General features: G+C 41.4%; 3 protein-coding genes across 7 annotated transcripts; 2 read left to right on the forward strand and 1 right to left on the reverse strand.

The window, feature by feature from the left end:
• Positions 1-4,347: 4,347 nt before the first annotated feature.
• Positions 4,348-30,437, forward strand: add1 (adducin 1 (alpha)). 5 transcript variants are annotated; one of them, XM_083983522.1, is made up of 17 exons: positions 4,348-4,482; positions 13,647-13,855; positions 14,424-14,586; positions 14,861-15,012; positions 15,307-15,387; positions 15,607-15,756; positions 15,858-16,001; positions 16,150-16,248; positions 16,628-16,801; positions 16,901-17,158; positions 20,313-20,408; positions 20,509-20,601; positions 23,180-23,336; positions 25,089-25,181; positions 26,697-26,712; positions 27,386-27,439; positions 28,026-28,121. In XM_083983522.1, the coding sequence occupies exons 2-16, from the start codon at positions 13,661-13,663 to the stop codon at positions 27,435-27,437; spliced, it is 1,923 nt and encodes a 640-aa protein (XP_083839648.1). In that variant the 5' UTR covers positions 4,348-4,482; positions 13,647-13,660; the 3' UTR covers positions 27,438-27,439; positions 28,026-28,121. The 5 variants fall into 5 exon arrangements, with proteins under 5 accessions (XP_083839648.1, XP_083839647.1, XP_083839650.1 ...); XM_083983521.1 differs by having other exon boundaries at positions 27,358-27,439; positions 28,026-28,114; XM_083983524.1 differs by lacking the exons at positions 26,697-26,712; positions 27,386-27,439 and adding an exon at positions 23,754-24,140 and having other exon boundaries at positions 25,107-25,181; positions 28,026-30,437.
• Positions 30,438-31,638: 1,201 nt separating this feature from the next.
• nop14 (NOP14 nucleolar protein homolog (yeast)) lies at positions 31,639-41,181 on the forward strand. The gene is made up of 19 exons (XM_083983305.1): positions 31,639-31,793; positions 32,149-32,331; positions 33,258-33,392; positions 33,587-33,728; positions 33,852-34,000; positions 34,092-34,229; positions 34,316-34,438; positions 34,565-34,696; positions 34,810-35,152; positions 35,931-36,061; positions 36,171-36,256; positions 36,859-36,994; positions 37,229-37,330; positions 37,672-37,825; positions 37,925-38,084; positions 40,079-40,226; positions 40,304-40,422; positions 40,531-40,686; positions 40,782-41,181. The coding sequence occupies exons 2-19, from the start codon at positions 32,149-32,151 to the stop codon at positions 40,876-40,878; spliced, it is 2,634 nt and encodes an 877-aa protein (XP_083839431.1). The 5' UTR covers positions 31,639-31,793; the 3' UTR covers positions 40,879-41,181.
• A 3,819-nt stretch (positions 41,182-45,000) lies between these two features.
• Positions 45,001-53,834, reverse strand: LOC310995086 (uncharacterized protein; the record flags this gene model as incomplete). Its single annotated transcript, XM_083984015.1, has 5 exons — positions 45,001-45,018; positions 46,501-46,572; positions 51,980-52,122; positions 53,477-53,506; positions 53,714-53,834. The coding sequence occupies 5 exons, from the start codon at positions 53,832-53,834 to the stop codon at positions 45,001-45,003; spliced, it is 384 nt and encodes a 127-aa protein (XP_083840141.1).
• Between the last annotated feature and the right edge of the window lie 18,255 nt (positions 53,835-72,089).

Here is a 72,089-nt window from a genome sequence, read left to right on the forward strand (position 1 = left end):
TTTGAATCTGATGGTCGTTTATTGCGAGATTTGATGAGAGTTTTACCTGAATAATATTTAAATGAGGCTCAAACAGGCCATTAAGTTCAATATGTGTATAATCCCAAAATGTGAACTTGTTTTCATGTCAATGAACCCTACAGACTTCCAGGGATATGACAGAGGACATGCCCTCTGTGTCCTCTGTGTTAGCTAGCCACAGCCCTGGTGAGGACTAAGTTACCTTAAAACTCTGGCTGAAGGGAGGCTCTGTAGGTGGAGCTAGTGGGTTTAAAAGGTCATGGCTGGAGGTCAAAGGTTGTACAACATTTTCCTAAAGGAGAAGTGAATCAAAAACATAGTGGAGGAAAGACAGGCTGACCCTTGTCTCATTGTGCAGGGCGGAGGAGGAGGGAGTGGGGCTTTCCATGGCACTGCAGGCTGAATACAATACCATCTTTGAGTGAAAGACAGATTGCTGCTGGTGTAAGACAGAACAACGTCGCTGTCTACCTCAGTGGCTGCTTTGTGGGCTTACTGAGTAACAAATGTAGAGAAATTTACCTGCTCAATTTAGCTCAAATAAGCCCATAATGTCCTCTTTACGTACACACCAAGGAATTAGGCCGGATCCTTAATTATGCCGATGCTCCACAGCATCATCATCTATACTACAAATTGTTTATATTCATATCAGCCCCTGGTGATTTGAGAGCTTAGAGTTGAAGGCTGGCTGCAGTTAAAAGGGGACGGTAAGTGCTGCCTGAAATGAATACGAAAAGCAGCTGGGTTTATCTTCACTCACTCTGTGACATGTGCTGCTAAGAGAAAACAGGTGACCGAGGAATGTGTGCTGAAACCCAAACATAATACCAGAGCTCAAATGATTTGTTGCCACTTAGCCAGATCTGTATTTCTGAAGACATTTTATTTACCTCTCTGGTTTCTATATTCTAAACGTTTCTGTCCTTATAGGCTTTTCTTGTCTCATCAGTGAGCCTGTCGGTATTTCTATCTCTCTTTCATGGACACACAAGTTGTACATGTACTTGTTAGCAGTTAATTTATTACTGCTTGGCATGGGAATGATATTTTTATTCATACATAGTGGATGTTAAAAAAAAAGAGACATGCAAACACAGAGACTCTTCACCATGAACCTTATTTTAATGTTGCTCTGGATAAGAATATCAGATAAATGCCCCAAAATGTAAATGTAACATGGACAGAGTCAGAAGCACACACACAATGGATGAGAAAGTAATAGCCTAAGGTGTAGATTTCAACTGTAAGTATATGATCTCCATGCCTGAGCTCTTCAGACACACCAGTTGGATATATTTAGAGTCTCTAGCTGGTGTATCCATGCTACAAGGCAGGCCACAATTATTCACAACACTGAAAGGGCCAGCACTGGTCTGAGATCAGTCAAGGGGAGAGTGCATGTGTGTGTCGACTGGTACGGGACGGGATTAACACCGTAAGAGTCAGAGGTCAGGGCCAGTGGTATACTCACAATAAAAGTATATGCAGTGAGTATTTCACTGTTAAATACTCCATATTCAACTTTTATTAGTACAAGTGTTGGCAGAGTTTACGTTTTCCATCTACAAAGCAACTTTTATGGCTGAAAAAATAACTCTCAGGATACTGTAGTCCTGAAGGATCATGGCCTGACAGCTACAGAGGATCAGATAGACTATACTGGTACTGTGGTCATACACTGAAATGAGCACCAATGTTGACCTGTGAGGGACCAGCCATCCATCATCTTCACTGTAAAATGAAGAAGTTAAAATTTAACATACACATATCTTAATTAAGTGCAACAGAGCATTGAATGTGTGTTTTTTTTCAGACACCTGTTAAGACTGTTGTTGAGCAGCTGGCTTAAATCCCACTGAATGGAAATAGTTCCTGAGGGACAGAGGGACTAGGACATCCTGCCTCATTCACACCAGATATGTTCACAACCATACAAAAATGGAAAAAGACAAGAGTTTTTTTGTGCTTTTTGTCCCTGTCATAACCTGCGGCTGACCTCTTCTCCACTCTTTGAAGTTTCCGGCCCTTCCTTTCTGTACTGACTAAATGCATGACATATTTCTTTATACTCAAGCTTAATTATTACCTAACTCAGCCTAATGCAACAACCCTGCAATAAATCCTGCTTTCATGAAGGTCATAATATTCAGAGTGTGTTGAAACTGTACACTCTGTACAGTCATCCTGGAGGCTGCAGCTCGTGGTTCTGTTGCATTCAGTTGCCTATCCTCACTCATATAAGGCGTGAAGAAACTAATAACACCAGTAATGGGCTCTTGTGTCTGACCATTGTGACTACCCAGACACACCTGGATTAATCAGTTTGTCCAATAATGTAAAACAGGAAATAAAGGAGCAGCATTAAGTTCAGGAAGTAGTGGAGCTGTGCAAAGAGCCCATTACAATGAAAACTGCAAAACTGACCTTTTTGTAGGTATGATTTGCTGCAGGATTTATGCATTAGCTTTATTTGCATCTAATTATTTGGCATCACAATGTATAAAGTTGTTCAGTTGGGTTATTCCATATCTTCAAATGGCTTCAGGAAACAATCTATAACGTCAGAGGTCTGCAAGTATAGTGTGTCAGAGCAGCACCATCTAGTGGCAAATGAGCAACATGTCATCATTACGTTTGATGAAATCCTGTCTGAGTCAATTTGCGCAGTTTCTGCTGCAGCTACGTAATGAATGGATTAAGGGCCATCAAGATGTTATACTTGTGAGGTGGATACATAGGGTGGATAGAAATTGTATTTAAGTTTTTCAAATTAGGAAAATTGCACATTCAGTGACGATGTGAGCAGACTCCAGACCAGATTTAACACAAGAACTTTATGCTACCAAGTTAAGAGAAAAATATATACACATAAAAATATAGCCAGAGCAGAAATTATACCCCTGAGAATGTGCTAGGAATGAGAGTGGGTAATGCTTTCACCGGAAATCCCGCCTCCCTTCTTCAACCTCTAAAGTAACAGCGCCACCTGGTGGGTGGTGGGTGGACTTTTATTTAATTATTTATTTACAGTTGTGCACAATATTCATACAGTGAGTGCAGTTCAATGTCTGTGAACTTAGCCTACTATCAGTGTGATGTAACTGACCTCAAGTGCAACCAGGTTGGTTTTAAAAATAGCCTTCCCGACTACCTGGGTCAACATGAGGACTTGTGCTGTGTTGAGTACCAGCACAACTGTAAAGACCTTGGCTGCAAATTACAAGTAGTATTTCATCTTATTTTATTTTATTCTATTTCTAAAGCTGCACAAATAAATGTCTGATCCTGTTTGCACAGAAATAGGGAGATGAAGGCCTGGGCAATGAATTTGTAAACTATATTATGCATTATTATGCATAATAATAATAATAATATGCAAAATTATGCATCAAAGCTAACATTACAAATAAATATGATTCCTCTGAACAAAAGTATTAGCCTATTGTATTTTCATTGTATGGTTTAAATTGTTATGTGTCAGTGGTATTTTGATGACGTAGATTAAGGGTGGCAGTGATGTAACAGTGTCTCTGTGCATCGTCCATTCAATAGGACAGCTTTATAGATCTGTAATAACACACCATGAACCAGGATCTGCCAATCTCCTCAATATCAAACAAAAATACCAAAGACTGTTGCCATTTCTGCTCACTCTTGGTGGAAGCTGTTGGGTCTCTGTAAATATAATCATGATGACAAGGTCTAGACCCGCTCTATTTGAAAAGTGCCATCAGGTAACCTCTGTTATGAAGTGGCATTTTATATATGAAATTGACTTGACTTGATGTTTCTTTTAGCTTCAAATGTGTGTTAATTGTTTATTTGATTGGAAACAGATCTCTCTTTGGTTGTGTGATGTTGGTTAGGCAAATCAAGCAATTCAGTGAAATCACTCTAGGCTTTATGAAATTATATTTTTTTCTTCTGAGCATTGTATTGATGACTTAAGGAAATTGGCATTAAATACATTTAAAAAGAAATTGTTGTGTGGCCGTAGCAATTTTATGATAGTGCCCACTTGATCCTTAATTTTTAATGGAAGCTGGCAAAGTGATGGTTCGTCGTCATCATCAATAGGACAGGTAGACTGTCTATATTATAACCTATGAATACCCTCTATATGTGACCAGCACCAGCCTCTGCTAAGCTTCATGGCATTAGATTTTAGCAATAAACCCAAAGCCCCTTTCTGTGGGGGCGGGCCCCAGAGCCAACCAGCCAATCACCGCCCTCGGCGCTATCACGTGCCTCGGACTGGCCAATGAGCAGCTGCAGATTTACCCTTTTGCCGCACCCAAGTGGGATGATGGTGGATGGGCGGAGCGAGCACGCAGGGCCGAGAAGCGCAGGGAGATAAACCCACTCTGAGCTCACCAGGGTAGGGGATAAAGATAGTGAAAACCTCCGTGCAGCTTTCACCGAGCGTTGTTTATATTTCACCACTTCTTCAAAGAGAGGGTAAGCTCCGAAACTATCGATACCGTTTGCATTTCAGCGGCGTTTCAGTGTCGGTCCGATGCAACACGGCCCATGTGTGTGTGTTTTAATGTTGGTGCCATAGTCGTCCTCCTTGTGTTTCAGAGTCGCGAGCTCTCCCACTGTTTTGCTACTATCTTGCCTTTGATGTGGCGACTCTGCAGAGGCGACGAGCACGTTTTCTCACTATAAATCGACTATTTGTGTGTTTGCAGTTTTGTTAAATGGCTTCACCTCTTTGTAGACGGCTTTCCAGTGTTGAACAAAAAAAAAAAAAACAGTCCAGGGCTACGCACTCTGTGCCCGGTGTGTTTGGCTCCAAGTATCGTTAGCCCGCTGCCCCAGACTAAGGCCTGTAGTTGCATTATTTTGCATTTTCACGTGTATGCGCCCTTGTAGCTGCTGTAGCCAGTAAATTAGGGACTTTTTGAGCAGCTTTCCTTTTGATCCAGTGGTTCTGCACTGTCTGGGCGTATGTTTGAGTAGAGCAAGGGGGGGTTTGGGGCTGGACTCAGTTGTGTAGTGATGGAGCAGCTTCCTGTCCGAGGTCAGACAGACAGCACCATGTCCTGCATGATATGAACTCTGTACATTGATTTTCTTTTTTTATTGTATATTCAGCACCAAGGCTCACTGCATTAGATAGAGGAGGCTACTTTGTTAATCCCCCAGGGTAGTGCTAGTGTAGCCAAAGCACGAATACAATACAATCCTCTATACAGTAGTAGGCTATATAGATAGGCCATAGCTTGTGAGACAGAGCAATTGCCTTGGACCAGATTCTACATACAGTTTACAATGATGGTTAATGGTAATACCTTGCACTGTATAAAAACCCCCACAGCTTATAGTTGTCATTCACTGAGCAAACAATTCATGTTTAAATGCTTCTTCTTTAATTTTATTTGTTATCTACTTTCATAATGGCAAATTGTTTTCTCTTTGGAGTTTAGGCTGTGTATCACATAAAAACCTGTGAAATGTTTGACTATTTTCTTATTTGTTATTATCAAATGGACTGATTTGACAGATTAATATATAATCTATAAGACCAATAATACCTTTAATGACAATGGTGGAGAGTTTTACACCAACCTGGAGGCTTAGTTTTCCTTGCAGCCTTGTTGACTGACAGTTATCTGTCTGTTTTCAGGCCCAAAACCAGATAAACACCATAGTGTTGCTGTGTCTGCTTTCTTTCTAAAGTGCAATGTGAAGTCCCTTCCCCCTTACACAGTATAAGGATTAGCCAAGCCAAACTGCCAAGATTAAGTGTGTGTGAGTGTCTATGTGTGTGTGTTAAGGGATGGTAACTCCCTGGATTTGGTAATTCTGTTAGAATGAGTGAAATTCCCAGAGGAGGAGGCAGCTGAGCTCTGTCAGACTGACTCTTGTGTTGCCACCCTTGACACACACTACACTACTACACACACGCATGTACGCTCACTCTGGATACAGAGCTCTATGTTTGTTTTACTCCCACTCCCCACACGCCCACACCCTTGACTGCACTGCAGCTGAAAATGTGTTCCTCATTTCAGGTCCTTTCTCTCTATTTCACTCTTTCCTTCCTTCCTCCCCATATGTGATCACTTAGCATCAACTTCAGGAGGTCTTTTTTTTTCTAAAGTTAAAGATGTAAAACCAGTCATTCTTGAACTTGCATTCACACTCCAGAGGTCACGAAAGATCATGTCAATATGTTTGGGTCAAATATTTAGCCAGCAGCATGCTACACAGATGCACACATGATAGTACTGGATTGTGAGACAGGGGAAACCGTACAGGGAGGGGTGTGTTGTTTCAGACGGCAATCTTCCGCCACTCTGTCCTGTGTGACGTGCAACAGCCTGATAAACCTTTGGGCCACTGCACTCGCATGCTAACACAGCGCTGCACCTCACTTGGCCCTGGCAGTCGGTGACAGATAATACCTTTCCCACACTGATAGTCCCACCGGTGTTGGAGCTTACTTCATTTCCATTTTTAAGAAATGATTGTGTTGGCTTCGTCTGAGGAGCTATTTTTCTTGGCTCTCAAATCAAACTGTGGTGTATCAGTTACCTGTAATTAGTCCTGAGGTCATTAATTAATTACACTTTAGGTTATGAAGCAACCAGGAAAAGGTAGCGTTGCTTTCATTCTAGTTCCTGGACCTCACCTATGCTGTTTTCTGGCAAGGGTAGCATCAGTTGACTAAGCATAAATACCTAGAAGCTACACTCTTGATGATGAGTGCATAGTGGAAAAAGGAAAGACTAAATGTAATGTAGTAAGTGAGTGGATGGCACAGTGACGTCCTCCTTGTTGGCAGTAATTCTCCATAACACCTCTAAGCCAGTCAACCTGTCTTCAAGGAGCCTGGTACAGCTTTTCACTATTTTAAAATAATTTACACACCAGAGTGCTACAAAAAAATATTATACCGATCTATCTATATCTATCATATCTTCTCAATTAATCACAACAACACTACTTGAATATCTTGTTTTATCTCACCAATCTATCACAACAACAAGATATCCACATCCTTTACTGTCATGTATGACAAAGAAAACAAAATCCTCGCATCCGAGAAGCTTGAACCAGCAAATATTTGGCATATTATTCTCAAACATGACTATAACTAAACTTAGCTGCAACCCTACCATAGTTGCTGCAATCTGTGCTTGCTAAATAAAGGCTGCTTCGTGGATTGCATATGTGCCGAAATGTGTGATGGACTCACACTGACTGATGCACCGCTTTCAAAGGACAGGACAGGTTTACATGTACCGGTAGAATGGATTATTTTTAAGATACTAAGATGGCGTTTTTCGCACAGACTATAGTACGTTATGCATGATGATTAACTAACAGAACAAATTGCTGCAGAGTATCGCAAGTCATTTCCTGGCCTTCCTTCCTTGAACAACATGTTGGCAAAGTCATTTACATCCATGTCTATTGTTGCCTCCTCATTTTGTTAAATGCTGTATTTCAGCTTGTCTGCTGTTACCTCATGTTGTAAATAACAGCACAGCTTACTATCTAGTGCGCAAGACCATACATGGGGCAGTGCTTAAATGACACATAAAGCATTTCTGCCTGTCATAGTAGTTAGGGTCTGTAAAACCTGCACCCACCCACACCCGCACCCCCACACACTAAAGAGCAGTTGCTGGTGGATTCCTCACCCCCAGTAATGATAGGCATCCAGCTCAGAGATATAAAGAGCCCTGTCTAAGTGCCACTGCACACACACACTCACACACTCACACACTCACACACACATGCTGAGACTGTTACGGAAAGACCAGCAAAACATTGAGGCCATCTTATTTTTCTTATTTATTTATTTTTACACACACAATGATCTTTTCACTAGCAATTGCTTGATTGGCATATTTTTGGAAAGAACTAAATGGATCTTTTTTCACAGCGCTTAGTCATGCAGAAAATCATTTTTTTTAGTGAGAGCTTCCGTCTCTCAGAGGGGAATTATGATAAAATTGAAACGCGTACAATATATGTCGTGCAGTTTAAAGTTTAAAAAGAGAGAGAGAGACATGCTGTGGGGGAGCAGAGAGTCTGGTGCTCGTCGTCATACAGCGTCTCAGCCTTTTTTCTCTTCCAGTCATTGCCTCATAGCTGTCTCTGTGGAGAATGGAAACATCTGCATTAAGTGGTGTCATAGCAAGTTCAACACATCAGTTTGAGTCAGTCATCTAGAGGAAATCCTACACCGTTCTTAACGCACCAATGTCCTGTTGGTTTTCCTTTTCAAATGTATAGATGTATCTTCCTGGTAGGCACTGTTAGGTTTCATTTTCACTGAAAAAAACAAAAACAAGGGTTAGGTGATGTGAATGTTGTTGTGTGTTGTACCAGACAAACATGTCACTTTACATCTTCAGAGTATGATGTGATGGTCAGGGTATTTCTGTAGCATCACAACACTTATGGTGCTGAGTGCTGACATATTGTGAATCATTTGACCTTTTATTATATAAAAAATCCAACTCCTGCAATTTGGATGTTGCACTTGCCCATATTGTGATTTTTTTAAATACATTGTGCGGCACTAATTGAATCCATATCTCCCTTTTCCCACCCCATTCTGGGATGTCCTGACTATGATGATGGAGCAGATACTTCTGTAAATGAATATGACCAAAGAGTAATGGAAGTGTATGAAATAGGAGTTGCACAGTCAGTCGGCTACTGAGAGTGAGATGTAAGATGCTCTCCCTAAACATCCTCTCAAGGCTGCTGCTGGCTTCTCCAGTTAAGTCAGTGGTTTCCTATGAATGCAACCTTTGGCCTAAATAAAGGGGGTTTAACTGGCTGTCATTGGCCACCAAGTTTTATGACAGCCAGTACAATGAGCTCATACTGTGTAGTGTTCTCTGGAAGATGGTGCAACAATTTCAAGTGTTTTGCTGCCATTTCTCTTCTAAAGCCTTTGGAGCATGAGGTGTAAAAACACTGGATTCTTATGACAAATTAAAACGTCTCCTGTGATTTCTCACAGAAGAACAGGTGGCTTCTATTGCTCTATATGAATGTGATCCTCGATTCATCATCATCACAACATTTTTCCTGTTGCTCAGTGACGGAGAAAATCCTGCGTGCGGGTCCAAGGGTTTCCCGCATCCAGAGCGAAAACGGAGGCAGAAATAGCAGCTTTTAATGTGCGCATGCTGTCACATGTCCTATCAGTGACCCTCAGCAGACAGGCAATCCTCAGTGTGTTAAGTCTGCATTAGTTCTTCAGAGCAGGCACTCTATGGCTGCATCCTAAAGGTGATTTTGCTGTTACTGCTGCTTGTTACAGATAAGAGACACACTTGCCGTCAGCCCAGAGCTTGGAGAAGCTGAACCTCTCTTCCCCTGCCCCGAGCAGTCAGCAGAGACGGCCAGAGCTGCTGTTAACATCTCCAACATTTGCAGGGCGGTTCATCATTTGCAACTTCAGACAACACCCATGGTTCCACTAACTCACTGAGGAAGTGATACTTTCCAACACAGGTTATCTAATGGGTGAGGTTATGGAGGAAATTGTGAATCTCCCTTTTAAAGAGACATGGCTTCAGAAGTAGGTCCATTTGTACATTTGCTGCATTTTTTTATGTTCAGTTTATCCCGTCCCTCTCAGAGAGGGTTCAAGTGGAAGAGATGGTTGCCATGATTTGCCCTAACATGTCATGACACCAACTCACTGATGCAAAATGATAGGTGCCTCTATGCACAGTGACATTTCTGGAGTTGAGCTTGATAACAGATGTAGCTATGTTATGAATATTAATTAGCTCAATGGCTCAGAGTGGTAGATTTTAAATCTTTATTTTATTATTATTTTTTAGATTAGATTCATATTTCAGTTTTCTATCCAGTGTCTACTGAAAGTCTAGAAGTGCACAAGTTGTTGTGAGCCAAAGCCACTGAGATATTCTGAGTCTAATGTAAAGTGAGTTACACTTCAGTTTGGGGATGTGCGCCTTGTGACACTGACTGGCTCGCAGTGTGATGCTGGCCTACAGCTGTTCTTACATAACTCTAATCTTTGAAAAGGCTGTCCCGCGTTGCCACGGTTACGCGATTGGTTTCCATAGCGATTGCACTCTCTTAACAGGAGTGGAGGCTAGCCGAGCCCCCTTCGCCTACATTTTCTCAGAGAGAGGGATGAGAAACATGGCTGCTGGAGGCGGGGGCGCCGGCGGTTGTGAGATGACAACATTCTTCATAGATGGGAGAGAGGGAGACGGAGAGATTCCTGCATCCTACGTCCATTTTTAATGTTATGGTCCAGAAGAAATAAACAGCTCTGGGACCAGATTTTTTTGTTTGAGTGTAGTGTTTATGCAGTAGGAAAAGATGCAATAGAGATGTCAGTGGAAATAATCTGATTTAAATTCCACTAGTCATTTTTGTGAATGCACAACATAGCCTGTATCATCCTCATCCTTTCTTCACTCTGGCATCAAGTTGTTGGTGAATCTGACACAGCAGAAAATCTGAAAAATATTTAAAAACTGCTCCTCTGTCCTCTATCTTCATGCAGATACCTACACACTTAGTTATGGTTAGTTCACCCTGTATTTGCAGGTGTTGGCACATTTTGTGGTAGTGTGCACTGCAGTGTTGGACTGGACTAATGTAAGCCTCGAGAGACATTTGAATGGATCCTGTTACAGTCCTCCTGCAGTGCTTTTTAGAGCACAGAGCCAGGGCCGTTGTGAGCAAGCAAGATTAGCATTTATATGAAGACTGAATTCAAATAGTTAGGACTGAAGTCATTTCCTTGATTCTTGGTCAAATCAAACATGTTGGAAATCTCCAGAAATATCCATCCCACAATGTAAGACACAGACATTATAAGAACGGAGACAATTACTATTGCAATGATCCCTATAGTCTTAGGGGTAGGTTCAGGTCCTGTAATTGTCAGTGCAAGCTGTTTTGAGATCGGCGGGGCAGAGACGTCAGCTCTGCACAACACGCGGTATTTCCGGGCTCAAACTCAAATCAAATACACAATCCATCAACTCCAAATTAAACGCTCTCATGGACAAGTTGGGACCTGCACATTCGCCACGCTATAATGGAAAGTTACAAGACAGACTTGTTTTGGAGGCAAATACGTAATGTTACATAATTATATGTTATTTCATAGTGTGATGAATGTGCAGGTGACAGGTCACAACTTGTCCATGAGAGCGTTTTGGAGTTGTTGGATTGTATTTGACTGATCAATTAATCGGACAAATAAGTTGAAACTTACAATGTCATCTTTGATTAATAAGCAGATTAAGACATCACTGTCCAGTTGCCATGCCAACTGTGTGTTAACGGTTTATAAAAAATCACAATAGAGAAACCACTACAATGTTTTTGGTTTCACTCTTGATAATAATAGTTTAATGGTACACAGTAGACACAGTGGGGGTTTTAACACAAGTCAATTCTCCTCTAATTTAAAAGGTCAGCTTGAAGACTAATCTGAATGTCAACTGCTTCAGGTGTGTTTGTCACTTGTTCATCCTGTTGTCAGCAAACATGTTTGTTTTGCCTCGGCGCTGCTCTCAGTAAACACGGACAGACAGCGAACGCAGCATAAACAAGTCGGACGAAAAGGAATGAGATGTGACCGAGTGTGGATGCGTTACGACCTACTTCCTGTCAACCGGTGGTGACAGCGGGTCAGTTGGAGAAGAGCTGCAAACCCACGGTGTTGTCATGTTCCTTGACTGGTTTGATCTGCTGAAGCTGCCTGTTATCAGAAACCTGGATGAAACCTCTTTGAAGAGTGAATTTTGAGGACGTGCATTTGTGCATCTCACTGTTTTTTTTTTTTGCTGCTTCTGAGTAAGAGCTGCATTAATAACAGGCCAGGAAGTGGGACTCTCTTGCTCCCTAATGAGTGTGTTTGGCACCAGAGCTAATTGCTCATGTCCTTATTCATCTGTCAATAACGGAGATGTCCTAATCACACAAGTGACATGGAGGAAGAAATCTCCTTCCTGAATGATTGCAGAGGGTGTGCTGCCTGTGTTTCTTACATTGTTTATTTCTTAAGACAATGATTATTATTTGTAAAGATGTGTTTTAAGATAAAGTAGATTAGGTTTATCTGTGGTGTGTCTCAACAGTCAGCCTTAAGGCATCAGTTAATGTACGTAAATATACTCTCTCTACAAGGTTGTTGTTTGTAATTTCATCTCCCTCAAATTAACGAGTTTATGAGGTGAAACTAGACAAAGGCTAGAATTAGCCCAACAGCATGAAGACACAGTAACCTTGATTGGAGGAGGTGACCTGGGTTTTTATTTTTTTTTTGGTTTTGGGGGAAAAAACCTCTGAACAGCAATAAAAGCAGGCAGACACAGAGAGAGGGTCTGTCAGCTCTCAGTGTGATACTGGATGCTTTGGGCCTGGTCTGCAGTTGTCATGGAGGTTTTGGCTGAACATTTGTATTGATGCGGACTAATGGGCTGCATCGGTTTCTGCCAGAGCGCCCCCTCCATTACCCATGCATGCTTGCACACACGCACACACACACTTCCCCTATGCTCAGAAGTCTGTCTGTCTGTCTGTGTCCTTCAGAGTCACAGCCTCCAGTAGTCTGGGCTGTGACAGACAGGTGGAGGCCGTTTATCCTCACATACACCCAGCCAGCTGGATGAGCATGGATCTATTGGAAAACTGTCTTTCTCCTGTCAATGGCTCCAAATCTACCCCTGTTGTTGTCACGTGACTTAACTCTTTGGCGGCCGGCAACAGATCATTCAAACATGTGGAGATGTATGAGCAAGGACTGCCCATAGTCATTGTTTGCATTATTCATTTGGATTTTTTTTTTATTAAACTTTTAAGTCTATAAAATGTCAGAGAATTCATAAATAAATATTCATAATTGAATTCACTTCAGAGATTTTAGACTAGACCTATGTCTCTATTTCCTGTGTTTATTATCCTTTCCTCTGTTCAGCCTTGACAGTTGAGTGACGTTGTTGTGATTCCAGGAAACACATTGTTGGAAATCAATTAAAACCTCTCTGGCCTGGGAAGAGCAGTCACATGACCATGACAGGAAGTAGGAGAGAGTGTGGTCATTGTCTGAACTATATCGTCCACTACAGTATACAGCGAGTTCGCCATTTTGTAGAGCTGTCCGAATGTATAGTGAGAAGTATTATCCTATATCCTGCATAGTGGGCTGCATCTGACTAAGGAAGCAATATAAACCATCATGCATTGTGCTGGGCTGAAGGACAGAATGAGTGATTACAATCACAGCCATGGGTCTTCTCTGCCAGCATCTGAATGTCGCCCACTTCATAGTAACCAGTGATAAATCTGGACTTCCTCTGCACTCGAGATGATCTGAACCAGATTTTTCCTCACCCACTCTAACACCAAAACATGTGTATCAGCTGATAATGACTACTGTTTTGGACAGACATTTAAATCTGACTATTATTAAGAGTCAAAAATGTGTATTAAAGTAATGATTTCAAATAATACAAGTGTGCTTCAAGGCCAAAATATAGAATTTATCTGAAAAATAATGACCATATACAAAAGTGGCCGACTGTAAGCTACTGTAACAGGAAAATGTCTGTGTACCTTTTATAATAAATGATATGATTTCTCTTCCTCCACAGGAGGCCAGGCCAGGATGAACGGCGAGTCAGGTGCCGGAGTAGTGACGGCCCCCCCTCCCACCACGGCCCCCCACAAGGAGCGGTACTTTGACCGGGTGGATGAGAGCAGCCCGGAGTACCAGAGGGAGAGGAACATGGCGCCCGACCTGCGGCAGGACTTCAACATGATGGAGCAGAGGAAGAGGGTCTCCATGATACTACAGAGCCCGGTCAGTGACACGGAGATATTACAACTATTGATATTCAGTAGTTTATATGTCAGACATCACAAAACATTTGCTTCACTACCCGACTACTAACTCGCAAACACATGCTGCCATAACCAGAAAATGTGAATAGGCTTCTTTTAGTGTAGAGGCAGCAACATCACATGATGGATCCAGTTTATTCTTCAGCAGCAGGGTGTCTGTGACCAGCTGAATGCCCAGGACACAGAGCTGCACTGTTGAAAGGCCTATTGTATGTTTGAAAAGCACTGCCCTGAAAAACAGGCTCTCAATGATAAATGAATAATGAGTTTCTGCCAATCAATTTTTTTATACCGAAGTAATAAAAGAAAGGACATAGAGGCAACACTGAAAACAGAAGCATGTTGAGTGTGTGTCGAGTTCATAACAAAAGAAATATCTATTTATATAGCGTATATACCTCAAACAAACCTGTTTGTGTCGCTTTCTGCTCCTGTTGTGTTGTGGTTATTGTTCCACCTGTGTTTGTTTTTGCCCTTTACCTATTTCTGTGTTGTATGTCTTTTGTGTCTGCGTCGATGACCGGCAGGCATTCTGCGAGGAGCTGGAGACGATGATCCAGGATCAGCTGAAGAAGGGGAAGACGCCCACGAGCCTGTTGGCTCTGCAGCAGATCGCAGACTTCATGACCACCAACATGCCTTCCATGTATCCCGCTGCACCACAAGGAGGCATGGCAGCGCTCAACATGAGTAAGCAGGGGAGGAGAATGGAGTGTGTGCGACTTTTTGACCTCTGCCGTGTCTGTGCTCACAATGAGTAATGCAGCGTATGCCGGAGTTAATTTCTGGACAATGAGTCCTGTCGTAATTCCGAAGGCAGCCTCTATCTGTTTGTTATTATCTGTAAATGGGATTTCTTTTCTTTTCAGTTTGTTTTCTCTGCAGGTCACTGTATTTGTCAGTGTTTATCCTGAAACAGTCTCCTTCTTCTCAGCATAATCATCATTATTAACACTTCCTTCAGGTTTGGGCATGGTGACTCCTGTGAATGATCTGCGTGGCTCAGACTCCATCTCCTATGACAAGGGGGAGAAGCTGCTTCGCTGCAAGCTGGCTGCCTTCTACAGGCTCGCTGACTTGTTTGGCTGGTCCGAGCTCATCTACAACCACCTCACAGTAAGATTGTTTACAATGTCAACTGATGTTTTTTGTCCAAAACTCACAATTATCCTTTCAGAATATCCGTTTAATTCAGAGCTGTTCCACTAAAGTACTAGAATATGTCGTTAAGTTTACATTGAAAAAGTATTGCATCATAAGGAGCTGTTAAAACAATGTATATCATTATAAATATCAATTTCATGTGTTCCTGATTCTTGCCTTAATTTATTTAATAGGTTAAGCTCAGTTTTTTTTGCCAGTTTCTGTGTAACATTGTGATCTAATGTGACTTGTCCTCTTGTCTGATAGGTCAGAGTGAATTCAGACCAGGAGCGTTTCCTTATTGTTCCCTTTGGGCTCCTGTACAGCGAAGTCACTGCCTCCAGCCTGGTGAGAATCTCTGATAATTCCTGTTGGGAATGTTTTCCTTTCACTCTTCCATCAATGAAGGACACTCATTTCCTTATTTCTTTTAAGATATCTAGCCTGTGTTGTCTTCTTGAGATTCAGAGCCAAACCTCAAACCTTAAACCTACTGCTTTGACTAAAATTTCACTCTCTGCCCCCCCCCCCCCCCTACCCCCCCCCCCCCCCCCCACCACCCTCCAGGTGAAGATAAACCTTCAAGGTGAGATAGTTGACCGGGGCAGCACCAACCTCGGAGTCAACCAGGCTGGCTTCACACTCCACTCCGCCATCTACGCTTCACGGCCTGACGTCAAGTGCATCATTCATATTCACACACCTGCGGGCGCTGCGGTAAGAGGCAGTCGTTTTCCTGTATGCAACACAGATCCAGACATGGACCCATCATCTCAGTCTTACTTATGTCCTGTGTCTCTTGTGTGTTTTGGTTGCAGGTGTCGGCCATGAAATGCGGGCTGTTGCCCATCTCGCCTGAGGCGCTGTCACTGGGCGAGGTGGCCTACCATGACTACCACGGCATACTGGTGGATGAAGAGGAGAGCACTCTCATACAGAACAACCTCGGGCCTACCAGCAAGGTAACAGTGTGTTTTTATCACTTGCAACCTGAAACTATTAGACTGGAAGAGGTGATGACCATAAGACACTAAATTTAGTTAATTAGATCAACAGTGGTGTTTTGTGTGTGATTGTTGTTGTAATGGTTGCGTTGTTCCTCCGTCCCAGGTGCTCATCCTGAGGAACCACGGCCTGGTGTCTGTTGGTGAAACAGTGGAGGAAGCTTTTTATTACATCCACAACCTGGTCACTGCCTGTGAGATCCAGGTAGGACAGAGCTTCTACTGACTAAATAATGCTGCTATTAATTATTTTATATGTAAATTATATAACTTTCTGAACAACAGAGTCACTAACCTTGAATGTGAAAGATTGTCAAGTTGCCACTTTGCATGATCAAAACCAACCATGTATTTTCATTTAGTGTTGTGATATATGTTTGTCTGCATTTTTCATAACAATTGTCTTTGTCTCTTGTCTCTCTACATCCTCTTATACATTCACTTTCTTTATTAATGTCTGTATGTGTGTGCGTTATGTTGGATGCACGTGTGTCTCCTCTTGTCCCTGTTTTTATTTTCCTTCTTTATTCTGGATCTCTCTCTTTCCCTGTCTCTATATCCCCCCTCCCTTTCATATTTTCCAGGTGCGAACACTGGCCAGCGCTGGAGGGCCAGATAATCTGGTGATGCTGGACCCAGCGAAATACAAGTCACGTCCCAGGGTCCCTGAGCCCGCCGGGGACGGGTCCGCCACACACCCTAAGTGGCAAGTCGGGGAGCAGGAGTTTGAGGCTCTCATGAGAATGCTCGACAACTTGGTACGTAGAAGGAAAAGATGGAGGGTGGAAAGTAAAACTGATCGATGAGCGTATTAACCATTTTCCTAAACCTGTGTTTTCTGTCCCCCTGTCCCTCAGGGCTACAGGACGGGCTATCCTTACCGCTGCCCTGCATTGCGAGACAAAGGTAAAAAGTACAGTGATGCGGAGATCGCTTCCTCTGCCCACGGTGGCTACTCATACGGGGAGGACAGCGACTCAGGTGCTCGCTCCCCGCTGAAACACAGCTTCCAGCGCGGCCAGCGCGACAAGACCCGCTGGCTCAATGCCGGCGGCCGGCCCGACGAGCCCTACGAGGACGGGCCCGACGGCAGCAGCCCCAAGTCGAAGCCTAAGGTGTGGACGAACATAACACACGATCACGTCAAACCCTTGCTGCAGTCTCTCTCGTCCGGTGTCTGCGTGCCAAGCTGTATAACCAACTGCTTGGTCTGTGCCTACCTTATTGTTCATAGTATAGATTTTACAGCTACCTTGTTGGTGGAAAACGGGTAGGTGGTCGGCATCCTGAGGTCCTGGGGTCAGTGAGGAGTAAAAGTCTAGTTCAAACCTGCTCCGAGGCTAAAAACGTGAAGGGAATCCTGCTTTTACTACTTTTTAGGCTCACTCACACTGTAATTTCAGATGTCCTATTAACCCACCTTTCTAATGCAGCTACCTCTGCTCTGTTAATTACTCTGTAGCATAGCTGTGATTATTCCTTGACCCTCTTGGCTCTTTTTTTTTTTACCCCTCTGGTGTCCTCATGCTTCACGATGCTGAGCCAGCTGCCCACAGCATGCCCCACTGCATGTGTAGTAGTGAAATGCATTGTTGGTGTTGATGTTTTTCCCAGAGGAGCGAGCAGCAGGGGTGTGGCATGAGTCCTCAAGCGTGAGCAGGTGAATGTGGACAGACACTGACCCCACATTATCTCTCACCCTGTAAATACAACACGCTCTGTAGTTTTTCCCTCTGCATCTTGAAGTCGGCTAACTTTGTTGCTCAAAGCGATTCAGGGTGACGGATCGAGAAACAGTAAGTTCAGAGAGATTTGAGGGAATAACAATTAAGTTTTATTAAATGTGAGTTTGCTTTTTTGGTTGCTCACAGAGTGTATTTAGTTTGCATTGCTTGCACAAATCAGGGAGGAAGCATGTCTCAAGCTGAGTCTTCCAGAGTAAAGCTAGATATATTAAAGACTTTTTCATATTGAAATAAATAATTAACAAGTAGAGCATAGCAAAACGTCCGTGGCGAGTTATGCAGCCTGCTTTTTTCTGATTTTTAATTTTTTAATTTTTCTCAAACACCTGCAACTGCTCCCAGTTGTGTGTTTCCGTTTCCTCTATTATTTCTATTTTTGTTGTTTCTAATTTCAGTTTGATTCTGAAAATGGTTTTTGAAAACCTCAAGGATTCTGCATGAGTGGATTTTTGTTTGAAGAAAAAAAGAAAAAAAAAAACGGAACAAAATTTGATCTGACCTTTGAATCAATTATCTTCTGTTGGGAAAGTAGGAAATGTTGTGTTGTGAGACTCTATCTCAGTGAGTATATCGTGTTTACATGTCCATCTCATACTCAACCAACCCAACCCAGCTGCTTCCATCCAGAAACCCTTCCTCATCTTAGCCCCTGGTTTGGCAGCTAACCAGCCGAGCTTAGACTAAAAGCAGGAATGAAGTCATGAGCTCACGCTTACCACTGCGAATGACATGCTTAGTGTCCAAAGGTGACGTAAAAAAAAACATTTTGCATGGAAGCTGAAGATTTGATTTTGTGTATTCACGCGCTGCTCATTCAGTTTGGTGCAAGAGATTGGTGCAGACTTTTGTTTTTTCCCTCAACCATGCTGAGCATTACCAGGTTTCTGAACAGTCGATGGGATATTTCTTATATTTATTAAGACAATAAAAGGTTTCATCCTTTGCAGGAAAGATACACTCTTATCTTTATACCCTAGCGTTGTTTTGTTTTTTTTCTGTCCCAGTGTGGACAAGTGTCCTCGGGTGTGTTTCTCTCTTATCTCTGTCGTCCTTGTTGTTGTGTATCAGCCTGGGAAATGACTTTGGTGATGCCAGCTCACCCCTCACTGCCACTCTCGCTTCGTAAGCCAGCCTCATCGTCCCGGCCGGGTCACCCACCCACAGCCAGCCACCCCTCCCTCACCTCTCGCCACCACCCCCCACCCCTCACTTCCCACCCTCCCTCACCCTTTCACCACCTTTCTTTTCTCATCCTGTGATGTTTTCAGTTGATCTTCAGTGTGCTCCCTCTGTTTTGCTTTTGATTCTAATTGAACATCAATGATGATGACAAATGTTGTTGTTGCACTTTTCATCCGTTTGTGACAGAGCATCACCAACACTGGTCATTTCAAAAGGGGCTAATAACCATATGAATGATGTTAAAAAAAAACTGAGCCTTTTCCCTACTGTTTTGTGTGAGGCCTACCTCTGAAATAGCCTTTTTGTAAAGGCAATATTTCATTCACAAAAACGTTACAAGGGAGGGAAAATAATAATTCCAACAGATTAAGGTGTTTCAGGTCACATTGGTGTTTTCCTTGTTTTAAGGAGAATCAGACTACGAATATAACAGTTCTGAAATGTATATAGTGCCTAGGAAAAATTTGCAGTACAAGAAAACCAATGAATGCCACTCACATACATGTGGACAAGTGGTTCTTGCAGGAGGCCCACTGTTTCCTTTGGGTCTTACAAACTACCTCCCAGCTGCTTGTAAAATAACCTCATCTAGTATTTTCATGAAACTCATGAGATGAACTAAGAGATGCCAGACTACATGTAGAAGCACAAATTCAAAACATCAGTTTTTTCTCGTTTAACTTCAATTCTCACCATCAGAACAATTCAGTCAGAGATTACAGCCTATATCAATTTTGTGTAAAATGAGTCACATTGTGAAATCTAAAACTCATTCAAATGTATTTTTTCAATCAAAATTTGTCTGAACCAGATCGTCAGTCCAGACTCTCCCAGCTCTTCTTGACAAACATGTTTATTTTTATGACATTTCAGATCTGAGGTTACCCTTAAAAACACAGAGTGCAGTCTAATGTACCATGGCCACCCTAATGCTCACCAATTAAACCATTTTGGATGTTTTTCCATTCCTTGTCAAACATGCTAGACTCACATTACTGTGAGAATAATCTAATATCACGGGTTGATGAATAAGCGAGAGATGCTGTGCTTTAGTTAATGATGTGAACCCCTCACCCCCCATGACTAAGCAGACAAAAATATAAATGAAACATATTTTCCTAAATGTGCCTCATCATCATTGGTTCACTTTTTTACATTCAAACTTTATTATATTCATCCAACTTTGTCCATTTCAGTTCAGCATGACTCTTGTATTGTGAAGCCTGCATAGTATTTTGTCTCTATTTTTGTGCTTGGGTTTTTGTGTCAGTCTTTTTTTATCTGGTTTTAGTTTGGTTTTATTTAGTTTTTGTTTTTTTAACACGTTATGTGGTGTTTACAGTGGACAAAGGAAGACGGCCTCCGCCAGGCTGCCGTGGCCAATCAGTTCATCCCAATGAACACCAACCCAAAGGACGTCCTGGAAATGAGGAATAAGGTATTGCATGTGGCTGTAGTTGGCTAAGATGCACATGGAAGCATTTTGTGTGTCTGTCATTTGTTCATAATTTAAAACGTGGTTGTTGTTTTTCTTTTAGATCCGAGAGCAGAACCTGCAGGACATAAAGACAGCAGGACCCCAGTCTCAGGTCCTGTGTGCCGGCACCGTGGGGGAACGAGCCTTCACCCAGGTCAGTCTGTTAACTGTGCACATGAAAACCTCGCTGCTACAGCTCTCCTGACCTGGAGATGAATATACAGTATGTCTTATATGGATGAAATACCTAATGAATCTATTGAGCTAAATAAATAAAAAAAAGAATTAAAAGAAAAAGAAAAAAAAAGAAATCTTGTTAGTATTCAGTCCAGGTCTGGAGTCACCCCTGAAACCAAAACGCTGCAATGTGTGACTTATGTGTGTGAAGTTGTCCTCGACGCTGAGCTGTAATGAAAGAAATCGGACACAATTCAAAACCTAAATCTGATCTCAGTTTCCGAAGGAGTAACTTCAACACTAATAACGGAGAGCCAGCACATGTCCTCCATGACCTTGTAACTGTGACATTATTCTTTAACCACAGAGATTGTCATTCTGGCAGGTGAGTAGTAATGTGGGAGAGGTAACCTCACTCTGCTCTCCAGACCTGCCAGCTCCGGTTCTCTCCATCGTCATACATTGTTTGTTTTGTTTTTTTTTGTTATTTTTTTTTATTTCTTTGTGGTTCAGCCTTTTCTGTTCAGTAGTTCAGAGTTGAGGCTGTCACCTGTCTCGGCATTCTGCAGACTGGTTGTTTTCATATCATGAAATGTTCAACAAAATCCCCATTTAGTAAATAGAAAAGAGTCAGTTTTCTTTCAGTGCATGCCTCTTCAACCTCTTTTTTGAGAGGTACAAATGCAACCAATGGGGTAAAATGTGCCTTTTGACTTCAGTTTGCATGGTTTACTCTTCTTTCATATCAGAGACCTTGGTTCAGTTTTTCCACTTCTGTTAGATTTAACCCAGACACCATGAGGAGTAAGACACAACAGAGTTGTTTCATTACTCAGTCCATTATTCAGTGTTGACCTGCAGTAGTTTTAGTGGAACCTGAAACTACACCAGCATGTTGGTATGGAGACCAAACAAGGCCTTGATGAGCTTGTTAAGAAATGGTTGAGCTCCCCCTGCCTTGTGTGCATGCTGCTTTGCTCCATGCTGCTTACTTCACTGTTTCATATCTCTCTCCAGAAACCACCTCTCTCTCTTTTGCATGTATTTCCAGTGTGTGTGTGTGTGTGTGTGTGTGTGTGTGTGTGTGTGTGTGTGTGTGTGTGTGCAGAGGTGGAAAGTAACTAACTCACTCTTCTTTTAAACAAACGATTGAGAATCAGACAAGTGTGCAGTTGTGTTGTTATTGCACAAACAAGGTGACCTTTTTTTTTTTTTTGAGATTAAGCTTTCCCAGAGTGTGTATTATCATTGACATAATTATGATTGGGGCGATAAATAGCTGTTACTCTAAGTATCTATTTCTGCAACACTTGAACTCAACACAAGAAGCCTCCCTCCTGCTTGAGTAACACTTTGATAACAGCAAAATCTCACTCGATGAGAAACGCTGAGATGTTTCCACCTTTGTGCGTGCGTGTGAAAGGTGGTACGTTTGTGTGGTAAGTCTGCACACATTCACGCCTGCCTGTGACAGACTGCTATTTTTAAATGTCTTGGTGTTTAAGAGCTGGGTTGTTCCCCCTCCTCCCCCCCACCTCACTGGGTTTACTATTGCAGGACGCCCCTCTGTCTGACTGTACAGACACTATTGATGGCCTCGATGTGTCCGAGGGGTCCTATAGTCCTGCTAAATCAATTAGAAAGGTACTTACTGCTCCAGTCACAAATGCTATTCACCTGTACTTCACATCATCCTCCAGACATTTCCTCTGAGCCGGCACATAGGCGCTCCACATCTGGGCCTGTACAGTTGAAGTGAACAACGTGAACAATAGTGCTAGAGCGAGGCAAATTTTCTCTCTTGTTATGTGTGTGTGGTCATGTGACCTACTCTTTTCTGTGCTCTCTAGAGCCTGAGGACTTTGGATACAGTTAAAATAATGTGTTTCTGTGCCACATAGACCTGTATGTTTGTCACCAGTCGACCCACAGGAGAGATTTTTTACCATTGTTTTGAAATGTGTTGTTGCAAGCTGAGGTGGGCAGTGAAGAGGGCATGTATTAGATCCAGTGATGGTGGTGTTTACTGCATGTGTTGCACACAGTTTAAAAAAAAAAATACAAAATTGATTGAAATGAAACCAAAATTGAGCACAATGATGGCTGTTGTTAGTTTGCTGTAGTTCACCTTCACCTTGACTATTCAGAGTGTGCCTGCCTGGTAATGTACTGTACTGTTGGCTTCAAATCTATCAGTGCTTGGTTTTTATGTGTTATTGTATAGAGTGAAGGAGGAAAACCCCTCTGTGTCTTCATGTAATAAGAAGCAACCTGTTATCTTGCAACATAATGTGCTTTTTGGATTTTGAAATGGCCCGTTGGCTTTAACCTTACACATTCATTCATCTGTGGCTGTTACCTCTGCTCACGCTGCATAGTAGTTATGTCTCCAAGTTTGTGCAATTTACTGCAAACACTTGACACAGCAGCTTAGTTTTTCACTCTATTAAATCCTTCCATGTGCAACCTAACAGTGACTCAAGTCTGTCTCGCATCTCGCACTGATGTCTCATCTCTCCTGCCCCCCTCCCTGCTTTCCTCTGTGTGTCCTGAAGGGGGAGCTCGTGACCGCGTCCAAGGCCATCATCGAGAAGGAGTACCAGCCCAGGGTCATCGTCAGCAAGCAGGGTCCAAACCCCTTCACCAAACTCACCGACCAGGAGCTGGAGGAATACCGCAAGGAGGTGGAGCAGAAACAGAAAGGCCCCGAAGGTAAAGATGATGAGCTGAGCGTAGAAACTGAGACAAAACTCATCATGGTCTGAACAAAGAAAAAACACATCTTCCATGTGTCTCTGTGTTGTCCAACATTTCTCTGTCAATTTTTGTATTTTGTCCTTTTTTTTTTAGTTTCAGAAATGTGATGTCCAAATGTTGTCATCCTGTCAAATTGTCATGTTGTGTTTGTATCCTCCTGTTTTCTGTTAGTGAGTTAATGTCTAGTGTAGGTCCATGTCTGTCTAGATGAGACTTTTATAACTGACAGTTTTAAAGGTATTTTTTTTAAAACAAATTTGTAGTAAAGGGGGAAAAAACTGCTGAAGTTTAATGCAAAATGCAATAAACTTTAAATTGGCCAAACTGTGATGTTATCTCTCCACACACACACGCACGCACATGGATTCACAGTGCAGGGTCGAGGTGCTAGTAGTGAGGGATCGTCCTGCCCTGAGGCTGAAAAGCTACAGAGCGGTCAGGCCTCTGTCTCCACACCGCCACGGTCCACAGGCGACTCGCCCACCTTAGAGAAAGCCCCTCCCTCAGCGGCCACGCCCGCTACGCCGGCCTCCGAGCCCGTCTCCTCTTCCCTCGGCCCGGCTCTGGGCGGCGGTGGCGGCGGCGGCGGCGGCACCGACTCCGCGGGGACGTTTGCGGATGATGTTTTTTCCACCGGCGACGAGGTTTTTTCAGCTCCCGATTCCCCGCACAAGGAGTTCCACTGCGCCGTGCTGCGAGCCCTCAGCAAGGAGTCGTCGGTGGTAGAGGTCGCTGAGGCTGAGGCAGATCAGGCTGCAGGTACACCAGATGAAGCGGAGTGGAGCCTCTTAACTCTGGCCTCGCGCTTCCCTCCTCCCCCCTGCTCAGCCCCCGGTCCACCTCACTACATACCGCTGCACTGGGAGTCTGGGGATCCCTGCCTGCTGTGTCCTCTCTCCTTTTTCTGGGGGTTTGGAGTCTGCTGCCATTTATTAATATTTTTTTTTAACCATACGCAAGCACCCTCCCTACCCACAGTTCAATCTTTGAAGCCTTTGCTTGATCATCCCCCCCTCCCCCCTCCCCCACATCCCCGATCTCTGATGTCTTGTCCAAAGGCATCAGAGCTGTGGCGGCAGATCAGATACCTTTCTGCAGTTTGATTGGACGAGGAGCTGAGGAGAGAGGATGTTGTTCCTCTCTTCCAGGATGCTCACGCCTCAACTATATTGGGGAAAAAAAACAAAAGAAAGAAAAAAAAAAAAAAAAGCTTTTGCAGTGGAGTGCCGTGCTAACCTTTTGAAGAAGCTGTGTCTGAGCTCAGTCATCCAATCACAGCGTCCCGAGTGTGGACATGAATTATGGCGTCCTCCTTCTCTTCCTGCTAACCTGTCCTGAAAATATCTGTGGTGGTGCCCGCTCTTCCTCCTGTGCCTCTGACTGGTTTCCATTAAGACTAATGGTCGTTTGGTTTATTTGGCTCTTTGGGACTTTTTAAGGCCAATTTTACTGGGAACTGTTTGAAAGGCTTTGCAGTGTTCTCCTGATTTAAGCTTCCTCCCTGGTTCTTTGGTTCTGTGTGCTGTCCTCCCTTTTCTTTTGTGTTGCAAAGGTATCCATTATACAGAATGTGACAATTAATAATAACAATGCATTTGAGAGTCATTGATTTAAATCAGCACAAAGATCACTTTTCCTGTTGATTTTTTAGCACTTAGAGAGATTCTTATTGTTTCATTTTATTCATTCATGCTGATTTCCTTTCAGACTCGGAGCAAATAGTAGAGCCAGAGGAGGAGGAGTCCAAAGACCAGAAACCCACCACCACGCCACCCAGCACCCCGGTCAGAGCAGAGGAAGGTAGGTTGGCCTGACGCACTCGACTTAACCTGGCTCGGCTCGGCTCGGTCCCGTCTGGTTCAGCATGGGTTTCTCCTCCAGTCCTCTGGCTGGGCAGCTCGAGTCTTTCTAGGGTCTGCACAGGGAATGCTGAGGCTCCTGCCTAAAACATCTGCCTGTCTGTCTTGGGGTCTGTTGTTGTTGTGGTCTTTAATACTACTACCACAGATGCTGTGCTGTGATTTCTGTAATAAGAGGCCAAGAGGTTTTTACCATTTACTTATATTTACCCAATTAGACACAGATGCAGTAATACAGGGGCAGATAAACTCAACAAAACCACAAGGTTTAATGTCAGGAAATGTATAAAAAAAAAGTCTCTGTAGCCACTTTGATAGACCCCAGTGCAGACTGTCCAGTGCATTTATTTTTTTTAAATTTTATTTTCTCCCTCTTGGTCTTTATTACTATTGGATTACACCTATGTCAGCAGTATCATCCATGATGATACCAGGACTGACCCTAAAATGTTTAATAATTCAGGTTAGGTTTATTAATTGGCATTATTACACATCAAGTTTTCTTCAGCAAACAGTGAGCATGAGGGAGGGAGAGCTGGGGACGTTTTGATCGCAGGTGTAATCTAATACCTGAAATGGTGTGATATAACATGTCTCTCTATGTACAGTATCTCCTTTACCCCTCCACTTCCATTCTCCATCTTTTGGGGTCTACTAAGAATGGTTCCCAACCATTCTTTAAAAAAAAAAAAAAATCTTCTGGTGTTTTGATTTTTTTTCCCTCTTCTCTCTTCCACATTTATTTTTATTTTTTTTTTATTTTAACACGGTGCCTGTGGTTTGATCTGCATAGACATTTGTTTCTACTTGTGCTTTTTCTTCTTTGTGCCTGCGATTACAATCAGGAGATGGAAATACAAAAGAGTACCTGTTGCCATAGTAAGTACGTACTGTTCCACCTCCTCACCAACCTCCCAATTACCCATCACCCTCCACGCCTTGTGTTTGATCATCTACCCCCTTTTCTCTCCTCTGCATGGCTTCAGTAGCAGAGCTGTCCTGTGGTTTGAACTAACTCGTCTGTCGGGGGCGGGTTTGTGACCGTTCGCTCGGTCTTAACTCGGTTCTTTGAACTCTTCTGAATCTGTCTCTGTGTTGATGGGGGTTATTTCAGAGCTCCTCCAGCTTTCATCACCTACACGATTGACTCTTTCTGTAGAAAAAAAGAAGAAATGACCATAGCAAGAAAACTACAGGGGGGAAAAACTGCTTTATTTGACCTGGTTTGAACAAAAGTGGAGGATGTCCCTGAAGTAAACCTCACAACCCACCAAACCTTTTTATGTTAGATAACTTCTCTTCTTCTTCCTGCCAACGACTCACTACCAAACTAACCAACCTCTCTTGCACATATGCACATTTCTATAAATGTTATATGACTGTGATATGTACATTTTTGTCCCATGGTAAACCCAGGTAACGTTTTGAAAATGTGTTGATGTTGTTTGTCTTCCAGACGAGTCCTTTACCAGGTACATCAGTGTTTTATATGAGTGTTGCTTTTGACTGGCTTCGCTGAGACTCACTGTTTAGTTGGTTTAGCTTTAAAGATGGTTGAAGCCCAAAGCTTGGCTGTGTGGACAGTGTGGTGTTGTTTAGTCTCCATTTTACCTGTCTATGTTGTTTGGCTTCATCTCTGTTGTGAGATGGAAACTGAAGATTTACTTGTAGTGTTTTGTCAGGTCTTGGCAAGGTTTTTTTTTGTTTTGTTGTTGTTGTTGTTGTTGTTTTAACACTAGTCTCATGTGAGCGACATTAATGACAAACGGCTGTAGTTGTTTTGCTGCTGACTGCACAGTGTGAGCCTGTTGCAGTGGTTTGAATGCTGTGTGGACCACTGAGGATGGATGAGACCTAAGCTTACCTAATACTGTTACGAGAACAGCCAAACTAAGTCAGTGCTGGTACTAAAAAAAAGATTGATCTGATTGTTCTCAAATATGCAAAATAATATTGCTTATTAAGCCAATTACGGTATGCTTAAACTTTACATTTTTGGTTTAAAAAAAGACTCTCCCCGTCCAAACTAACTTCGATGTAGTGCTTGAGAGCTGCACCAGTTGTGACGTAACCTCACTTGTGTGGTTTTTATTGCAAAAATCTTTTTTGTGTTGCAGACTTTCACCTTTGTTTGTTTGTACACAGGGTGCAAATGAGCAAGGGAACTACACTCATTAAGTTTTCCCTGGTGAAATGAAGGTAAAACCAAAAATGTTGTGCACCAGCTGTGAGAATAAGGAGAATAAACAGAGGGAGAGAAGGAAATAAATAAATCCAAAGTCTTATTTTTTGTTGGTTATTGCCAGTGTCAAAGGTAAGAAGGAAAGCCAATGAGTTATAAAGAGAGATTATGCAGTTTGTACGCGATGTGAGAAATGGTGCATCTTGGTTCGGCTTTTTTTAATCTGAGGAAAAGTGCATGCTAAGGTGTAAGGTGTTTTACTTCAGTAAAGTAAAGCTTGTTTTGTGAAGACTTTTAGTGGTAACGTTGCTTGTGGAACTTTTAGGACTTTTAAATTGAAAGGCACGTACAATAATGATATTTTTTGAATATTTCTAAGTCAAGAGCTGATTTATGCACCTCAGTCTTTTAGTCGGTGGAAGCTAAAGGAGTGGAGTTCTCTGGAGAAGTCGAGGCTTTTGATGTAGAAAATCATGTGGATTTTACATCTTATCTAGTGGTTAATTTGTAGCAGCTTCTCTTCTGATGTGTAAGCTCAGCAGCGCAGATCCATCAATTTGTCCTGGAAGATAATAACTCTCACCGTCTCCCTCCCCAAACCAGAGTCCTTGCCTGAAGTAACTTATAAGGACGAGAGCGATGCAGCCACCCTGAGACAGACCCTTCCAGATTTAACACCCGACGACCCCTCCGACGCCCCAGCGCTTCCTGCCGAAGACTCCGCCTCCGCCTCTGCCTCTGTCCCTGCCGCCGCAGACGCAGCCGAGGGGGAGGAACCCGCCGAAGCTGGCGACCAGGAGGGCGACGAGTCTCCCAGCAAATCACCCTCCAAAAAGAAAAAGAAGTTCCGCACTCCCTCCTTTCTAAAGAAAAACAAAAAAAAGACTGAGTCCTAGATCGGAGGACGTTGGATCGGTCCTCAAGGCTGCCCCCTCCGCCTCTTCTTTTCAGTTTTGCTATTTGTCTGCTATCATTGCACCCTTCGAGCAAGCCACACAAGTTATACACAGTTACGCTTTTTTTTGTCGTTTTGATATCATTTGTCGCTGGCTTATTAACCTATTTTTCCTCGTTAGTGTGTGCCAATTTTGTATACAGTGTAAAAATGAAGGTATGCATAAAGGTTTTTAATTATTAGAGGCTTTTAGTTGTGAGTGAGTGATGCATTCGGTCTTGTCCACTCCATCTGGCCTTTTGTGCATGTCTATTACTGCAGGCCCACATGCTTGATGTGAGGTTTTTAGGGTTTTACCGCCCTTGTTTTTTTTAAAAAGAGTATTACTAAACTGTTGTAACCACTAGAATGTATTGGGATTGTATCAAATTGTCAAAGTGTCTTTTGAAATACAGCGAACGCAGAACGAGAAGCTCGTACCCTCTCATTTAGCTGGTGGTAAATTTTGACAGTAAGAACTACAAATTACATATTTCTAATTTTACCTCTGAAGCTGTGCACCCCATGTAATTACATGTTAACGGGCCTGGAGATATTTTCAGTGGATTATTTACCTATGGAAAGTCATACAGAGTCCATATTAATGTGTCCATAATCCAGGACTTTGGTTAAATCATTTGTATTCAAGCTTGATCCCATCAGAGCTTTGTTGACTTTTTTTTTGTAAGTTTGATTTAATCTTTCACAAAGCAGATTCATTAGAAAACCGTCTGCAGTGCTGCAAACCTGCAGATGGTTTGAACATGGTGATGTTGAGCCTGACTCACAGCAAAGTGTGAGTCATCCCTGGAAGAGTGAGCAAGGATTGTGCTTGCTGATTATTCCCAGGGGTTCATGATGTATATTGCTCCTGGCTGTGAGTCTTTAGTATGAAGGAATGTGTAAAACAGACTAAACAAAAAACAAGTTCTGTTTGTTTTTCATTTATTGGGATTATTGATTGTTTGTTTTTTTTGCTTTGTTTTGCATTTACCCCTTTATTTTTCTCTGTTGCTGTGAAAGACAGGACAAGCAGGACGAGCTATGTATTGTGAGATTTCATATTTCATCTACACTTTTCTTTTATCCTCAATCATGTCTTTTAATTTCTCTTTTTTAAAACTTGTTATGCTTTTTCTCACAAAGTAGATTGAGCCATGATGACTTGCTGTGAGAGAGCACTGTGAACCTCCTCTTTTATAAACCACTGTCTGGGAACTCATACCACACACGTTGCTAGTAGGTAGTCACAGTCTGTCATAGAAGTAGATACAGTTGTTATGGAACATGTGAATGGTAATGTCACTGCTGCGAAGCTGCATGATCAATCATACTTCAGAAACCTCCAACCTGGACCTTTCCTGTGTAAAACAAAAAAAAAATCCACTCTGAGCAAACGGACTTTGTTGCTGAATGACCTGTGTTTCCAGTTGCAGTAAAACAAAACAAAACACATTGTACACTGGAGAAGCAATTTTTTTTGTCACTGATGTGTAATCATTGCAGTTGAGCTGTGCTTGAGGTAGCAGGGCATTAATACCAAGGCCATCTCCGTGCGTTGCTTCCTAATTTGTGCTTTATTCATCCTGTTTTAGTGAGGGGTTCATCAGCCTGTCTAACTCATGGTGGACCAAAAGGCAACACCGACAGGAAGCTTCACCTAATCTGAGATGCTTAAAAAAAACCTTGGCCTTTGTTCACTGCAGGTGGTTTATCTACAGAGCTGCATATAAGCTGAGAATGTCTAACTCCTGAAGGACTGCATGTGTAGAGTGCTTAGAGCGTGTACTGTCCTTTAAATGACTGTAACTACCCATTTTATTTGATTTCTATTTTATTTTAGCTTTAGTGTGCTGAAAATAATACTAAAGTCCTTGTATTCACGGGTTTCATTTGAGTCAACCATACATTTATATCTTCTTCTTTTTTTTAAAACCCACAGCTATGCTGATTTGTATTCTCTGTCTGAACTACTTCCAATTTAAATGTGTCTCATCATTATACCATTTACAGACTTAATACTTCCACCTCTCTTTTCTCATGGTTCTGCCTCTTTTACAACCATGAATAAAAAAAACACTACCTTGAAAACCAGCTTTGTGATTGTATTGATTCATGTGGAAGCTCATTGCAAATACTGTAAATAAGAATAAACTGTACAAATTACTTTACACTGGAAGAAGATGGCCACATAACATGTAACATAATGTAAACCCAAAACATGGCGGATGAAGGTAAATAGTGAAAATAGCTGATGGTTAATTCTGTTACATTCACATCCTTTACTTAAGTAGAAGCACTAACATTACAAAGTAAAAATATTACATGTAGGCTACATTTAGGATGTAACCTGCCTTATTCATTTTCTAACTTGACTGATTATAATATATTATTGGATTGCTCTGTAGTAATGTACCATATTTTACAAGCTGCTCATATTTTAAATGTTATATCAATTAGCTTTCTGCTGCTTTCTCCTGATTTCTGCATCTTCTGAAAAAACATTCACACATGGTTATTTAACTGTGTCATAGACTTTCCAGATGTGTTTCTGCTACACATGATGTGCCATTTCAGCTCATGAAGGTAACTTTACTGTAACTTAAATAGGGGGGGAGTCTGACACCTGGTGGACAGATGACACAGCTGGTGATGCACCTTGTCTTACAAAACTACATTAGGCTACTATTAGTATTAGTAGCTACAGTATCAGCAACATACATTTAATAGGAAGAAATAAGGAAAACATGTCAGCAGTGTGTGCTCACTTACAAGGCTTGCATGAATTTACTGCAGTGCTATACATTAATCAGCCATTATATGGCTAGCATAGTTCAGACATTATAAGACCAACATTAATAGCTAAACTTGTTTTTTTTTTCTCATTCTGTCATAAGTAAATGTATACCTACATTGAAAACCAAACATACAAATTTCTATTACATGAAAACATCACCAAAACAAGTAGTAGCCTAGTATTAGGCTACAGACACATTTGGAGCTTGGTTCTGGCTATTTTGACCTTTTTTATTTAGCCTACCTTTCTTTAAATATTTTGATAAACGAATTGTTTTTTAAAAATGAAAACCAACGAGATCACCGAGAAAATAGGGTGTTTGATCAGTACTGTGTGGACAGTGTCTAAAGTGAATTCATGTGTGCCCTACGCATATGAATCCTGTCATCTTCGCTGTAATTTGAAGCATCGCCGTTGGGGGCGCTGTAGGCAGGTTGTGCACCGGAAGTCGCTGTTGTGTGCTCGTTGGATTTCAACTTTGACTCCAGGCTGTGCACGCTGGAAATGGAAGCTATGTAAAACAACGTGGATAGTGAAAGAAATTAACATTATTCGTTAAATTCTGCATTAGCAGAACTTCAGTGTCCCATGTTTTCTTCCGCCTGTAATTACTAACTCGAGTCCTCAACGCGACTGAAAGGTAAATAAAGCCTGTTTGAGATTGTTAGTGTGTTTACAAACTGTTGTTGGTTCATATCGATGCTAGTTTTGCCACCACCTTTTCCCCTAGTCATTAATTAAATAAACACATGGCATACTTAATACGTTTCCTTTGTGTACAGTAGAGTCATGTGTATTCTTCAGAAGTCATTTGACATGATAGACAAAAAACAATTGGAAATGTATGTAAAGGCCGAATTATAGATACAGTGTAGTGAATATCCAATGATAATACTATATACACATTACACTAAATAACATGGATATTGCTTGTATTGACCAATGACACTGAAATGTTTGTGGTGTTAGCTCATCAGTTTTCTACATTGACACAGATGGGGAAGGCACCTAAGAAGAGGAGCGTTGCTGACAAGGTCCGAAAGACCAAGACCTCTACCGAGATCAAAAACAACCCGTTTGAGGTGAAAATCAACAGAAAGAAATTTGATGTCCTGGGGAGAAAAAGCAAGCATGACGTGGGTCTGCCTGGTGTGTCTCGATCCAAAGCCATTAATAAGGTAAGAGAAATAATAATAACGTTGTTATTCCCCACCTCCACAACACAACACTCACACAACAGAGCAATTTAAGATTATGAGTATGTCTTTAAATCCCTCCATACTGGACTTAATCCTTCATTATAAATCATGTCAGTGGACTGTGCACATTGGTAACCCTATGTTCACTGAATATAATTATTTGATTGATTTAAAGCAGGCACACTGGATTTTTAAAACATGATCTACTGTTTCATAATATAATGGATTCACACTGTCAAATTATTTTATTATAGTAAATAATCTTGACAGAGCTCATTTGACTCATCAAATGAGATTAAAATATCAATATCAACAATCAATATTGCGTAGTTTTGTTCCCTAAGCTGTCACAGATTTCACCAGTTTCATTAGAGGAAAGGTATAATATTGATTTGCTGAATAGATTGTGTGCATCATACAGTTTGTAGGTGACTTAACAAGTCTTTATACTTTAAGTCTAGTAATTCTTCTTGTGAAATGATCCTGTAATCTAATGTAACGAAAAGTCGAAATGCTTTGATTAACACTTCTACTGTAGCACTGTATCTGGCAGCTATGGGTCACAGCTCAACACCCATTAAACACTATCTGTGCTGTGAAGTCTTTGCTCACAGCATCATGCTGGGAGAGGGATTTTCTGCAGGAATGGCTGAGACATTTGTGAGCACGGAAAGAACCATGAACAAAACTAACTACAAGTTGAAATGAGGACAAGTTTCTGTGGTGGTGCACCCATCGCTCATCCCATAGAGCGCATAACATGCAGGCTTAGTCCTAACTGCAGTGGCATTGACTTCACTCTTGTTACATAATTACAACTAATAAAGAATCAGTGTTTTTGCAGTAAGTTTGATCTATGAGACTGAGCAGGGATGACATGCAGTGTTCATTTTTCCCCCTTGCAGAGAAAAGAGACCCTCCTGAAGGAATACAAACACAAGACCAAGGCCAACAAATTCATCGACAGACGCTTTGGAGAGTATGACACCAAGATGGCACCAGAAGACAAAATCCTGAAGAGGTTTGCAATGGAGAGACAGGTCAGTGATGTGATCACTCATATGTGTTACCTTTAAGGATATCAATGTTCTGATGAGAATTGATTCACTATCTAATGCTCCGTTTGTGACTACTGGTATAGGAAAAATTGGGAATAAGAGCAATTGTATGACAGTGTTAATATCCAAGTCAAGCTGTTTGTCCTGCTCTGTATTAACTTTGCTTTTTATCTCAGCGTAACCATGATAAGAAGGACGTGTACAACCTGAACGAGGACGAGGAGCTGACTCATTACGGCCAGTCATTGGCTGAAATGGAGAAATTCAATGACTTGGTGAATAGTGATGATGAAACAGAAGAGAAGGGACTTTTGTCAGGTGAGTAACTTTTTATTAAGTTACTTTATCTTTAATCATATTTTCTTCTGCAGATGCTAACATTAAAGGATTACGATGTGGTGCTGGTACATTGTAGTGACAGTCTCTCTCCGTCTCACATAGCTGAGCTGACCGCTTCCCACTTCGGAGGAGGAGGAGGAGGCCTACTGAGGAAGAAAGCACCTGGGGAGCAGCAGGAGGAGGGAAACCAGAGGGCCAAGTCTAGACAGGAACTCATCGAGGAGCTCATCCAGAAGTCCAAACAGGAGAAGGTGAGTCAGTAACACACTAAAATATGATTTTATTTACAAAGGAAAACATTTGGCTTGGTCGTGATGATTAACTTTTTTGATTCTTGATCAGCGTGAGCGGCAGGTGCAGAAGGAGGAGGCGCAGGAGCTCACTGAGAAGCTGGATCAGGAGTGGAAGAGCATCCAGGCCCTGATGGTGAAAAAGACACCGAAAGCTGAAAGTGTTGAGAAACCGGAGGAGAAGCCGAAGGTACGGATCCACCAGTCAATCAGCAGGATGTGGTTGTGTGAGTGGAAGAGGCTGACACTTCTTTGTTCTCATTCTGCGTCGATCAGCTGGACGAGTACGACATGATGGTCCGAGAGCTCGGCTTCGAGATGAAGGCTCAGCCCTCGGAGAAGATGAAAACCCCAGAGGAGCTCGCCAGGGAGGAGAGGGAGAAGCTGCAGAAACTGGAGGTACGTTCACACGCTTGAGGTCGCTGTTGAACATTTTCCCCTCTGACAAAACTTGAATTTTAACATGCTTATGTTTCGTGTGTCACCATGAATATTTTTTGTATTTTTGCTCTGTGCTTTCTCTAGGCTGACCGACTGAGGAGGATGATGGGAGATGAAGTCGGGGAGAGCACACAGAGTCAGAATCACTTGTCTGCTGATGACCTCAACGACGGCTTCATCCTGGATAAAGACGACAAGAAGACGCTGTCTTATCAGGTACAGGACAACGCAACACTGTGGAGTCTGATGTTCAGTTTTCACTGGAACATCTTCACTGTTTTGATGATTTTCTGAAAATGTATCCATTAATTTATGCTTTATTTGTCAAGGATGGAGAGTGGAACCTCGGAGGGAAGTCTGATGAGGATGAGGATGAGGGTGAAGACGAAGAAGAGGGAGAGAGCGGTGAGGAGGAGGAGGAATCGGAGGCAGAGGAGGAAGATGAAGATGGAGACGGAGATGAAGATGACGAAGAAGGCGAGGAGGAGGAAGAGGAGGAGGAGGAGGGCAGCAGTGAAGAAGAAGATGGCCACTCTGACCTGGACTCTGAGCAAGAAAGCGAGGATGAGGAGGATGAAGAGGCCAGTGCAAAACCAAAGAAGAGTCTGAGCAAAGAGGAGGTGAAGGCCCAGCAGGAGGCCGCTAAATCAGAGCTCCCGTACACATTCACTGGTAAATACACACAGAAACACATTTTTAAAAATGATCAAATAGAGACTTTGTAAGTATCCTGAGTAGGGATGCACCGATTGTGAAATTCTGGGCCGATGCCGATGTTTAAAATAACAACTTGGCCGATGGCCGATGCCGATGTTTTTTCTTTTTGTTATTTATTCCGTCTTTGGTGCCACAGAAACATTACTGAACTATTTTAAAAGCCTTTCAGCTCTTCATATTATTATTATTTAATGAGCACAAATTCAGTTAGACAAATTTATGAAACAAAAACAACCTTTAATGTCAATTTGTAGTTGACATAACCTTAAAACACTTACAGTGGCCTAGAGTTAGTAGAGTTGCTAGATGGTAAAAGTAGTTACCAGGAAAAGTAGCCTAACTATAGCATTACTGTTTTTTTTTTTCAAATATGTCAAATTACTTAAGACTTCTCTCCCTAACCCCCTTTATCTTTAGTAACACAGAAACAGAATGATGAACGTTTTTTTTTTCCAAATGGTTGATGAACTAAAAATAATCTGTATAATGTACACTGAAAGAGGAACTAAGCAGGATTTCTCCCGTGGCTATGCTACATTTTTACCTCAATTAAAAAGCCCCAGAGTTATTGTGATAGTTAACTACATCATGACTGGTTACAGTGAGAACTGGCCGATGGCAGTTAACGAGCCGAACATCGGCCGATGCATCGGTGCATCCCTAATCCTGAGTTAAGCTGAGATGAGTTCCCTCTTCATGTTATAGTAATCCACTGTACTCTGTGTTTCTCCAGCTCCAGAGAGCTACACAGACTTGAAAGATTTGCTCTCTGGCCACACGCCTGACAACCAGAGACTCATCATCGCCAGGACTCAGAAGTGCAACCACCCGGGTTTGGCCGTTGGCAATAAGCTCAAACTGCAGGTACAATGTGGAAAAAAAAGCTTTATTTGTGTGTATTAGACTTTTGGAGCAGTTGAAGGTTACAATGAGTGCTACATGATCTTACAGTGGTTATCTCTGTTTGCTTCAGAAACTGTTTGGCTTCCTGTTGGAGTACGTTGGAGAGCTGGCCACGAGGAGTCCACCTGAGCTCACCACTGTAGATAAACTCATACCGTGAGTCCAGAGAGTGTATTTACTGTCTTACAACGAAACACAAATATTAACGGACAATTCCAGGCAAATTCAACCTGGGGCTATAATATCAGGTGTAAAAGAATGAATCTGAAGATTTTCCTTTGAATGTCTCCTGTTATGCAGTAGTTGTGTCTGTCCCTGCATCACCACAGCAGCGTATAATGGGAGCAGACGAATCTTAGGCTGTTTAGGCTGTTTACATCCCACAAAACTGAATTTTTCACACAGACAACATCAGTGAGGGGTTTGTTTACTTCATGAAAGCCAACATGTTTGTAAACTGAGCTGGAATACAAAGTCTTGGTGTATGTTTGAAAAGGCATCTGATATTGTCTGTGAAAAAAGGAAATAGCCTAAGATCCATCCGCTCCCATTATACGCTGCTGTGGCGATGTGGGAACAGACAGAACTACTACATAACAGGAGCAATTAAAAAGAAAATCTTCAGATTCATTCTTTTACACCTAAAATATTAGGAAACTATAACCCCAGGTTGAATTTGCCTGGAATTGTCCTTTAAGTCCTAAAATCCGTCATGTGTTTCCTCAGTTCTCACTGCTGTTTTCTTTGATTGTGTATAGAGAGCTGTACGGTCTGTGTCAGATGTTCCCTGAAGCCGCCTGTAAAGCAATGCAGACCTTCCTCGGAGATGCTGCTCACAGCATGGAGGAGCTGCTAGAGGTCAAAGGTCATGCTGCTTTCCCAACACTCGACATGGTATGGATTAGTTACTGTGAACTCAAATGAGATGCTAAATGTTCACCGGGGTGTACAGAGACTTTTTAGAGGATTTAGATTAGAGCTGTTTCAGCCTTAGTTGAATCATCATTTTAGATTCTGTAGTTGCTGTTGAATTACAAGGGGTTTAAAAAGAGAGGGAGATACACTCTTTTCTCATGTAGATGACAAATGCAGTTGCTAATGTTTGTGTTTTTTGTTGTGTGGTCACAGCTCATCTACCTGAAGTTGACAGCCCTGCTGTTCCCCACCTCAGACTTCAGACATCCAGTTACAACTCCTGCGATGCTTTACATGAGCCAGGCTCTCACCAAGGTACACACTGCCAAAGTTCTCTCTGGTTATTATTGTCAGTGTTGTTAAAGCTGTTTTTGTTCTGTTTGGGTTGTTCTTGCCTACGTCGTACGTGCCTGTGTGTGTTTGTGTTTGTGTATTATCTCTAATGCTTCACCCTCTCTCCTTCTGTTTGAATCCAGCCCTCATCCTGCTACTTTTTATTCTTTTTGTGTCATACCCCTCAGCTGCAGCTGATACGCTGTTTACATGGCAGTAACACTGAAGTGAATCATAACACACTGGATGAATGGATGTTTCTGTTTTTATGCCGTAATCATACTTGAGTGTTTATGTCCACTGTTTTTTTTTTACATCCTCAGTGTCCAGTGAGAACATTACAGGATGTAACGTCAGGTTTGGTTCTGTGCTGCCTGGCAGTGGAGTACATCTCTTTCTCAAAACGCTTTGTGCCTGAGCTCGTAAACTTCTTGGCTGGAACGCTACACCTGGCCGTGCAAGACAAGACCTCTCTAGGTAGCTGCACACTCATGTGTCACTCCACATTTCGATACTTGTGTTTTTTTTCCCCCTTAAAGTGAACCAGAACTGACAGACCTGGGCATTGTGTTACAGGCTACACTGTGGTGCCTCCTTTTAGGCCTTCAGGGAAGAACAGTGATCTGCTGGTGTTGTCAAACTCTGAGTCCTGCAAGAGCTGGAGCAAGAAAAGCCTTCCACTGTCTGCAGCCCATCACCTGGAGCTCAAAAATGACCTTGACAGAGACCAACACAGGTAAGAGTTAAAGAGGAACTATGCAGGATTTGTAGCTGAACTATGCTACATTTTTACCTTAATAGTTTAATAAATGGCTTAACTTGTTACGAGGGAGAATGGAGGCTCTCTGCCTTCCACGTAGCGTCTCGTAGCACAACTTTGCAAGATTAGTGCCGCCGCCCAGCTCTCGTCTCTGCACACCGCGACACAAACACGCCTGTAACCCATAATCTCTTGTTTATGACAGATTAAACTACACAAATATACACATGTTGTAACATCAAATGATATATAACGCTATCTACCGCTCTATTGATTGATTTCTCGCCGACTTCGTTGTAAACAAATGCACTTGGCCAGGATGAGGGTTAGCAAAACAGCAGAAAAGTGACCAGACTTGCATAGTTCCTCTTAATGTGTGGTATACCTAGTGGGAAGGAATCTGGTTTAACCTCAAAACCATCAATTGATTTGATGTTCTTTCACACATGGAATAACAGGACTGTCTGCTGTGACCTAGAACCAAAAACCAGTGGCTGTAAAATGCATGAAAAAACTAAATAGACAATATCAGAGATTATTAAATTGATTATATGTGAAAAGTTCTCTTGCAGTCACTAGGTTTTGTATGGAATAACCGAACTTTAACCATAACATCCAGCAGTTCCTCTAGCGATGCAACACACAGTTTACTGTTGACCAAAGCGAGCTGACATTGGTCTAATGGACTGTATGTAACTTCAGCTGCTAGGTGTCAAATGCAATAACACAAAACGGGGGTGACGTCATGACGTAGAGTGGGATCATTGGAGTTGTGCATTCAGAAACATCAGATTCCAGATTGCGTATATGCCATAAATACCATGGACAGTAGTGGTGAATATTTGTCTGGGGACAGTTATAGGCCCAGAATGAAGAGAGGAGGGAGATCACAGCTTCTCATGTTCAGTTTGGAATAGAAAAAAGATGCCGAAGAATGAAATGGTGCCATGGGAAAGCTGAGTTAAAGTGACACTGATTCATATATGGAGGTGATAAAAGAAGCTCACTTGTTTTTCTGCAGAGACTAAATTGAAGCACGAAAACATGCACTCACACAGATCTCTCCCATCAGCAGTCTGTTTACCTGAAGGGACTGTATGGTTCTGAGCTGAGACATCCACTCGTGTGACTCTGACGAGTCGCCAGCATGGTTTCACACGGCAGCTGGTGTGTGGGCACAAAGAGAAGCTTGCAAACAGGCTTCAGCGAATGGTAGTTGTGCACAGTTTGTGAGAATTACATTTTTATTTGTACTCGACTAAAATTATAATACCTGTAACATGCCATGAAACACTGACTCATACTCCAAAGAGAGGTTTAATTTCATCTATTTGCTTTACCTGCTGCAAATAAAGATGTAAACACATGAGATACAAAGAATGAATGTATGAAATTAATCCAAGATCATTTAAATGATTAACTTGATGTATTGACTACAGTGTATTTATTTAAAGGCAGCACTTGTTGTTTAGTATTTTGCTTTATTATAAGTACTGACTCTGGCAGTAACCTGTCCATTAAATCATATTGAAGTGGTCTGACCCGGTCCAGTCTCTGCCACACTGTTATGAACACAACGCTTCATGAGCCTCCTCTTCTTCACACCTGGTGCCCAGTCGTATTCTAATTTTTGCGCTCCTTCAGGCCATACAGTGACACACACACACACAAACACACACCAGCAGCTGTGTGCGGGCAGTGTAGTAGCTGTGGTAATTACTGCCAGGGTGATACAGCATTCCTCAGGGAGGTGGAGGAGAGAGTGAGCGTAGACTGAATTAAAGTGAACGTGTGTGTAAATGTGTGTAGAGAAGAGTGCATGTATCTCAGCATAAATACACACATCTGTAGATAATATTCATTGTGTCTGTGTGATCAGTGTTATTGTGTGTGTGATGGCTCTTTTGTCAGTAACAATGAGGAAGGAAGTGGATAAGTGGACTCATCGATGTTCATGTGTTTCTTCACAGGTTAATGTGTTTGTTTACCTGCCTGGACCTGGTGAAGCGATGCTGCCTGCTCTACAAAGACCTCACCTCCTTTCCACACATCTTTCAGCCAATCAGCACGCTGCTTTCCAAACATCTTTCTGCCCAAACTTTACCCGGGCCTTTCCAGGTTGGTGGCAGACAGACGTCAGTTTGTAGACGTATCAGATTGTATGTTTGTTCTAATATTTGTTGTTTTTGCTGCAGGAGCTTCACAGTGAAATCTTAGAGGCCATCAGCAGTGTCCCTGTGACCCAAACAAGGCTGGTATTTGAGAAGAAGAAGCCAATTCCTCTGAAGCTTCTCACACCCAAGATCGTTGAAATGTAAGTTGTTATGAAATTGAATAAAAATCCCTTTTTTTCAAGTTTAAATGAATTGTGGAGATTAAACATGCACAATTTCTTTTGAATACCATCTTTGACATTCATCAGCCTGGACTATGGAAAGAAGCGTGGCAGCAACAAAGAGGAGAGAGAGAAGGAGCGACTGCAGCACAAATACAAGAAGGAGTTCAAGGGCGCTTTGAGGGAGATCAGGAAGGACTCGCGCTTCCTGGCCAGAGAGAAGCTCAATGAAGTCATGAACAGGTGTGGATAAAGCTGAAACCTCCCAAGATGAAGTGAAATAAAATTGTTTCCGGTAAAAGCCTCTTAACCGTTTTTTTCTACATTGTGTGTTGCAGGGATGCAGAGAGGAAGAGGAAGGTGAAGGAGCTCTTTGGCAGCTTGGCCACTCAGGAGGGAGAGTGGAAGGCCCTGAAGAGGAAGAAGAGGAAGTGAAGTGCAGAATTTCAGTCTCCATCGTCTGCTCCTTTTTCACACGGACTTCTCCTGTTTGGCTCAACAGCCTGCACGAGGTTGAAATCTGAGGAACTGTGTAGATTCTCTTTTTTAATCATGACAACACGTTTTATATTGCTTGATAAATAGCTGTGAGGATGGCACACAAAGTTGTCAAATATTCTCATGTAGGCGTTTGATGCGACTGTGGATACTGTTGATGGAAGTGTCAATCAACAAAACAGTGAATATCTGGTTTCCATTCCTTTCTCCCACCAGAATCCATCTTCACACTGTGCTAAAACACACAAACAATAAATAACTTTATCTTATGTTCAACAGTGCGTACATTTTTCAGTCAATATGGTGTAAAGGTCATAACAATAGTAGTTAGAACAAAAAATAACATGTAGATCTTCTGGTTTGTGTTGAAGGGTTAACTCTAGAAAACGAGGTCAGAGACAGTTTGAACATCTAACCATGCCTTGTGACACCGGCTGTTCGCACGAAATGAAGTATTCAAACAGGAAAAAGGCCTTCGGGGGTGAAGTGGTGCATGAGTTACAGGTATGGTTTGACTAGTCTGACAGGAAAAGATGGTTCAAGTTTGGTTGTTTGTGCTGAAATGTCTGTGGTTTCCATGTGGCTGTTCGCTCAGGATACATAAACATAGCAAAACACCTATTACACAACAATAATCCCAAAGATACGCTTAAAGCTCTCTGCAGCCATGACTGACATCAACAATACAAGATGGCTTCGGTGCTGCTGTTCAATTATTCAGAGTTAAGAGGTGAGATTTAGATTTTCATGATAACATTAGTGCAATTTCCACATTCATTTTGCTTTTAAGTATCTCACCTGTTGCAACCACAGAGATGATATCAGGCCTCATCTCCAGCAGTTTCCTGTATGTGACACTTTCTACATCCACTCTCAGTGTGACCCCTCACGTGCTGCTGCCGCTGCAGCATCGATATCCGCTCACATGTCTCTCAGGCAGGCTGTCACCACCGAGCCCTGCGGTGACATTCAAATCTTCGGTGTGCATCGGGAGGTCAGCCGCCTCCTCATCCTGCATCCTCTCTAGAGGAGCTTGGCCTCAGCCATCAGCTGCTCGATGCATTCTCCCAGCTCCATCCAGCTCTATGCAGCGCGACAGAGTTCTCTCAGGATCATTTCCTCCTCTACTAGAGATGCCGAGCAAAGCGGTCGCAACTGGAAAGGTGACGAACATCCTGGAATAAATTTAGTTCATGTATGTATGTATTTCTTGAATATATTATGTACTTAAATATGTCAACCATTTAGAAGAATCATTCGGATTCATTCTCTACCTACCCCACCTTCTCTTCAGTGTATCCCTGCTCAATATCAGCTGCTCCTTCCCCATTGGTCAGGACATCAGCTCTTATCACCTTTAATTTAAGCTCCGTACTTATGCCTGCAGGGCCTCACTGTCCTTACACACTCGTGATGTGACTTCGCTTGAAAGCAAAGCAGCAGTTGAGCCAGGACATAACAGTTAAATCACATCAGGATTTTTTTCACACCAATGAAAATGATGTTTTATGGAGTTGTGTGTGTTGTCATCACAGCAGCTCTCAGCAGGGAACCATAAACAACATGGAGTCACTGGTTTCCTCTGGGCCGCAGGGATGATTCAGGAGGCAGGTGTGGATAAAGAACACAGTTCTGATACGAATTCATAAGTATAAAATGTAAGAAAGGAGTCAAGAATGACTCACTCTATTTTCTCTGGAGCTCTGAACATTATCTTAAAGGCACTATTTAATGTCATGTTTATATCTGTAAAAAATGTGTTACAAAGAGAGGTCACATTCAGTCGCCTTTGAAAAAGATGATGCCCGCCACACTGTTCATTAGCTCTAATAAAGGCAGTGAATTTATTTTCTTTGTATACACAGACTAGCATATTAGAAAAAGACCTGCTGCAGCTGTAGAGAGATATGCATTAAACGGTCTGCCACGTTACAGGTGGTGAGATGCTGTGGGACCAAAAACTGTCGAACATGACATTAATGGAGCAGAACTGTCTGTGAAGGAAAAACACTGGAGGAGCTGGTCGTGAAGATGGACCTCGGTAAGTACACGTCTTTGTGTCCTCTGTGTTATCACACACACTGTAGAGCCTGCAGCTGGACAGCTGTGTACAGCTCAAAGTCAAGGCCAACGTGATCCATTATAATAACACGCTGGCTGGTTCAGTGGTTACAGGCAGGATTATTACTCCCTTTAAACCAAATTCCAAAAGACATATTCTCATCTAATGAAAATGTACCCAAAAATAGAAAAAATCACAGTGCATTTAATCAGAAATCTTCTATTAAGGAAATCCTCGGAAGATATTGAAATCATGAAAACAGGAAGTTGTTATTGCTGGGCATTGTGTGTCCTCTGTTGACTCCCACATGATTGTTTCACAACCAGGTGACACATTCACACACACACACACACACACACACACACACACACACACACACACACACACACACACACACACACACACACACACACACACACACACACACACACACATGCACACACTACCATTATTGCTGCTGTTGTCAGGGGATTGGCTGCCTGCTTTTTTTCCCCCCACTGTCTCAAGGGATGATAGTGAGAGAAAGAAAATGATGTGACATCCAGCTGAGATGCAGTATCTTTATGTTTAGATGAACTAAAATAAAACAGATGTCAACACATCTTCTTAAATAACAAATCAAATCTGGGATGTGTTGACGTCACATCCCAAGAGCGACTGAAAGGATTTGAAGGTGCAGAGTGTCAAAAAGAGAATAAGATGCGGTGTAATGAGAAAAAATATTAGTACCAGCCAAAGTAATTTATATTTTATCAAATATTAAATCTATCACAGTATATGAATCTGTGCAGTAGTGGACAGCAGAAACACTGCATGATATCACGTCTCCATTACTGAATATCATCTGTAAAGGTGCAAACACTCAGGAATTGGCATATACATCCAAAAATGCTACAGAACTGTAAAAGTCATGTCGTCAAATGTAACAAATACTAAAACATTTATAACAATTAAAGCACAATTATCACGGGAAATGTGCTTGGAAAATCCATATGGCAGAACACTGCAAAAAGTCATATATCTTTTCTTGTTTTTTTTAATTTGGAACATATTTCCTCATTTCTACTTTCGCTTTAAAGTCCTTAGGGGTCACCATACTTATTATATACTTGTTATATATCCAATTATAGTTACGGAATTAAAGCACCTTTGTATTTTTCCCACAAATTTGAAATCTACTGTAGATTTAGCATGGGTCTCTTCCCTTCACATGTTAACGTACAGATGATTGGGCAAAGTGAGAAAAACTTCCACCAAGACACTTTTTACATATTTTATTCAACACTTAAGTCCAAATAAATTTATATCACAGCAAATAAGCTGAACAGTTGTTTACATGCTCTTGATTTTCAAAAGTCCATCCAGGATGTGATACATTTGTCATAGCAGTGATAACTTAAAAAATACAATACGAATGCACAATTAGCTCTTAGCACTTCATAGTCCACCGCAGAAAACAGCGACAGTATACAGACAAAAATAGAGAATATTATTATGCTTCCATTTCAAACAGATCACTGTAAATTGTTCATTTATATAGAGACACTTAGGTGCTTGAAGTGGTAAATTGTGGTATATTTTCATGTTTGAGTTATAACATAACCACGCCATTGACGGAAACCTGACATATAGACACATACACGTGTACACACACACACACACACTGACCGGGTGTCCTTCTCAGTGGGAGGGAGTCACTGTAAATGACAGCAGGTCACGGACGACACACACCTGAGGTCCGTTTCGGGACTGAAGGAACATACACACACAGACTTACACGCATATACACACCCTCACGCAGCACCTCTGTTTCTCTACATTTACACATATACTGCAGTACAGACATACGTGACAACACACACGCACACACACACATACATACACACAGACGCTGGGCACAGACTCCATAAAGGACCAAAACGAGGCACAACGGGACTTGGCAGAGCGACATGGAATGTTTCGGTCATTGATCTTTGATTGTGAAGCTCTCAGTCAGTTCAGTCGTCGGTGTCCTCCTGAGAAGAACAGGGACAAGAGGACGCTCTGTGAATTCACCGTCCTTCATGCAAACAACTCTGTACATAATGACACGACAGCTCAGGAGCTGTGTAAACCGGTGTAGGTAATGTAGCAACAACCATTAAGATGGATTATTCATAGCTGTCACGTCTGTGTTTGTCCTTAGCAGGGCTTCAGCCGAGAAATGTTTATTTGCTTTTCGTCTTAGGGAGATTATTCCTCCGATGTTCGGAGGACAAGCCGACCATAAATGCATGCCATTTACCTCCACCAAATGCCAGACGGTACACAAACCTTAAAATGACTTTTTAAACCTGGTAAAATAATTCAAAGGTCGACGTTTTCTGTGTTCCCAGGTGATTTCATTTCAAAAGCAGCCTATTCAAATCAGTTTTTAATGTTTTATGGTCCAGAAATTGCCACATTTAAATTCTCTTTTGAAACAGTTGATGTGTTCACTCTCACTGGGTGAATACAGTGAAATGAAAAGTACATTGTCACATGTTTCCCTGTGTTATTTTTTCATTTATATGTTATTGAACATGCAGAATATGTGTAAAAAAAAAATCATTTTTTAATGGTGGAAATGTCTGTGCTGTGACGGAGCTAATGGAGCTGTATTGTCTGGGATGTGTATTTGGATGTCAGCTAGCAAAGGTTTTTTTCTTTTTAATGCCATTTTAACAAATGTAGTTAAAGCAGAAGTGAGTGATATATTTGTGTTAATATAAGTCTTAAATAGTTATATCTTCCGACAGCAATCACTTACATAGAGTGTTTGGACTGAAACACGGGTCTCTCAGTCCCTCTGCTCTGCTCTGAGCTGAAGAGAAAACATTTATCGTATCCTACAGTTTTTATCCAATGAGGAGAGAGAACGGCATGCAGGGCTGTGTGTGCAGCCAAGGAACGCCGTGAATGTGGTGATGTAGCGACGAGGACTGTTATGGTGCGTTCAAGGAAACTCGTATTTTTCCGACCGTGAAGTGGTACCAGTTCGATCTGGTACGAGTTCACCGGTCGGAAGTTACGAGTGGCCGTTATAGTGACTTTCACCGGTAAAACAGGTCAGAAAAACACGAGTGGGTTGCCTGGAACGCTACAAAGTCGTAAGTTGTGACTTGAAGCTGTAATTTACGATTTCAAAAGCCTGCCTGGAACGCAGCATTAGCGAAAACGACCGGATCACTCACTTCTGCTTTAAAACTGACTTTATAATTTTTAACTTTCATTATTCCCTTGTTTTCCCATAACACACTGACTGACATTCAAATCTCTAATGTAACTAAACCAAGCCTGCATATTCATTCTCACAATGAAATACTGAAGCTTGAAACACTTTACGGTTCACGAACACACCACCTGATCTGATGCAAAAATATTTCACACTTAGCTGTGAATCAACCGTTGCTGCACTAATATACTGAATCCAGCTTCACACTATATGAGCTGTCAGCCAGGTGCTAGTGCAGTCTTACCTCTGTAGCTTCAGCAGGGTCAGAGTCGACTGGTGACTCTGCCACGTTCTGTGCTGCCGAGGCGTCAACACCCTGAGAGAAAAAAAAAGAAGACAAAAAGCATGAATGTGTAATGTGGAAACAGAAAATAGAAGAAGAGGAGAGGGGCTGCTGAATGCAGAAACCTGAGAGGGTGTAATGTGTGCACAAATAGAGGCTGTAGATGGAATGAAGAATACAATGAAGAGCGGCGTTAAGTGCTCATATCTGGGCACAAACTGAGCATTTTAAACCCTTACTCTTTTCAATTTCACACCCTTACTCTCCTTTTTGTGTTAACACTGATCTGTTTGAGAAGCCTCTTGTGATTTTACATTTTTAATAAAGAACCGACATAGATAGAGCTGCAAAAGTCAGCGATTACTTTGATCCAAGGAAAAATAATCTATAGCTATTTTGATAATAAAACAAGAATTTCAAAGTGACACTGTCCATCGCCCCCCAAAAAATGACAAACTATGATGCTTACTCTGTTGACCTTTAACCCAAACTTAGATCATTGGTTAACCTAAACCTAACCGAACCTTATACACACAATTTCTGCATTTTTTCTGCCTCTTTCTTGATGGTAGTGGTGATCGTTGCTTGACAACTTTCAATCATTGCATTTACAAGACAAGATGTAATACATCCTCTGGGCAGTGCTACATCTGCAGGGCGGAGAGTAGGCTACAGTGAGTCGCTATCGGAAAAGTAACAAGGCAGGCCTGGGCTAGCTGGGTAGCATGCTAACTGCAGTAGATGATAAAACATGATAGAGACGAGAGAATGTTGCTCTCCACTGCTTGAGACAGCGAAACAGCGTGTCTTTGAGACTTGCAGGTAGACCGATATTATGCTAATGCTGGATATAGCGACAGCAAAACTTACAAACTGCTACTTTAACCACTGTGGTGTAAGATCTCAGACAGTTTGTTGTTTGAAGGCACTTAGAAAGATGTTTTCCGCTAAAAGTTCAGAAGACAGGTCTTTGTAATTCAGGGACAAATCTATCCATCAGAAGGGACAATGTGCAGGAGTCATGAAGCCATTGAAGGCAAACTAAGTTTGAATCTGAATGAGATGCAGAATTTAGCCCACTCTTGCTCTGTCCTCTGCTACATTAAAAGGCACTTGTGCTAATTTGGTAACAGTCATTATGATCGGTGGTCACTCTGAGAGAGTGGGCTGCTGAGAAAGAGACGAGGCATGAAGCGCTAATGAAGGAGGAGGGTGACGTCTGTCCGGTCCGGCTTGAACAATGCCTTGATTACACCGTGCTGCTGAAATGACCTTCTTTAATGAGGAGCGGTCACAGAGAGCTGATGTGTGCACGTGTGTGTGTGTGTGTGTGAGAGAGACACACTCACCAGCAGCTGACATAACCTTAAACCAGTTATTGCACCTATTCCTCCTGCTGTTGCATTTAACACCACCCATCAAGTCTCCCATCTGTTCACCCAGCAGAGCCAGAGAAACGCGTGCTTATGCAAATACACACAGACACACACACACATACTTGAACTACAGCCAATAAATTCTGTTTTTTTATTCTATTTGCTGTGGTCAGACTAAACTTTGGCCAAGAGTTTAAGATTTGTTCAGTCATTTTTTTTAGGACAAGTCAAACCTGAAACATCCGTGTTCTTCCAAAGCAAGATCAAAGCAATACCTCACATGCGATTACTGTGTTGTTTCAGAACAATTTTCAAGCAGAATTTGCTTCCTTGGGGATGTGAAACGCAGCAGCCTCTTTTATTGCAAGTTGCTGAAAAGATCTGAGCAATAAGACGTGTTTGTTGAGACCATTATCTATTTTCTCTCTATGTATCCTCCTTTGCGTGTCCACCACTCTGCCTGCTCCACTATCTCATTGTCATTGCCATCTCCTTCCACCTTCCTCGCGTTTGTGTCTCTTGATATGAGTCACCAGCAGCTGATGAATTGGTGAAACGACCAGATGAAGAGATTAATCAAGACTCAGCATGCCACCATCCTCTGTTTGCTAGTGTGTGTGTGTGTGTGTGTGTGTGTGTGTGTGTGTGTGTGTGTGTGTGTGTGTGTGTGTCACAGGAGACAATCTTTGATGGGCTCTCTCAACCTGGCATCAATTTTTAAATGAAATCAATATTAATGATGTTTAATGGCTGAGCCACATGGGAATGATGGGTAAACGAGGACAATCTGCTGCTGTCTGTGTCAAAATCTTCCTGAGAATGCCAAGATTTTTTTTTAAATGTGTATTTATTCCTCCATCAGTCAGTCCACAAACTGTCTGTTTGTCTATCTGTTTAGTTTGTTCTGCTTTTGGCTCGTCTGGGTTCCTCGTTATGAAGCTGCTCACATCCCAGGTGGAACCTCCATCACTGTTTTATCCCTCAGGGTGTAAACCATTACTAGTGATCTAGCTGCCTTAATAACATGAAAGATGAAGGGATTTGATTGGATATTTGTGGCAAAATGCCACCTTTTGATAATGAAATCAAATGCATCGAGGGAGGGAAACAAAAGATGAAAACAGCTGGGGAGAAAATCTCTTGATTGCCTCAGTGTAAGATCGGCCGAAAAACATTTTGTTCAGGTGTCATTGTTGCCACCGACAGGAAAATAACTTTGGTATCTTATCTTTTTGTATTGCACTTTTCACTAATCACAGTCAATTAAAGCAGAGCTAAAGATGTGTAAATGTGTGTGTGTGTGTCTGTGCGCGCTGTTATCTAAAATGTTGTTACAGATTCCCATGTGTTCTGTCGCCAATTAAGGGACTGGAGCTTGAGCATCACAACAAACGTTCAACAGCGTGTTTGCGCTACCCGGGGAAATATTTGATTGGTTTATCATTTCCTGCTAGTCCAAGCAATGTAATGAGAGAAGAGGGTAATTAAAGGCAAATTTAGCCTTCCCCTCAGAATTACATCCAATTTTAACACCTTATTAATACAGATGTATGATGGTGGAAACACAGGGGTGTGTAACTGTGTGAAAACAAATGATGAAACAGTGACACCGGTGTTTTCTAGTCCATGAGCATGTAAACTTTTGTTTTGTCTGAATATTGAATAGCTCCTGCGCTCTTAAGAGTAGGTGTTATTTAAAAGTGAGAAATTTGTGGATCAGGGTCTTTTACACCTTGTAAGTTGTAATTAAAGGTATCCTGCAAGGTTTTCTCATAAACAAACACACAAGTGTGATTAAGGATTTCTGTTGATATTTTAAAAGCTGCAGATGATAGCAGTCTTCTTGATACCTCTGTTGCTACACTTTCCTGCATATTTAAGCATGACTAAGTGTTGAGAGTGTGTATCACATTGTCGTCAAGAATGCATCAATTAGATAGATAGATTAGTAAATAGAAGAGATCAACTTGTGAAAATGTTGCTCTGCAGTTTTGAGAGTGATCCAACTTTGTGGGATCCTTAGAACATGCACAGTCAATCAATGCATGTTTCACATGTCTCTGTTTTCATGTGAATTGATTATGTTCAAGGCTGTTTTAGGCAAATATATAAAAGCAAAATGTGACACTATGTCAGCTGAAGTAGTACATTGTTATTTTATTTATTTCAGCTTGAAGCTAAATAATCATTAATAAATTCTCCAAAATTTAATCCTGTAACTTCGAACAACCTCAAATTTCCTAAACAAATAGTACGACCTTGACTGTGCAAAAGTAGCCTACATGTACAGCTATCAAAATCTGAAGCTAAGAGATAAATATAGACTGAAAGAAGACACTGAAAAGAGTAAAGAAGAATCATTTCTCAAATTTGTGTGAGTGTCGCAGCAGTAAATTGTTTTCTACGGTAAACTGCCTTTTCCACCTCCTCCTTCTGGACAAACGAAGGCCAGACTGACTGATGAACAATGCAGGCAAAGCTAACAATATGTAACGGCTTTCATTTCAGAGAAGACTGACGCACAGCAGACAAGAGAAGTGATGACAAACGACTCAAGGTCAGGAGGCCATTTTGACATGGTGGAGACTTCTAACTTGCAGCCAGTGGCATGAAATGGAGGGATGTGCTGTGCTGCAGAACCATCACTTCTAAAGGTGTGTTCAATAGTACATTGATAGATATATAAAGAGTAAGCATCCATCAATTCAACTGAAAATTGAATTTTACTCACTTTTTCAAGAAGAAGAATAATCTTTTACAACGGTGGAAATGATAAAACTATTTCATGGACATATTTATTGAAAAGTGTCTAAGCACTGAGCGTCTGGCTGAGTGTTTCCCATGGCAACCGTTGACCGATATGTGAGGGTCAGCAATTGTATTGTGGTGTTTGAAAAAACACTATGTCAGTTTTCATACTGCACTACTGACAAGAGCACATGGTAGCCCTGTCTATAGCCAATGGGCTCTATGCACAGCTCCACTACTTCCTGAAGTTAATTCTGCTCCTTTATTTCCTGTCTTACATTATTGGACAAATGGATTAATCCAGGTGTGTCTGACCATTGTGACGACTCGGACACACCTGGATTAATCAGTTTGTCCAATAATGTAAGACAGGAAACAAAGGAGCAGCATTAAGTTCAGGAAGTAGTGGAGCTGTACATAGAGCCCATAGCTACATGTTTGCTACACGATTCTAACTTATTAATGTTAGCACTGATTCCCACAGATTGTTACTTTGTCGTGGTATTTCACCAGTTGCTGAGTCACTGTCAGCCCCTGCACATTCACTGTTGTAGGCTACTCTTTCTACACAGTAGGTTAGTTAGCATTAGCAGCCTCCCTTTCTTAGCTCCAGATGTGGTGGTGATGATGGCTAATGACCTAACAGCAACAAGTTGTCCTGTAGTTTCAGCACCTCATAGTATCGTTGAGAGAGCAAATGCCTCCAGTGGGGATTCTCTGTCAATATATCAATACAACAATCAGTTCCTGGCCCAAGTCGGGTCCAGATGCAATGATCAAATACTTCTTCCAAATCTGAAGCGATTCTGGCACACGCACAAAATCTTATTGGCTGTTAGTTTACACCGGAAGATAATGCATGGAATCGCCCAGATGTGAAAGTAAAAAAGTAAGTTGGGCCAGAATACATAACACAACAAAATCTATGTTGTAATGTTAGCACAATGGCTAACCACCTTGGACTGAATGTCCTTTCTTCCCATTTCCCTGATTGATAAGTAATGGATAATGTAGAGTGAGCAGGTAACTATTATGGAGTAACATCTGGAATCATCTTAAATCACCTTAGCAATGGCTAACAACCACAGCCCACTACACCTGCAAGTTAAATTATGAACTATTTTTAGTGCCTGCACATAAAAAACATAAATTATCCATATACATTATCACTGTTAGAGTCCACAGGCAAAAACTATTGTAGAAGGAGCTGTCACAGTGTATTGAAATATCAATCAAACAAAACTTCAACTCAATTTAAACACACAAAGGATATTTCTGTATTTTCATTTTCAATTTGACTTTAAATCAAGTCTTACTTGTTTGGCTGGATCCTTCTTGACCAATCCGGTGGCGGCGGCAATATTTCCTGCACCCTCCACAGTTTTCTGGGCCACAGCCGTAACCCCGGTAACCACTGCTCCGCTCACCTGAGACACTCCAGACACAGTTTTACCTGCGACTGAAGGGACAAAAGAAGCAGAGAAGGGGGAGGAGGGGTGTTTCAGCAGGGTGTATCTCTACAGAGTTGCAATACCTGTGAGGATTGGCTTGTGTAAAAAAGATAAACACAGCACAGATCTCGCAGTGTTGGATTTCAAAGCTTCCACAGTGATCGCAGGGAAGGAAACATAATGTAAGAGGTGCTGCCCTTTAGTGACTTACTAACACTCTCACTTCATAAAAAGCACTGTCAGATACTTTGCTGCATCTCCTTGAAACGCCCTCCAGATCTATGCAAAACAGGATTGTCATTTAATATCATTTGGTGTGTGAAGTGAAAGACCTGAGGAACAGCCCAGAGGCCTTTTCCTTTTAAAAGAAATCCTTCCACACATTAGTTTCGCCCCGCCTCTTATTGTCCAACAAGTGCCACGTCATTTCGTGTGTGGTTTTGCATAGCAGTTCATCTGGTTTCACATTTGTTTCTTGTGAATTTTTCGTCAACTTTTTGATTTAAATCTGAGATTTTGTAAAGATTTTAAAATCAGATTAGCCTCCTATTTGTTTACCTCATGCTGTTTCCAGTCCCATTACAACAAGTGCTCGATTTAGGGTCACACAGTAATTAAAGCTGCCCAAAAACAATCTTAATTTCCTATAATCTTTTCTTTTTTTCATGCAAATACATTTCAGTGACAAGAAAAAAAACAAACACTTGATGACATGGTGTCACACGAAGGAGGCAACAAGCCCCAAATGGTTGGGAACCAATGCTCTGTGCTGTGTCATGATGGATTCCAACACATAATAATTAATCATGACTCAGCTGCTCTTCGCTGTGGGGCGACATCTCTGCCTATGGATGTCCGGAGAGCACATTATCAGATCATGAGTCTAATGTAGGCTGCTTGGTTCCACTGAGAGAGACGATATTATCATCCCCCTTTTCCTTTATTTAGAAGCTTGTGGGGAAAAAAATCCTAACAGAGATAAAAACATTTAAAAAAAGCAATTTTCCTGGATGCCTACAGCAGCCAGTCTCTCTCAGCTCCTCTGCTTGTTATATATGAGAAATGGTGAGGCCTGCACGCATGGCCCACGGGGAGTTACGGCCGGTTGTGTTGAGTCAGGTGGTGGAATATGCCACTTACTCACCTGCAGAGTTACAGCGCATCTCTCTTGTTGACCACAAGAGGATTCAGTCAGATTAAACTCCTGTATCTTTATGTCAAAGATCTATGCTCCACTTGTGTAAAAAAAAAGAAAAACTCTTTTTTCGAAATGTGTAAATTCATGCACTGACTGATTTGTTATCAGAGCAACAAATTAATGGAACAGGTTTATGTTAATGATTTTTGAAATGATAGTGTTACCTGTTGTGACTCCATCCTTTGTCTTTGTACCTGAAATAAAATGCAGATGATGATCAATTAGTCAAGGGTAGATACCCAGTAATGTAAAATAGGCTAAATAAGGGTCATAATAATAATATTAATAATGATTAGTATAATAGTAATCATGATCATTATAATTAACCAATAACTTTTCCAAGCTTCCTATCCCATTTTCACATAAAACGACCATCAGTCCAATGAATCCTCAGCACCCACCTACAAACATAACCCCATCTTTCGTCATCTCAGCTGCTCCAGTCACTCCCTGCTTGGTTTTCTCCGCCGCTGCCACGACCCCATCCTTGGCTTTGGAGATCCCCTTCATAAACGCGTCCATGGCTGCTTGATTGGCTCCCAAATAACTAACTCGTAGCTACACACAGCTACGTACACACCAGCTGTGGATGGATGTCAAAAGAAGAAGGGCGCAATGAGATATGGGCGCTCCCGGACGCTCGGCATTAAAACCACTGACAGGACACACACACACACACATGCATAACAAGAAAAACCAAACAAACCAAAAAACGCCACCGCCCTAGTTTTCTTTAGATTATCAAACCAGTACCACCTGAAATATGTGTGCGTGTGTGCTGTAGATACAGGCAGCCCTGCTCGGTTGCTGCTGAAAAAATCCCACCTGTAGGAATTGGTTTCAGCCCAGCTCAGAAACCATGAATGGATTTACTATCAAATCCAGTTAAAAAATAAAATAAACAATGAAAGGAGGAAACTGATCAAATGTATTATTAGCCTACGGCGCGATAGATGAGATCACATCATGCAGCAGGCGATGTTATAAAACAGAGAATTAAAATGTATTTTATAAGGAGAGAAAGGGAGAAATGAAAGAGCAGCTCCACGCACCTGTTTGCTTCAACTTCCTTTGAGGCGAGGTTGTGTTGAGTCTTCCGGGATGACAGCGGAGATTCCCCCCCAAAGAGCAGTGGAACCGGTTTATTGTCTCCAAACTACAACTAGGACAACTACAAGCGTCGATGCGTGTGCGTGTGCGTGTGTGTAGTATATTGTCTGCTGAGCGGACAGACGGACACAGACAGAGGAGAGACGGACAGGCAGACAGACGCTCCACAGGTTTGACAGTAGACGCCTCCCACGCCTCAGCGATGGAGAGAAAGAGCGATTAAAGCTCGTGATGCTGATGCGAGAGAGGAGATGCTCCGCTGTCTGTCTGTCTGCCACACACACACACACACACACACACACACACACACACACACACACACACACACACACACACACACACACACAGAGAGAGAGAGAGAGATTACGTAGCTCTCTCTCTCTCTCTCTGCTCGTGGGTTGCCCACAGCGTGTAGGTAGGCAGCAGCACGCGCTTTAAAATCACCAGTTGACTGAACGCATTCTGCAGCCGAACCGCCAATTAGGCCGTGTAATTATGTAAGATAACACTACTCAGCCTGTTCACTGCTCCCACATGTGAGTAAGATGTTAACTCTACAGCTGCCCAGCTGGACCCTCGTGATTTTTTTTTTTTTCGTTTTCATTAGGCTACTGGTTATGGTTAGGGGTTAGGGTTAGTGGCGAATCAGATTCAGTGAATACAAAAAAATACACATAGAGTTCCACTTGTAGCCCACAGCCTTCAGGAGTTAAATGAATGCTTTTTATTGGTCATTAATATCAACATATTTTGTATTGCCAGATTTCAAACTCACCATTTATTTCTAGGCACTAAAGTGTATTTCTTTATTCTAATCTGCTTATGAACAACTTTATTAGCAACCATGTCAAGAACTTGTATGTGTTAATTCTCCTCAATCAGCACTCATGGGGATTCCTATATGGTGTGCCACCTTCTAATACCCCCAGAAAGATTGCTTATTATAATAATCCATCATGTCTACAGAAAGTCAATAACCTGTAAAGGCTTATTAGAAGATTACCAACACGTATAACTCAATTTTACAACAACAAGAACAACTGAAAATGTTATAAATTGATAAATCAAACTATAATCAACTTGCAGTTTTCACAACCTGGCAACCCTAAATTTCCTCTTATTAACAGCTTGTAACTGATCCATAAAGTTATAACCTACTGAATTATTTGTTAGTTATTTGAACCAAGTAGGGAAGTAGGAACCAGTTATTAATAAATTATTTTAACAGATAACATTTATAAGTGGTAATAAATGTCCTATAACATCTATAAAGCATTCATTAATGAGTCTTGAAGTGTTACTAAAGTCAAGTTAAAACTTACTTAACCTTAATAAAAGCAGCCTTATAGAAAGTGCCACTCGGTAAACTGTATAGGACACTATCATAGAAGGCCACTGACTTGGATATAGGTTACAGTTTATGTAGGTTTAAGGCATGATATGAGTCAAGCTTAGATAATCTTCTCCTCTCTTATGACCTTTTCTTCTTCACCCACCTTCCTTTCCCTCCCTCATCCATCTTTCCCTCTACGTCCTGTTGGATTCATGTTCTTTCCATGTCTCCTCTTCATCGTGACCTGTGTTCCTGTGGATGCATGTAACAGTTCCAGTCTATTTGGGATCATTTGGTTGTCGATGGTGTGAAACGTAACTCTGGTGTATATGCAAACAGCAGCCGAGTAACAAAAATAAACCATTACTAAAATTTCATAAGCAGTGGCGTGATAGTGGAGCAATAGCTGGAGCAATAGCCAAAGCAAGTTTATTTGTAAAGCTAATTTCACACCCATTCAGAGTGCTTTGCATGATACATTCAAACAATAACACAGCACCGGCTATTTTGCAAGTTGTTCCCAGAGAAATCGCCACCTTATTCAACATTGGTATAAAACCACAAAGTGGAAAATCTAAAAAGAAATACCATGAAAATAGAAAACAGACATCCACTTGTTGTTGTAAAGATCTGTTGTCCATGGTCCATGGTTCATGGTCCAATTAATCGTGTCCATTAATTTCCCCAAATAAATAAAAGGATCTGAGATTAAAAATAGTACAGAACAGATCATGTGTTGGAAAACTGGTGTGAAGTCTACTGTAGTTTATAAAATATCACTATCAAATGAACAGACTCTTCACATTGAAGCTGAACAGGCTACTATGAATAATAAGCATAAATGATAAATAATTAACAGATAGAAAACTCTTGCTCTGTCACTTAGTATCTTATTAGGTGTGGTTCAGAATGGGCTCAGAATCAGATGAACGGAAACCTGCAGGGTTTGAAACCACAGTTGCATGTTAAAGTGCCCTGGTTGTGGTCTAAATGAACAAAGATCAGCTCAAATGCAGCCAAATCAAACTGAGTGTCTGAGCTGCAGATGTGACAGACGACCTCAACATCCTGCAGCGCACAGGGAGTAGGTGTGTCCGATGGCTTAGCAGCATCATTGTTACCTTCATGCAATGTCATTATCCTCACTGATATTATGTCATAATTATATAGTATAATAATACAATGGTCATGATATTTATGATATTCATCAGTTGTATTAACTACAATAGTTGCTTTTTGCCATTTGTAGCACAGTGGTATACTATATTTTAGTGCTTATCTCAACTACGGCTGCGTTTTCCATCTTTATGTATTAATTCACTTTTTGTTTAATAGCTCCTGGATATCTGATCAATCAATACTTGGACTGACTGATTTATCAAACTGTCTTTTTTTTTTCTCCATTTTATTTATTTATCATATATTTAATTGTGAGTGATGTTGTGTGCATGTTATTTGCACTTGTCATTCCTGACTCAATGTAACACTGATAATAAGTGAGAATTTGTCTTCCTGGTCAGTTTCCTCCATTTAAAAATGTGTGATTACTCATTTACAGACTTAATTATGGTGGTGTACGAATCTGTCCATATACTGTAGAGCATAGTTAAACCAAAAGCAGCAGCATTTTCAAGACAGATCCCTGAAACAGTGACCTCTGCAGGTGATTTTAGGGTTAGCAAGTGATGGCAACAGGGATCAGATTAAACCACAGCTGCACTTCCAACTGCAGCTACAAAGGACACAGCAATGAAGCATTCAATTCAGATTTGTTCACTTTAATTCTTAAGTGTATGGACATGCTATCTTATTTTTTGTACATCAACATGTTACCTAAGTTTGAGTATCTTATATCTGTTTCTATCTTTGCTAGATCAACAAAGTCACTATTTAGTTATTTTTCCACCAATACAACTATAGACAACAATTTATTTATTTTTGGATGGTTGACCATGCATCCTCGCTGTGAGCGTCTCCTGTGATGTGTCACTCCTTTCGAAATCTGCTTGGTGCAAGAGGCTCCAGTTTTGTCTACAAATCGGTGTAGAGTTACAGATCTGAACAGGAAACAAGAGCATGAGTGTAACTGGTGCATGTCTGTAATTGTCTAGTCAAAAATCACGTGTTTATTTTAAATGGCATAAGGAAGTTGGACAGTTTGAAACGGTTGTTATCATGCTAATGAAAGCAAAAGTCACATGAAGTTATGAACAGAGAGGTGTGGGAACACAACCGTCACTGCAGAACACCTTTTTGGCCTTGTTAGTGGTGTAAAATATCAACCAGAACAATTATTGAATGAAATGTTTTTAGATTTTGCACAGGTCTGCAGTCCCCATGAAAAAAAAAAACGTAATTACTTTATTGTTGGCTTCATGTACTTTACAAGGAGCATGTACAACATCACAGAGCTGCTAACATGGCTGTGGATGACAGGTGAAGAGCAAACTGCTTTCCTGTTGCCTTCCACTATCTTCGGCTCATTTGGACCATTACACCCCTGCAGGCACTGTAGTGCTGTGACAAACAGTGATACTGTGAGGCCCGTTGGGTGTATTTGACAAAGACTGGCCCACATAGATTTCAAGCTGGGTGTTCACTGCAGTATCACAAACCAGAAAAATACCTGAAATCAGGAAGGGAAAAAGGTGTAAAATCATAAAGAAACACAGAAAAACAGAATGATGAACGGTCCCATTGATGGAGTGTGGATGATACATGCTGCTGAAAACACTAAAGAAATCAATGTCTCCCTGAAGGTTTCCCACTGAACCTAAGTTGGCATCTCCTACTTGAGAAACCAGATGGCCTCAAAGCTTTCTCCTCCACTTCTGTTCTGCAGGTTCCTACTCGTCTCACCGCTCAGAGCCCAAGACCCTGCCAAGGTCTGTTGCTAAGTTTTCTGCCTGTGAATCATCCTCCACCATCCTCCACTCACCGACACGAAGAGTATTTTTCTCCTGAGCGTGTTGCTTTTTTATAATGTGACACTCTATTCATCGCTGAAGCTAAAGACTCATTCTTCCATAGTGAGATCAGGGCGCTGGATCAGCTGTAGAGGTCGCTCATAACCATGTGGTTTCACTGGTCATTGGATCACTAGATTATTTATCAGACACTGAAACCTACCAAGTAATTAACCACAGACTAAGAACAAATAACCTGAATACACAGAGTTTCTGTCTTCTTCAGAATAACTGAGCTGAGTAGCAGCAAGTATATAAAGCCATACTTCAAGGTGTGTTTGGTGTAATTCATATTTAGGGTTTTAGCATCCCAATTTATTCATCTAATGGCGTATACAACATCCCTGCATCAACAACAGCTTAAATCACTTCCAGAGGGGAAATAATTTATCAATTAAAGGGACGGCTGAAGGGCGAGGCCGACAGCACACACTGCTCTGATAAGAGGGTTGTTCTCTACGACTTCCCCTTAATCTCAGTTTCACAGAGGTAAACCCCCACGTTTTAACATCCAGCATGTTACGTGTTCAATAGCTCACAGTATCACTGTTGCTTCGCTCTGCTGTCAATCAGATGCCAGGGAGCGGAGCCATTATGGCCCATGTCATTTATCACTAGCTACAGGGGACAAGCCAGGCTCATTACTGTCTGTGCTGCTGAGCCCCGGGCTCAGTGTGATGCAGTGACAGCGCAGCAGCCCACAGGCTCAATTACAGACCCCAATGGATTCCACACTAATAGCAATGTAGCATCGACTTTTACTCAGAGTAATGTATGTAGAAATCCTGTAATGCTCCCTTGGTCTAGATGAGTGTGCAACTCACGCAGCAGGACATTTTATACTGGCCACAAGACATTAAATTACAGAATATGAATTGTTTGTGTTACTAAGTGATTTCTGTAAATATACTGGTTTGGAAATGGCCTGAATGAGGTCAAACGACTTTGAAAAATCAGACATAGTTTTCCCACAGTAAGTGATCATTGTTTAATGTAGATTCAACATGACCATAACTCACATTTATTGTCTCATCTTGGATTTATTGATTCTCAGTTTTTCAGCACAGCCCTGTCAGATAAAGTTAAGTTCTTTTGAGCAACACCAGCCATCATGCTCTGAATGTGTTCGTTTGAATTTATTTTGAACTGAATATGATTTCATGGTGGCGTGTGTGTTGCAGTATTTTATTCAGTAGCAGAAGCTGAACATTTAAACCCTCTATTTATTACTTTTAGCTGCCAGTTTGACCATTTTCTATCATTTCTATCATAATATAAACCACACAGTCTTACTTGCCTAACACTGATTACTCCTAGCGTTAACTATGAACTTAGTGATGAATTAATCTGGGTCATGGGTAGAACAACGTGGATACAGCTTTCTTCTGGCTAATTTAACCCACTTCAATCTGCTTTGACAGTGGGACAACTGAACGTATCACATCACTGCCTCGCATCGTATCGAAAAGTGGATAATGTAGTCTACATTAAGAAAGAGAATGCGTTAGAAATGTACCATAGTGCAATTACTTCCATTATTTCATTTCTGTCAGTAAACCTCGGACAATGTACAAAATCAATCTTAAGCTCATTTTACGCTCAGCATTACAGCTGAATCAATACATGGTCATATCTTCAATTAAATCATAATTCCTCTTTGTTTTTTCAAATACACTGAGCTTCTCTGTGATCTTTCTATGAACTCTGACCCCCTTCTGTGCAAGTATAGGCTACCCCATGTTAGGAGTCAATGATCTATTTGCTGAGCAATGAAAGAGTATTAATATCTAAGGTTTTATTGATCTAAACTTTCTGTGGAAAAAAAGAATGACAATAAACTTTAGTAAACAGACTCATCTGACAGTAATAGTGAACATAAACCCTGCACCACCTCAGACTTCCTTATCTAAGACTGTGATGACACTCTGCACTGCAGTCCATCCATGTACATTGGTCTTTACATTTGGCTCTAAGCGGTGATACTGTATGTCTCGCAGATACACTGAAAGGTTTTTTAGGTCAGAAAGGGCAGGGGTGCCAGTAAAGCAATACCATTTATCTCACTGTCTGCTGCGCCGCTACAGATCGTTATGGTGGGCTCATTTTCTCAGACACACTCTGACATCATAGATCATTTTGATGATAAAGAATGAACGAAGGGTTTGTCGCTGTAAATCACTGAACAGCAGTCAAACATGAACAAAAAGGAGTAGATTAGCACTTTTTCCCTTACGTTCCCTGCACCGCCTTGAGAGAGGTGCGTCAAACAAATGCAGTTTCTGTCATCAGTGATGTCAATCAATAATGAGTAATCCATAATAATACGCCGCTCACAATCTGCCCACAAGGAAAGAATTGTAATAATTGAAAAGTCTGCTTCAGTTTTATTCTGTAAGCAGCTGAAAATGACCCATTTATTTTTTTTATTTTTGAAGTTGAATTCTTTGTAAATGACCAATCTCAGTGAATCACTGTGGAGGAAGATAACGTGAGTCATAGTGGTTGTATCTGAAAGTCTGTTTTGGAGTGTTTTGACAGACGTTGCTTGAAAGAGGGCTTCACCATCCTTTGTACATCTGTTACATGGTACTGACTTGTATAAATCTTCTACTTCTTCTGTTACATGCAGGATATTACAACGTGTGCGTGATGAGAGGACGACACCGTCTGATGTTGCACGGTGACCACTGAGCCATAGAGATGGAGGATTATAGGGATGAAGACACATCAAAATCTCAGTGTGGCTGTGCAGCTCTGCCCTGCTGCCACCAGTGGCCACACGGTAATTGGTGTGTTTGTTCGTCCTATTTGTCTTTCTTTTTCTATGCATGTCTGAGTGTGTGCGTGTGTGTGTGTGTGTGTGGGAGTGTGCATGGAAATTCAAACCAGACTGGTGCTGATGAAATAAAAACTTTTTAGTCCGGCCTCATTAAAGAAAGGCCTACTGGGATCTGAAGTTGAAAAGAAACAGAGGGGCTGGAAACTGAAAATCATATAGGCTACTGATGATAAAGCAAATGATGAATTTAAGACAAAAATAATGATTCCACCAGCACCAGCACTGCTACTAATAAAATTAACAACGACGATCAATGTCATGCATAAAGCACCAAAGTACCATCATCTTGATCTTGATTAAGGATTCATTGCAAATTCAGGTGTGAAGTGTTTCATATGAATTCACGTCATGTTATGTGCTGCCACCTGCTGCAGGATGGGTGCTACTGCTGCTTGAACCCACTCACCTGCAGGAGAGATAGATAGAGAGAGAGAGAAAGAGAGAGACCGGATATATTAAGAGCCATCGATCACTCAGAACCATAAAGCTGTGACTCTGACTGCATTTGAATTGTCTTCGGAGTCACACTCTCCGCTGATTCATGTTTGTCTTGGGGAGTTAAAGGAAGCCTCAGGAGCTCATTTCAGACAAGCTGCAGGTCCAGTGCATTTCAACAGACATTTGTCTCCTTTAAAATGGTTAACACGCTTGTCTTGATCTTGTTCCACGAGTGGTACTTGTAGTCAACACTGGAAACACCAGGGCGATTCTTTTTTTTTCTGATGATCTCTCAAGGCCTCTAGTCTGCCTGTATGAAAAAGCGATGTACCTGCTCAGAAAATGTTTGCTATGGCTTCAGTATAAGAATAATGATTTAAAGATGGATTGGAATAATTGGATTTACACCTCCAAACCTTAACACATCTGTCCATCCACTGGCAATACTGCTTATCCATGCACACAGGCTCCTTACATGCCATTTACATTTACATTCATTTATAGCAACTGTTTCTTTGCTTTATCTATTAGTAGTAATTGTCGAAACTGAACAGTAAACTCTCTGGTTTGTGATGTGTGAACTGTTTGCCTTGTTTGTTTTGAGATGACACATCTCTAGGTTTTTCCCCCTTCAATTTTAATCCGGACGACGTATTTTCATTTTTCTTATGGTGACGCATGCATCTCAATAATGGCTCGCAGGCACTCACTCTCACTGCATTTGCCTGGACACTGTCCATGCTTTGAATCATCAGACACTTGGCAGACGGTGGAGGAGCGATGAGTGTTTGTCAGTGAGTTAGTCACTCTTTGGGCGTTGGTAGATTTTTACACTCCGCAGGTGGGTGCAGCAGCAAGAGGTGAAAAGGTGATTGTCTGTATTGTCTCTGTGCTTGTTGTGTTATTTGCTCTTGTCAGAGGTCTCTGGAGGCTGTATTACAGTAGTGTGGTTACCAGACTCATGATAAACACTGGTTGTTGCCACCAGTTCAGTCTGTTCGCATTTTGCACTTAATTCAGCATTATTTAATTCACAGCAAATACATTTGAATTTATTGTACTTTATTTATTAAAACATTCTGTATATTTTCTAATACCTTACTTACAGTAACATTGTGATTTTCCATATTCCCACTGTTGCTCCCTCCATTGATTTCCTTGATTCCACTGTTTTTGTTAGTAACTGTGAAAAAAAGCACAAGAAAAAGGATATATATATAATCACATTCATACATATAATAGAAACCTTCCATCCAGTAGGTGAGGAAGTAAACCCCCCCCACACACACACTTATTTACTGTATTATAATGTTGTTGTTTATTTGTTGTTTTTTTAAAGGTTGTTAACACCACACCACAGGACCAAAACAGTATTAAATGCTTAGAAAAAAAAAACTATAATTCACTTCTCCTTCCCTCGAATAGATCCAGTTGTTACATCCTTGTGCCTCATATTTATGTTCTGCTGTACCAAGCACTAGAGACCAGTCTTTCATCACTACCTCACTTAAACTTACATTGTAGATCACAGATAGATAGATAGATAGATAGATAGATAGATAGATAGATAGATAGATAGATAGATAGATAGATAGGTAGATAGGTAGATAGATAGGTAGATAGATGTCATGTATTCAATATTATGGGTTGTATAATAACACTACAATAAATATATTTTGTTTTTTAAATCATTTTAATACTCTTGAGCTTCATAGGATACATTTCCCTTTCTGTGATTTTCTAAATGAGTTCAACCAAGCGCACTTTACTTTCCTCTTCCTTAATGAGTCATACAGGATACGAGGGGTGGCGTGATGAATTTTCACCCACATATAGGCTTCGATCGTTTTTAGGGAGTGACCCCCTGTGACTATGACTAACATAATTATACTGATGGGGCGATATCTTATATCAACCCTGTATATGACGCAAGACCTCTTCACCCCCCCCCCCCCCCCCCCCCCTCTCCCACACAGCAACGGTTTCAGACATTCTGGTTTCACAGGTGAAAATCTCATGCAGCTTTATAGTTACAGCTCTCTCAGAGAGGCCTGACCTTTCCACCTGGATGTTCTCACAGCGCTGAGAGATTTTGTTGGCTTTGTGTAGGATGCCTTGCGCTTTCAAGGCTTTGACACACTTTTCTATTTGAGGTCAAACTAAAATCCGGCGGTGTCTTGCACAAGTCTGACATTTATTTCATGATACCTTGCCGTCCTTGCAACATGGTATAAAAAAAACCGCTGGTCTGCGCAGAGGATCAGTCACTAGATGGCACCATAAGATACTAAAACAACAGACAGTGTCATGCATCTGAGTAGAGTCTCTCTGTATGTGAAGACTAAACATAGACCTGGCTTGTTTTGTCCCATAGAGTTGCCCTCAATTGTTAGGGGAAACATAGCAGAAATAAAGTATTGAAAATAGCTCAAAATGGAGACAGAAAATATTCAACATGATATGAAAGTGGGGGATCGGCAGATTTACACATATTTCTTGAGGTGATCTTTGGAAAGATGAGTGAATTGTACGCCTCTGATATCAGCCTGACGTGACAGATTGTTGTCAGTGGTCACGGTGAGTTTATTAACAGTCTGGGCAGGTGCTGTGGTCAGTGAGTCTGCTGTAGGCTAGCTGGCAGGGATTCAACAAGAAGTGCCATCTCAGGAAGATGTCCATACATCTAAATCAATGTGGGGGAGAAGAGCAGATATAATTTATATGTAGAGATGACAGTGTGACCAAAAGGATGAGAAATTATACGATGTGATGAGACAAATTAAAGATGGAGGGAGGGTTTGGGCAAGAGAGTCCCAGTGGAGAAGAAGCTGTATAACCGCAGCAATGTCTTTCTCAATATATCGCCAAAATCTAACAGAGAGTAAAGACGGACAAATCCTCATGTTAGTTGTGTTAAAGTTCTACTTCACAACTGAGGCTCTTAACTAGACAATAACAACACATTAGAAAGTCTTGATGTAGCATATTTACATCCAAAACTGTATCTTAGACTCTGGTCTTCCTCATCCCTTTAAAACATTATTTAACATCGTTCTGACAAAACCATGAGTAAAGTAAATCCCTAAAAGTAATAAAGAAACATGCAGTTTTGCTTTGTCTCAACTACTATACATTTGGGAAATTAACTTAAAATTTCATGATTATCATAAAAAAATGAATGTTTACCAATGTGGGAATTAACGAAATCCTCAAAATGACAGCTGTTACATAAGACTGAATTTGAAAGCGTTAACAGTCACACCAAGCACTGCTGGAAACAAAAAGACATCTTTGTAGTGAGGGAACTCCTCGATAAGAAGTGAGAGTGAGATTGGAATTCACGATGGAGCTTAACCACAAAACCGTGTTTAGTCCTTCTTCAGTGACGACAGCCATACAGTACATCTGATACCAGGCTTTCAGGGGTCATATCAGATGTATGGCACATGCTGGTAGCAATTTAGTGCATCCATTGAAATTCAAGCACAAAACCAACAGAACCTGTAAAACCTCTGAGTGACTCATCGGAAAACCCACCTGGAAAAACAGGGACTGCCGAAGATCAGATTGAACTCGCTCTGTGTTTAGTCTCATATGATGTGCTCTGTCCCTCTAAACCCTAAAAGTGCTAAACAGTATTTCCATGCCAGTTTTTAATGGTTCAATCAGATCTTAGATCAGATACTTTTTAGAGGAGTTGGAAGAGACCAAAACACAACTGAAGTTAAAAAAACAGATTTATGAGGTAAGCAGAGACACAGCAGAATTTGATCTAATGGTGCTTTGTGTGTGCATATGCGGTAACCAGTCTTGTCAGGTTGGTGGAGACCAAAATCAGAGCATGAAGCTCAACTTTTCATAAAAGCTAATAGTAGCTGCAGTGTAGGCTATTTCACTAAATATCACACACATTGAGATGACCAAGTTTCCAAAATACAAAAGTCCAAGGTTTACAGTAGCTCGTTTATGTCTGCTAGATGCATAAGACAAACATTTGCCAACATGTTAATCATAATAACACTTTTATGTAATACAATGTCAGTTTTTGCAGGTGTTCTGCTGCCCTAAAATGGTCAAAAATCTCATTTGCATTTCAATATTTTTCAGGTTTTTAATTTGTCTTCCTCATTTGATAGAGATAGAGTTTCTGTCTATACCTTAATTTACCTGAGGGGATAAACCATTCACCAAAATGAGAAACATAACGGTTCACATAAGAGCAACAACAACCTTTTTTTGTTTTCCATTCACTGAGCAACTATGGTCTCCTCAGGGTTTGCCTATTCCATTAACTTACTTAAAATGGAAGGATAAAAAACCAACAACTTTGCCTCAAATAAGCCTTTGGGTAAACAAATTTCTCCACTCAAATGTTGTCTGTTTAGGCTTCAGCGCAATCTGGATGCTTGGTGACTAATAATCCACATGTATCAGCTGTCTGGAGAGCTGATAAGAGGACACAGCAGACTGTCTTGAGTCATGACAAGTATTCGCTCGCACACTGCGACTATCAAATATGTTTTTCTTTCTCAGTCCGCAATCATAGGTTCAAAGGGAAGTCGTGGAGTTTGAAAGGGAAGGGGACCGGCTTGATGGATGGTTGACTGTGCAGTATATACAGCTGGGAATCCACTGCTGTTGTTGGTGTATCCCAGCAACTTGGATCAAGAGGACAACCTCAAGGTCTTAATTAGTTAAGGATGTCTTCTTCAAAACATTTCCATTGAAGATGAGAGAGGAAGACAAAGAAGAAGTGGATATAGCAAGAGGGATACTGAGGATTTAAGTTGGTGTTTTGGGACGGGTCCATTTCTGAAAATTCCTTGAAACATCCAGAGCAGCTTACATGTGAAGAATCCATCGACTTGAAGATTTGTAAGGGAAAGAGATCCAACTTTTTTTCCTTTGTTGACCAATTGAATTACCCTCACCTGGAGTTGCGTTTTACTGCCAAGGGCTTCACATGGCTCACTCACAAATTTCAACATGACAGTGCATTCATCAGATGTCCATTAAGAACCTTGGCAACCTGTTGCGGGTCATTTATCTTTTGATTTCTTGCTGTGAAATTGACAAGACACTTGGTTACAGTTACAGTTAGGATTACGATTGAAACCAAATGAAACCTTTTTCGACCCATAAGCGTGTTATTCCTACCATCACACACACGCACACATACAAAAACACACATACAGTATACACATTTTACAGTGGAATTGGATCTGTGCAGTGCTAGAGGAAGGCCTGTGCAGCTCTGTGCCACGGATTTGTGGTTTCCAATACAAATCTCTGGCAGGGAAAGAGGCATTTTCACTTTGGCCTGCTGCTACACAGCATCAGTCACTGTTTCATAACAACATGCTTCACTTGTTTTCTCAACATTACCCAACAACAGTGAAACCAGGACCTAAGGCGAGACATATCAAATTCACAATCTGTGTGATGTAAAACCATTACAAACACTGCAGGAGCTGTTATTTAATCTAAACTGTAATGATTTAATTTACACTGTTAATTGCTCAACATCACCTTTGAGTTTTGAATTGTTGCCATGAAAATCCTTTAGGTTAATAGACTACACAGAACATCTGCTCTGGTCCCTGGACGTATACATTTACGTCGAAGGATGAGGTGTGACAGCCACTGACACCCAGTTTATGATATCATGCAAAAGTGTGAGTGGACATGTGTGTGTGTGCAAGTGTATATGTGTGTGCATGTGTGCGTGTGTGTGTGTGTGTATGTATGTGTGCGCGCGTGTGCTAGTGTTGCTGTTGGAGGGGATCCAGGCATGCAGATGGCCCTGGTTTGTGTTTGCACTGAATGGCTGCAAGCCTCTTGCCTCCCTAGTGACCATGACAAATCATGTACACACACACACACACACATGCGCGCACATGCACAGACACACACACACACACACAAACACACACACACACAACATCAGGCGTGCTGACTTTTTCAAGGGTCGGGTCAGAAAACTCTCCTTATTCTTTGTGCTGCTTTGATGCTGGAGATAATTCTCTTAGAGTTAATCTGGATGATTTGAGTGATGAGACCTAGAGATGAAATTATACAGTATATTTTTCATAGTCTGTGCTCATAAACTATAAAGTCAATGCAGATACCATGTTGGCCCTTTGTTTATAACTACAATACAAACAAAGTGTTGTATCTGGGAGAGCCCACGGTGTCGTACAAGCCGTGACGTCTTTCAGGTGTGTCCCCGTCCACATGTAAAGATGGTGTTCTATTTCAGTGAAAGGTTTTATTGGCAGGTAACAAGTAGCTGTGGGTGCAGTGGGTGTACCTGCTTTCACCTGTACGCACTCACTGGCTGGCAGCCACTACTATAGCAACAACAACAACAACACACCAGGAAAACCTTTCCGACTTCCTGGGAGATCCTCTGGTATGCAAGCTCGAGTCTGGGCTAATGTTTGTCGACTCAGGAATGTTGCCTGGGCGACCGGAGGCCGTGAGGAGGGAAACCCCTTATCTGCTGACGTTGTCGTTCAAACATTGTCATGGTTCAAAGGCCGCTGGGGTAGAGATGAAAAAAAAGAAAGAAAGAGACACACAAACACACACACACCTTAAAGGTTGGTCTATATACAGTATGTGTGTCACCATGGAGATACTGTTTGGGTGAGGCGCGTGCTCCACGTTGCAGAGCTGACACGGAGAAAAGAGAGAAAGGGCATCCCTTGGCTTTGAGTCAGAACTGGTCGACTTACTCTATCACGCAGGAACTCCACAGACGTAGATTGATTCATGAATGAGCTGCAAACCATAGGCTTGTTTATGTTTGTGAAAGACAGGGAGGGTTGGATTTGAAAACCTCGCTCTGAATGTGGAATGTGATTGCGACACAGTTTTCTCTCCTCTGTGTTGTAAGTGTTGTGTAGTGCTTCGTGAATCTCATGACTTAAGATCTGGCCTATGCTTTAAAATTGGGATTTGGAGTACAATACAAGGGAATTACTTTCAAGCCTTTATAGGCTTACTTGAAATGCATTTCAGGAAAACATTTTGCATTACGATTTATTTAAGAACTTCTTGACATATTAGGTCATCTGGAACGTTATTAAATAGCGGGGTATCATGTCATCTGTGTGTAATTCTTTATGTTGCACCAGAATGCGCACATATGGTTTTCTCTATACCCCCTACCATCAAATGAATATAAATGTGGGTGTATGTCAATATTTAATCTTTATGGACAGGCACTGTGGAGAGAAATAACAAATGTTACAGGATACAACAAAAGGCCCATGACAGGAGCGCTTCATGCTTTATTTCCATCCTGCAGAGAACAGACGAAAACACAGGCGGCTTGATCTGAAAATACATGAAATCTCTGTCGTTCCTCAGACACGCCAGCTGACAACACAACCTGCACAGATGGTGTAGATTGTGCTGGTGTGCTCTGATGGCACTTCACTCAGGATACACTCGACAAAGAAAAAGAAAAAATGTCTCTGTCCTCAGTTGACCATGTTTCCTCGACGGATCACAGGCTGAGAAGGTTCCCTTTGCTTGGAAAACCAAAGAAACCATCTCTGTCGACTGGTGGCAAAAAAAATATCCTCATTCATATGATTTAATTTTCTATGTCTGAGAAATTTGCTCACATCTATCATTCAGGAGATTTCAAGATAAGAGTGCAAAGGCACATTTCAAAGCCACAGTTTTTATCTGAGGATAAATAGGCCAAAGTAGCACTGTGAGCATTGCTACATCTCAGTAGTGAAACTGTTTCCCATTCAGTATGCTCATACAGGCTCATGTAATTAAACACAAAGCAACATTTTTAGCTGTAGCAAGCTGTCAGCAAACGTCTGCTCTGCTTTACTGAAGCCTCTCTCTTAACTTTCGCAGAGAGATCTCTTGTTCTTCTCTTGATCCCTGATTTGCTTTAAACGGCTGCTCTGTTCTCCATTGTCTTATAAAATAATAATAAAAAAAAATGTAATGCTTGTATTTCACTGTGTAACATCATCTTACCTCCTCATACGTGCCAAATGGAGCATTAGACAGGCACCATACACCGCTGTGTGCTCATTAAAAAGCACTATCTCTGCCAGGATTAATAATTTAATGCTCTGTTCTCAAATTCAATCAAATCTTATATCAACTGGACTCAATCAGACTCAGTGAGTGAACTTACATCAGCTCGCCGTCTTGGAAGAAAAGAAGAATAGAGGCTGAGAAGCACTTGAACTCATTGTTTGGCGTTTTCATTGTCAAAACATATTTCTGCTATCAGTGAATCAAAAATGAGTCCCGGCTCAATCAGACAAAAAGGCCTGTCTCGTGTTTGCCATGATGTCATAATGGTAAGATGAACATTTTGTTGAGGGCTCACGCTGAAGAGTGTTTCATGTCCTGTTTGTTGGAGCTCTCCTCTACACGTCCCAGTAAGTTTTACTGCATCGCTTAAATCCAAACAACCCCGCAGTAACACCGCACCAACACAGACAGAGTAGAGGATTAACACAACTGCAGGGGTGAGACATTTTGCAGAGTGTGAACTATGAGTCATCCAGCTCTGAAGATAAATTTTCATGTTTATTCACTGATATGATCTTTGATTTACAGTCAGCAGTTGTATGAATTGATTCATTTTTGCTTTTCCACCATCTCTTATTTGTAAAACACACACAAATACTCATGTTTCCTGTATTGTTTCCCTAAAGGGATGTGTAAACATTTACTCATGAATCATTAGTGATGATAAACCTAAGCTAAGCTAAACCATTGATCAATATTACACCATGTCTTCCTATGGAGTCCTCAGGAAGATTCCCTGTTGGACAGCCAAATACATCACGTGACCTTTCCTTTGATAAACAACATTTAAGGATGCCAAGGCACTTAATCAATTTGGATAATGTTAATATATGCGTTGAAATATTGATTAGGGATGATCTACCTCCTGTGAGGAGAAGCTCGTTAAAAAACATAATCCTCTGAGCATCCAGCCATCAGAAAAAGATCAGACGGGGTGTTTATGCTGAGGTTGACCTGCTGAATTAAAGATCAACAAAAATCAAATTTACCCTTAAATGAGCATCAATGATTTATGCCTAAATCCTACATTTAAAAACAAGTATTTTTAATTTCAAATTAACATAATCTAAAATCCGAAGTGTGGGTGTTAAACAGCTTCAACTGAAAATGTGGTGCATTTTTCTACCCTTTTGTTTTGAACCCAACAGTCTCATCAGCAGGTATATTAGTTATAGTGTTTTTCTTCAGCTAAGAAAACTTTTATTATCAAGATCATTTTATTGTCATTTCAGGTTGGGGAAATGAACCGTCACGAAGTGAGAGAAGAAGCCGTCACAGTGTGTCCTAATGAAGATAAAAACTCAACAGTCTTTAAACCCTGAGGAGGATTTGCTGCCTCCACACCAGCTCCTTGATGGCAGCAGTAACAGTCTGCTCCCTGGAGAGTAATGTCCTGTTTTAGATGCTGGAAAAAGCGACTCCATCATGATCTTACCTTGCAGTTGAAACATGAATGGAAAAGTGTGCCATAAAAGATTTCCGTTACGTTGCGATTTATTGTGACGGAGCTCTGTCCAAACTGGTCAGTCTGGTTCCTCAAAGGAGCCATGGACAATGAAAACTGGGAGCACACAAGCAAAATCCTCTTCCATGACATCCACACCCTTTAGTAACGTTTGCATGTATGTGCGCATGTAGGAAATGTGTTACGTGATGACAGTGAGAGTATCTCGTACTGTGGCTCTGAAGACAATCCTTCTAACAACACACCGGCATATACAATTAAAATTTTATGCTCAATTTGAAATGACGTATCTTTGACATTCTACTCTTTGACTCATAAGTCAGGATTTAGCCAAGAATTTACACAGTTCTCACGACATGTGCATAAAGACTTGGAGCCTCCATCCAAAGTTCACAAGTGCACCTGCTTGAAAGCACCTGGAAAGCTCGGTAATTACCACCTTAATTTAATATCATCATCTAATTGAGGCTTAAAGCGCTTTTTCAATAGTTTCCCAGATAATGTAACAATGATTAAAAATGTTTCATTATCAAAATTTGTGAACAAAATATAA

This window comes from Trachurus trachurus (assembly GCF_905171665.1).
Source record: "Trachurus trachurus genome assembly, chromosome: 12".
In the NCBI taxonomy this organism is placed as follows: domain Eukaryota; kingdom Metazoa; phylum Chordata; class Actinopteri; order Carangiformes; family Carangidae; genus Trachurus; species Trachurus trachurus.

What these genes read in the sequence shown, in the direction of transcription:
- add1 (XM_083983524.1), top strand. Translation starts at nt 13,661, where the DNA reads ATGAACGGCGAGTCAGGTGCCGGAGTAGTGACGGCCCCCCCTCCCACC. An exon ending in TCACTGCCTGTGAGATCCAG is followed by an intron (nt 16,249 to 16,627) that starts GTAGGACAGAGC and finishes CATATTTTCCAG; the next exon opens with GTGCGAACACTGGCCAGCGC. An exon ending in TCCTGGAAATGAGGAATAAG is followed by an intron (nt 20,409 to 20,508) that starts GTATTGCATGTG and finishes TTTTTCTTTTAG; the next exon opens with ATCCGAGAGCAGAACCTGCA.
- nop14 (XM_083983305.1), top strand. Translation starts at nt 32,149, where the DNA reads ATGGGGAAGGCACCTAAGAAGAGGAGCGTTGCTGACAAGGTCCGAAAG. An exon ending in AGAGAAGGGACTTTTGTCAG is followed by an intron (nt 33,729 to 33,851) that starts GTGAGTAACTTT and finishes CGTCTCACATAG; the next exon opens with CTGAGCTGACCGCTTCCCAC. An exon ending in GCTCCCGTACACATTCACTG is followed by an intron (nt 35,153 to 35,930) that starts GTAAATACACAC and finishes GTGTTTCTCCAG; the next exon opens with CTCCAGAGAGCTACACAGAC.